The 65,255-nt window shown below is 33.3% G+C and overlaps 6 protein-coding genes across 6 annotated transcripts; 5 read left to right on the plus strand and 1 right to left on the minus strand.

Annotated features, from left to right (window-relative positions):
* Positions 1 to 1,613: 1,613 nt before the first annotated feature.
* On the minus strand, positions 1,614 to 3,767 carry LOC134243187 (uncharacterized). The gene has a single exon (XM_062725412.1). It carries the CDS (start codon positions 3,765 to 3,767, stop codon positions 1,614 to 1,616), a length of 2,154 nt encoding a protein of 717 aa, XP_062581396.1.
* Positions 3,768 to 10,061: 6,294 nt separating this feature from the next.
* LOC134243183 (uncharacterized) lies at positions 10,062 to 11,240 on the plus strand. The gene is made up of 2 exons (XM_062725408.1): positions 10,062 to 10,241; positions 10,711 to 11,240. Exons 1-2 carry the CDS (start codon positions 10,085 to 10,087, stop codon positions 11,238 to 11,240), a joined length of 687 nt encoding a protein of 228 aa, XP_062581392.1. The 5' UTR covers positions 10,062 to 10,084.
* An 819-nt stretch (positions 11,241 to 12,059) lies between these two features.
* On the plus strand, positions 12,060 to 13,205 carry LOC134243185 (beta-1,3-galactosyltransferase 5-like). Its single transcript, XM_062725410.1, has one exon. The coding sequence runs from the start codon at positions 12,070 to 12,072 to the stop codon at positions 13,060 to 13,062; it is 993 nt and encodes a 330-aa protein (XP_062581394.1). The 5' UTR covers positions 12,060 to 12,069; the 3' UTR covers positions 13,063 to 13,205.
* A 7,626-nt stretch (positions 13,206 to 20,831) lies between these two features.
* On the plus strand, positions 20,832 to 22,366 carry LOC134243181 (uncharacterized). Its single transcript, XM_062725406.1, has 2 exons — positions 20,832 to 21,207; positions 21,975 to 22,366. Exons 1-2 carry the CDS (start codon positions 20,832 to 20,834, stop codon positions 22,364 to 22,366), a joined length of 768 nt encoding a protein of 255 aa, XP_062581390.1.
* Positions 22,367 to 25,446: 3,080 nt separating this feature from the next.
* On the plus strand, positions 25,447 to 27,058 carry LOC134243182 (cerebellin-3-like). The gene is made up of 2 exons (XM_062725407.1): positions 25,447 to 25,834; positions 26,643 to 27,058. Exons 1-2 carry the CDS (start codon positions 25,447 to 25,449, stop codon positions 27,056 to 27,058), a joined length of 804 nt encoding a protein of 267 aa, XP_062581391.1.
* A 30,636-nt stretch (positions 27,059 to 57,694) lies between these two features.
* On the plus strand, positions 57,695 to 59,869 carry LOC134243186 (uncharacterized). The gene is made up of 3 exons (XM_062725411.1): positions 57,695 to 58,102; positions 58,583 to 58,756; positions 59,609 to 59,869. The coding sequence occupies exons 1-3, from the start codon at positions 57,805 to 57,807 to the stop codon at positions 59,833 to 59,835; spliced, it is 699 nt and encodes a 232-aa protein (XP_062581395.1). The 5' UTR covers positions 57,695 to 57,804; the 3' UTR covers positions 59,836 to 59,869.
* The last annotated feature ends 5,386 nt before the right edge of the window (positions 59,870 to 65,255 follow it).

Here is a 65,255-nt window from a genome sequence, read left to right on the forward strand (position 1 = left end):
GTAGTAAAATTACAGAACAAAATCATTTCATGTTCACTCTGAAAACATTTTACGTTTTAAAAATCATGACATCATGAACCTGATGAAATATCTTTGATAAAAATGAAGAAAACTCTACTTATACTGGACGTAGGACCATAAAAAATCATATTTGGCAACTTCTAACCTTACCCTATCATAATCCGTGAAAAACTCAAAATGCATAACCAGAAGTCTCTGTCGAGACTGTAGCTCTACTGGTTTGTACTTACACATGTATAATAAAGAAAGAAAACTAGCAGCTGGGACATAAAACTTTACAAAAGCAATAAATAGAAAGACAAAAACAGATATAGGGAATTATGCATCTTAGTGTGGTCTACTTGTGTACCAAGTTATATTGAAAGCAGACCAAAACTGTAGGAGGAGTAGCATTTTAAATGTATTTCCCAGAAATTTCTATTTTTAGTAACCACCACAATACCGTTCATCGAAATCAAAAACCGATAAAGTGAATTATGTATCTTAGTGTAGTCTACTTGTGTGCCAAGTTATGAAAAAATCAGACCAAAACTGTAGGAGGAGTAGCATTTTGAAAGTATTATTTTGAATTCTATTTTTAGTAACAACGGCAACATCGTTAATCGAAATAAAAAAAAACGAAATTCATCATTATGTATCTTAGTGTAGTCTACCTGTGTACCAAGTTATATTGAAATCAGACCAAAACTGTAGGAAGAGTAGCATTTTGAATGATTTTCACAAATTTTTCTATTTACAGTATATGTCTAACCACAGCAACACCGTTCATCGAAATCAAAAACCGATATACAGAATTATGTATCTTAGTGTAATCTACTTGTGTGCCAAGTGATATTGAAAGCAGACCTAAACTGTAAGAGGAGTAGCATTTTGAATGATTTTCACATAGATTTCTATTTTTAGTAACCACGGCAACATCGTTCATCGAAATCAAAAACCGATACACAAAATTATGTATTTAAGTGTAGTCTACTTGTGTGCCAAGTTATATTGAAATCAGACCAAAACTGTAGGAGGAGTAGCATTTTGAAAAATTGTTTACAGATGGGCAGACAGACAGACGGACGGACGCATCACTATCGCATAAGCTCTTCTGGTCTCTGACCAGTAGAGCTAAAAATTACCATAAGGACCCTTTTCCCATCTGCGCAATCAATTATTGTTTTCATATTAAACATCTGTAATACCTTTGAAAAGAATAAATTCACTATGATTTCTTGATCTCGCGACCTTGAAGTTTGACCTTCTTTTTCAAAATTTTTCTTGTAACTTATGTTGAGAAGAGATAGAACTTTAAAATTTGAACTGTGCATTACCTATTTCCAAGCATTCTATGATTTCTTACCCCCCTTACGATTGACCGAATGTTCCATAAAATCAACTTTGGCGATAAGTTCTGAATGACATATAATAGGTAGTTTATACTTGACACGATGTGCTATAAAAATGACATCACCTCCACAAAGACACCGAAAGCGTATCTGATATCTTGAATATGCTGGGCAGCTGGGTTACTTTATATAGATGTAAAAGTGTTTGAACCATAATGTTGCATTTGAATACCAAATCTGAAGAAGTATCCTGCTAATGCCTTAAATACTTGCCATTGATGTTTGCTGGAATTGAGAGGCTCGCAACGTCATTGCCGGAACAAATAAATCTCTCATCAGATGGAAGTCATGTCGTATACTATTCCCTGTAAGTGGTATACAGCCTCCAGATGGACGACCGTGGTAGGATTCCTGGAAGTCTTCCATGCAGTAAGAACAAAATACGTTCATAAAAGAATGAATGAGATCATCGTGCTGTTCATACGGTAATGTTAAACACGTGTCTTTGTAGATCACGTGATGGGTACCGGATTGGGTACAGAGCAGGGTTTTATCAAAGATCTCCCATGTACTCGACTTCCGGCACAGATAACAAATTTCATTTGTATATTCAGCAACTGCAAAAAAGGATTGGTTATTTGTGGTTTTACACACCCCTATTCCAATTTCGTCTGTTCTATCTTCTCTTCTTACGCTTGGACATTCCCTCGTTTTAATTGTACCAACTGTATCTAACTGACACAGGACTGCATCATCGACATCGTATACAATATCACAGTTATTGATAATAGCCAGTGTAAGAACTTGGCTAAAGTACAATGCGAAGTCAAATTGCAGTAGCCCGTTACAAAGAATGTGGATATCTAAAATTCTGAATTGCTCTGAAAAAATTGAGCCGTTTTCGAACGTATAATTAGTATTACAGAGAAAACAGAAAACATTTTTGTAGGTTACCTTGTTCGAAAATACTGGATAATCAAATTCATGAAAATCTCCCTCACATAATAGCTTTAACTTTTGGTGCACCTCTTTGTTCGCTTTTATTGAAGTGTCTTCGTAACAGACATGAACAATCTGTATTTTTGATTCTAGGTTTGTGCTTTGGGTCAACAAAATTCTCTGGGACCAAGTATTCCTGATACATTTTGTTGGATAAATTATTGCGGTATCCAAACAACAGCTACAGGGATTTTTGAACAAACAGGAGAAGGTGCAATCACAGTTTCTTATGGTAGAGTTCTGTAAGAACTTTGGTAAAATGTCCTGGTTGCACATACGATGGGGATAGCCAGACGTTTTGAATAGGAGTGATTCCATTCGATCTGTGATGTATTTAGCTGGTGCAGATGAGCTGGTGTTATCTTTTTTCACAATTTTTGTATTTAATATTTTGTTGATTATTGATGCATTGTTAAAAGCGTTGTTATAGAAAACCAATTTTTTTCGATTGATTTCCTTTCTTTCACTGATTTCACGAACATCACTGAAAAAGTCCATGAAAACATATTCATAGGTCATGTTTCCTATAGTAGTGGGTCTGTTGGATGAGGGAATATTGCACAGGAAGCAGTAAAAGTTACGATATGGATACGTCAGATCTGAAACTGGGTTGTCATTGCACAATTTTTTAATCGTGTCCGTAGCTGATTTTGGACATGTTATGGTGTTTGGCTGAAGTTTTCTGATGTTTTTCAGTTTGCAAAGGTAACAAAACACGTTCTTATAAAGTCTGAATTCGTTCACGTAAGAGGAGAAGCAGGCAGTATGAAGATCTTCATCATCATGACAGGCTTCTGTGAGATATCTAATATCAACCCAGTTGGCAATAAAAACGACGTCTTTAAGCTTAGGAGAAGGCGAGAATATGACCGTGCTGTTCCGTTTCTTAATGACTGTTTTCAATTCATCCTTAGATTCTATGAAATAGACATAATTAGAAGTTCCAGCGATAGATATGTCCCAATCAACTAGCTCAGATCTGTTTTCACCGTGACACAAAGCACAATGAATGTTGTAGTATGTGTAATTACTTACAAGTGAAGTAACGAAGGTTCTGTCTTCTAAACTAAAATCAGGCTTTATACATTTATCGAGCACCTCCGCAAACGCTGGGCAGTGATCCACAACATGATACAATGGGAGGTAAGTGTTCTTGTCTCTGAATGGCGACCATTGGTAGACCGCGTCATGGAATCGCGTCAGTTTCCTTTGGAAAAATTTGTCAGGACAACAAGTATTCTCACGAAAACAGTTGTCCTCGCACGAGCATGGCGGACAGCGCGAGTTTATTGGATTCTTCTCGTACCCTGTTAAGTCTGTCCAGTCCTTACAAATGCCGTACTCTCCACAGGAATTTATGTAGATTCTCATAAGCCTCGTAAGGTTCAGTTTTGAGTAAGTTGTAGAAAGTAGCATCGTGAAAATCAGTTGGAAAATAGTTTGATACATGATGTATTCTTAAATACTGATCTGAAATTTAAAAAAAAGAAGAGCTTTATAAACCTTTTCTAGAAAAAAAAATTATTGTAAAAATAATTATATAGACATTATGTCCCTAATTTCTACTTTTAAAAAAAACTTGTTGAAAAACACATTTTTTATGATCCGAAATATTCACGTTAAGCAAAGGTATCCAATTCTTATTTCCTCTGAACAAACCACTGGTGATGTCATTTTTTTGCATGTGAAACTAACATCTAGTAATCTCATTGTGTAGATTCGGACAACGGTAAAGTGCGTAACGCTAGTCCAAGATGGCGACAGGCAAATACGCTTCAATCATTTTGCACTTAGTTTCAGCATAAAACAGACTTAGATTATAAATTTTGATGTTAGAACATTCAGAAGAACACAATTATTGCGAGAAGTTGGCATGACATGCGCTAATTAAAGACAAATTACGGGTATAAAATTTGAGCATGATTAGGATAAAATTGATTTTTGACTAGGGTAAAGATATTTTGATCTCTTTTGATTACTAGGGTAAATCATAAAGTAAGTGTAAAATGTCATATTCCTTGTTTCAGGACCGAAGAGATGCTCTTTCGAGGGGTGTTTACTCATAGGCTTCTGGAATTTCCACATATTGTTAAATTGGAATTTTCACTGATAGACCACTTTTCGTTATGTTCACATTATTCATTGAGCAAACTCGATTCACTATATAGGGTTTTTCATAAATCCCTGCGAAAACACCATGAAACTGGAAAATTCTCATTTTAAAAAGAACCGAGTGCAATGGCGAAGTACGACATTTTTATAGTTAGTTTACTAGTATGATCCTATTTTATTATATCTTGGATATATTATAACAAAATGAGAAGGAAAAACAACTCTCTTTTGATTTAGATGCGGCGAATTTTTTTCAAACACCTACAGATCAATTAAAGTATAAAGAAAAGTGAGAGAGAAAGATTTTGTTAATTTTTTTCGGTTTTGACGTGTGCATAATGGATAGAAGTGGAGTTTTTGTAGTATCCTTACACTAGATCTAAGGTCTAGAAACGGATTTTAAAACATTTCTGTATCTATACTAAGGTAACTGACAAGGAGTTTCTTCGAGAAATAAATTAAAGCTCTATATTCGGGTTTCTGTTTTCTAAAAGGTTTTCTTTAAATGTGCTTCTTTAACAAGTTGAACACACCTGAAACGTAGCCTGTTTTAGTAAACATGGCACGAACTCTGTGTAGTTAATGTGACGTTATACCGGGTGTGTTCAATTCTGCACACACCATTAAGCACGGACTGACAATACTGGTAAGTTAGTTTTGCTTTTTAGCTCAACGGAGCTGACATCTCAAGTGAGCTTTTCTGATCACCCGTGATCCGTCTGTCCGTCCGTAATCATTTCACATTTTCAATTTCTTCTCAAGAACTTAAGAAATGATGACTTTAAACAAGACGGCTGATATTCTTGTTTCATCAACTTGCTTGTCAATAATTTACCTCGTTTTAGAAAATGTTCATACGTAGAGCAAGCTTTTGTGTATCGAATCAACTGAGATATATGCACTCCTATGCAGATGATGAAGGTATATTGCTGCATAAGTAAGGGAAGTTGACGATAGAAAAGTTAAAGTCATCACGTTTATCATATAGCTTGGTTGTTAGATTAACATTAACGTCTTTTTCAAGTAAAATATCCAAGTATGAAACAGATGTCTCAGACTCTGTAGTATCTTTTATCTCAAGCTCACCAGGATATATCGGATCGACGTAGGAATGGAAATGATCATTGTTAATTGACAATACGTCGTCGATATATCTAAATGTCGAGTTCATGGCCACAGCAAGTGTTTTCTTTTTTTCATGCATAAGATTTTGCACAAATTCTGCTTCATATGAATATAAAAATAAATCCTTTACTAAATTTCATTTCACTATGTGCAACCTGGGAAGAAAATTTTTTAACGGATTTCCCCCTTGTAATACCTATATCTTGACTTTGTCCAATTCAAAAGGATCATGATTCGAACAATTTAGATTCCGCATTATCCTAGGATGCTTCCACATAAGTTTAAGCTTTTTTAGCCCAGTGGTTCTTGAGAAGAAGATTATAAAAGTTTTTTCCTATACAATACTATGAAAAACTCGGATTCCCTGTTGTTACCCCGCACTACCCCGGGGGTCATGATTTGAGAAATTTAAATTTTTCACTAGCCTAGGATGCTTTCACATAAGTTTCAGCTTTTCTGGCTCTGTGTTTCTTTAGAAGAAGATTTTAAAATAATTTTCTATTTATTGCTATGTAATGGATTTCCTATTGTGGCCCCGCCCTAACCCGCGTAGTCATAATGTTAACAATTTAAATTCTACACTAGCCAACAATGCTTCCACATAAGTTTCAGCTTTTCTTGAGAAGATTTTTTAAGTGTTTCCTGAATATTCTATGTAAAACTTGAATTCCCCATTGTTTCCCCGCTCTACCCCCTGCTTCCACATAAGTTTCAGTTTTTCTGGCCCAGTGGTTCTTGAGAAGATTTTTAATGACCCCACCCTATTTTTTCTTTTCTTAATTATCGCCCCTTGGAGGGGACTTGGGTCTTTATTTTAACAATTTAAATTTCCCTTTACCCAGGAATGTTTTGTACCAAGTTTGGTCAAAAATGGCTCAGTGGTTCTTGAGAAAATTTGAAAATGTGAAAAGTTTATAGACGGACGGACAGACAAACGGACGACGGACAATGGGTGATCATAATGCCTTTCACTGCTCTAACATCAATCGCAGTAAAAGAAAACTTACCTTCGGGCAAGTCATAAGGGACACATTCTTATTGCAGGTTTGATAAAAGTTATCCAACTTCACACTCTTGGATAAATGTTAACTATATCTTAGATAGGTGCAAATAATTCTAAATATTACTCATATTTGAAACAACATTTTTAAAAAAAATTACACTGAGCCAAGATTGGCCAACTTTAATATAATGATGACTAATGATGAAAAAATTGGATGAAAAAAGTTGGCTGAGACAATTCTTTTCTCTCCAGAAATTTCCATGTTAATGGTATTTTTAAAGATATTTTTATCGCCCATTTCATGCCAGTCGATAGGTAGAGAGAAATCAAACAATTCTTTAAAGATGCCCCTGCCATGATATATTTTAGACTATTACTTTTTGTTATATTTCAAATGTTCGTGGACAAGTACTGGTATTGACGATCCTCCCGGAAATGGTTATGGAAGATTGAAAAATAAGCCAAATATTAAAAGAATCCGTCTCTGATATACAGACGATACGTTTTCTTTTTTCATTCAATTCTTATCTGACAGAAAAAAAAAATATCTAAAGATAAATTCCTAAATGTGAAACTGCATAAAAATCATCTACCGGTATTTTATACCAAATAAAACTTAAAAAAAAACTTACCGTTTTTATAAAGCTGTTTTGATCACATTGAAACATTCAAACAACATTTATTACAATTTGACGTTAGAATGCCCTGTAAGAAGGATAAAATGGACGTTGTCAAGTTATGATTAGGATTTTATCATGTTAATGTGTTTAAATCGGATTGGTAGAACTTTCCCAGAAGGAAGTTTTACACAACGTTCTGTCACTTTTTCTTATTTTTTCAGGTGACATTTATTTATTTGATGCCTTTAACAGGTATTAACTATTTTAATATTTGTCATTTCTTTCGCATGGGATTTTTTTTTTCGAAGAGACTGAATTTTTTAAAAAATTTTCATGATCGACCCTCGTCCTCTTTGCTATGCTAGTTAATCCCCCTCCCACTAAGTGACCTCAGGGGATAACTTCACGATATTCCGGAAAGTTGGGAGAAAATAACAATCGCTAGTGAACTCATCAAAATTAAAATAAAAGTAGTGTGATGATTTGAGGCTTGTGGGCACAGGGGTGTCGAACTACATCAGCAGTACATATAGATATAACCGTCCAAATTGTGCATCTACTTTACTGGGGTATAAGACGGAACCCCAAATATGTAGGTTTAACAGATTTACAAGTAACAGCTTTTTAAAAAGCTTGCCTGGCTAAATCAATCAATATCTGCATGAGGAGTGATAAACTTTTTGAGCAACACTTGAGCAACCGTACGTAAATGAAATCTTGATTTTATTCAACTTTTAGAAGAATCATCTCTACACAGCATACCAAAGAGTTGGTATTCTGTGGGGTTTTCTGCAAGTGGAGTAATCTGCCCTTTGATCTAATTTAGGCTAATTAATTTCAAACTTCTTTGTAACACCTATTATAAAATCTGTTACGAAATCATGCATTGTCAACATTCTAAAAGATGGATATAATTAAATAAACATTTTGTTGGAGTGTATTTTCTCCACTGAAGTAAACAGTAGTAATGTGTGTTTATAATTTTTTTTCTTAAAAGGATGGAGGGGGGGTATAGTCCCACTATCATATATTGAGAATGAAATAAGTAAATTTACTACTAGATCTGTGTTGAACGAAAAATCCAAGATTTTGCACTTGTTTCTTATTCATTGTGTGCATCTGAACAGAGACATATAATAGGTCATACTTCTGGAGACCATGACTTTGCTGAAATGAGTTGTTAAAAAAAAGTTGGAATAAAATTAAACCAACCGCGGGATCGGGAAACAAATTAGAAAAATCATCTCTTTAGTGCTGCATGTCCGTATACTGATATATTATATTATGTTGTTAAAGAATGAGATAAGGCATCCATCTGTAGATAGAATTTCTGAAGCATGAAGATAAACTTTAATACCATGGAAGATAGAACACCCATTCATACAATAGAACGATCCAAGGAAAAGGTGCGATGAAAGCAGTGATATTTGGCGCGTAAAGAGCGATTCGCCCCATTCGTAGAATATGAGTGGACTGATCCAGTAGTATATAGAAATGAAGAAAAATGGATACACGGAAATATTGAAACGGTGAATCAGATGGAATAATTGTTCCATGCAAAAAGAAAAGATTGTCATGTTGATTTGAAAATTTTGCTGAGAACAATATTTTTCATCTCCAAAAAACAAAACAACACAAAATTGTAAAAAAAAAAGGGGGGGCGGGGGAGGGGGGATAAAGGTCACGGAGACTTATTGAATAAAATTAATAATTGCATTATTTACCAGTCACTAATAATAGCAAATGTTCTTAATCAGGAAATTATATGTGAACGATCATAAACATTGTGGAAAGGTCATATGCCTCGACAATATTTGGCTTTTAATAAAGCTATACAATAATTACATGTACAATGCTCCAATTTCAATGTTCATTTTCTAACTGTCCAGACTTTTATGAATTAGTAGGGAAGAGAAACTTCTGGTATGCCGATCAATATGAAATATTTCTGTATTTACCTTTTCGTTGGAGGAGTATTTTTCATTAAGGACGGACAATGTCAGGTATTGTCATTTTTTTTCATTAAGAATCTACTCTGTTTTCTAAATAAAAAGAAATTATTCGAAGTTATTGAATAAAAGATTACTTTTGATAACAGAGAAATAGAAAGAATGATTTGATTTTATTCGAAATTATTAAATATTAAATTATTAATTTTGATGTCATAGATATATTTTGTTATAAAGAGATGCTTTTTTTTAATTTAAGGATGGGTGTGCACATGTAAGACAGGCAGGCTGTCGTTTTTCGATCATATCTGTCTGGTGTCCATATCTGATCTGTAACTCAACCCCATTCAATTGAATAAAATTAATAAACTGTTTATTGATCTTTTATTGCAGCATTATTGTGCACCTCTTATTTTGATAAGACAAATGTTCCCCTTTGTAACAGAACAGCATGAAAACTATTGGTAGACATTTATTACCCGAAGCTCCTTTCATTCACTATGTCGTGTTTAGGAGTACATGAGCCTGTCACAGAAAATAAAGTTTAAACATAATGCTGTATGTACTACTTACATGTATTATAGTGCATTTATTTAGAGAGTGTAAACACATTTATATATAATTATTTTTTATTTTCAAAAAGGTTTGTTTAGATTATTTTGGTAGTTATTCCCAGTGCAAATCATTTATATTCTTCAAAACCGTTTCGGAGCGGATCCGCTCCGATTTGCTACATTACAAGTATATGGGACGTATTCTAACTGTGGTGAGGGCCTGTACCGAGACACAGTTAGATTATTCTAACTAACATGTATTATACTATTTAATTAACACATTTATATTAATTATTTTATTTTCTTCTTTAAATTAAGCATTAATTTTTAGAAAGTATGCCCTTGTATGACGACAACTGTTGCACCGGAAATGACATATAAAGAAATAAGGCCTTATGGGAAGGTGGATTTCCAGCCTTTGTCAGTGACGAAGGAATTTGACACATCTACCTTCACTGTGACGTATACAGCAAAAATCCAAGGTCCGAAGGATTCTGTGAGTCCTTTCAATGGCCAATTAGAATATGGTAAGGTTTGAATCTAATTTTCACTTATTTAATTTTTCCTTATTCTTTTATTTTTCCTGACGTTATTTTCCAAGATTTTTTTTACTCACTTAGAGGCAACCACTTGTTTAAGTTTATTTACAAATTTTTCAAATAAAAAAATAGTAACCAACAGTTTTTTTTTAGAGTGACCTAATTTTCCGTCCAGAGTTTCCTTCTACAGTTTGTACCATCGAATCTATTCTCCCTATATAATTTAGAAAAGCTGTCAATCGTACGTCTAGCAATTTAGGAAAATCATGTAATTGAACAATCTTTGAATTTTTGTTACACCCCCCCCCTTCATTAGTTGAAAAAAAAATCCCGTTTAATGAGTTTTCGTCACTACCTTCCCTTGTAGGAATCGGATAGAAATGTTTTGAAGCATTTTATTCATTTGAGCAGTTATAAAACATTACACCTTATTCCGATAATCTATATTCATTTTCAGTTACAGACAAAAACAACAATACGATCCTAATTGCGCGGCTGGAGATGTATGCTTGGGAGAAACAAACCGAAAATCAACCGCCCATCGTTCTCTCCTCGGAATCGTCATCATCTACATTTATAATAAGCATTAATACCGCCACAACTAATTCCAAACAGACGTATTTCCCAGAAACAAGATGTTCCTATGGAATTTCTAGCACCGATACCGGGAACATCATCAGATACGATTCTAAGACTTCCTGCGAAAGCGGGTCACGTGGTGTCTATTCTTACTTCAAAGCTACGTATAAAGGGTCAAGAAAAGGATCGAAATCAAATAATGAGATCATCGGGGATGATGTGCCGAAGGACTTTTTCAATAATACAAGCAGTGACGATGGAAGAACAGCTTCGTGTTTTGTGAATCCAACGAGGATGCTGGCGGATGGCGTGAGGCTTGATACGTTAAAGTATGAATTATTGACAATTCCTGATACCCAAGACCAGGAGCTGGTGGCTTATACTGTTTGGAGCTTTCATCTCCTGTAATTTGCTAAATTAAACAGCTATTAAATTTATAAATAAAATGAGTGTAACATTGTTTAATGTATTTCCCATGGTATTATAAAAGGTGAATTCGTTTAACAAAATAACAAAAAAGGAAGAACCAAAATTTTTTTCTACCGAATGAACGTTTTAATTTTTAAAAAATGACTATTTATATTATATGCATTTTAATTAATTTAGTCATAAATTTTGTTATACATTATGGAAAAATTTTTTAATAAAATAAGAATTAAGTTCTATATATTTGACAAATAGTAAACATTTAATAATTGTCAAGATCTAGAGAGTGTAAACTTCTCTAGAAGGATGTTAAACGATATACAATCAACAATTGAGATCTTCGTATCCGTTTCTTGCTTGCCTTTTTAATTCAATAAAGGAACAGTCATTTTCTCCAAAAGATGCTGTATGATACGTATAATCGAAGTAATATTTTAGTTACATGATATAAGAAATGCTTTAGAAAGAAAATACAAACTAACAGATGTCGCGGTATGGAGCAGCAAATAGGTATTTTTAATTTAATATTTACGCGGCGAATCAATATCGCACCAGGTACGTTGATTATCTAATTTATTTATCTATTTGTGCTATAAATATATACAGTGTAATAAACTCTTACAGAAAATACAAAGAAGTCTTTCCAAATTAAAAAAAAAACGCTGTTTATGAAAAAAAAAAGGTAAGTATTACTTGATCTTTCTCGTGGAGAAATGAATCCTACCTCAGCACTCTATGTGTAAGATTTGCAGTAACGGAGGGAAAAAAGCCGATACAAATATTCAACATTAGGACGCAGTGAAATAGGAAAATGCAACGTTATGTCTATTTTATTTATCTAGCGATTGCAAGTGTTACCGTGTTTGTGTATCTCTATTCCGAAATCAAGACAAGAAATCAGTTCTACTATATGTATGAAAACAGGGATGAAAGTTTCGTCAAGGAAAAGAGAACAATTAAACTCCAAACAAAGTACCCCCTGACTTTACAAGGAGAATATATCATCAACAACAAAAGTGTGTGTCGCAATACTAAGAAGGTATCGGTACTCGTTATGGTACATACCGCCGTGGAGCATTTCGGTACAAGGTCCGAGATGAGGACAACGTGGCTCAATATAACCCGGTACAGACCGGAAGTGATTCGTGTGATATTTCTTGTTGGAACAACCTTAAGGAAAACCAGTCAAGAAAAGCTGGAAGAAGAGAACGCTTTACACCACGATATTATTCAAGGTGATTTTAAGGATACCTACAGGAACTTAACTAACAAAGGCGTGATGGGATTACGATGGGTAACGGAGAACTGCATGAACGCAGAAGTCATCGTAAAAATTGATGACGATTCTGTCATTAACTTTTTCAAGTTCTTCGAAAACTTTTCGTATTTGAGAAAAAGAAAAAGATTTCTTTTCTGTCACGTGATGCCGAGAAACGCTGTGAGGATTGAACGTGACAAGAGAAACAAGTGGTTCGTGAGCGACAGATTTCTGAAGGGATTTAAATTATACCCGTATACATACTGCAGTGGATTTGCTGTTTTCATTTCCAAAGACTTAATTCCGGCATTGTACAAGGCCGCCATGACAGTTCCTTTCTTCTGGGTGGATGACGTGTATCTTTTCGGAATTCTGCCTTCTCGTCTGAAAAACGTAGTGTATACCAATATGGCTAGAAACATGACCATTAACCCTTACAGAGCTCTTGACTGTTATAGACGATTAAAGAGCAAATGTAATTATCTTGCCATGCAGGCGAAGGGTGTTCAGATACGTAACCTATGGAACTTAATCGAACAAGAATAAATACAACTGGATGAAACGTTAAAAAAATATTCAAATTGTAAAGCAGTAAAGTAGACTTGATCAATACATCGTATTTCCAATATATAAAAAGTATAGCGTGAAATATTCCCTGATAGTACCTACATTTCGCGCAGTCTTCCAATTCTATACTCTTGTTATGTCATTGTTAAAATTATTGAGCAACTGTTAGAAATATCTTTTTTGTAAAAAAAAAATTCAAAATACATTTATTATTGAATATTGCCGAAATCCAATCTTATCTTTTCTGCTTCAAAACTAATCCAGCCCTCTGGGCATGATAATAACCAATGCCCATCTGCATTGATTTCTACAAGAAGGCGATATTTAGATCGACTATATGAGTTTGTTTACCTATATTCAGTGTCAAGGGAAACCTTTTTAATTAGTTTTGTATTTCTAACAAGTCGACAAAAAGCTGAACGCCTACTTGGTTACTACTATAACCTTCATCCACATGCCTTGCTCATTCAAGCTAACAAAAAAAAAACAGTAGGTGACATAACTGTCCAATTGGTAAGTGAATCAATTCCCCTTATTCTATTATGGCATCTTATCAGAAGTACCAGATTATGCTTCCAAAGCCCCGATGGTTTTTAGCTCACCTGAGCCGAAGGATCAAGTGAGCTATTCCGATCACATTTTGTCCGTCGTCCGTCTGTCTAGCTGTCTGTCCGTCTGTAAACTTTTCACATTTTCGACTTCTTCTCAAGAACTACTGGACCAATTTTAACAAAACTTGCCACACAGTATTCCTTGGTAACGGTAATTCAAGTTTGTTCATATGTAGGGTCACGCCCCATTCTAAGGGGAGATAATTAATAATTACTGAAAAATTAATGGCAATTTTCAAAAATCTTCTTCCCAAGAACCACTGTGCCAGGAAAGATGAAACTTATGTGGAAACATCCTCAGGTAGTGTAGATTCAAGTTTGTTCAAATCATGACCCCCGGGGATAGGGCGGGGCCACAATGGCCGATCAAAAGTTTTACATAGGAATATTTAGGGAAGAAATCTCTAAAAACGATCTTCTTCTTGAGAACAGCAGAGCCATGATTGGTCATATTTATATGGAAGCATCGTCAGGTAGTGTAGATTCAAATTTGTTCAAATCATGACCCCTGGGGGTAGGGCGGAACCACAATGGCCGATCAAAGTTTTACATTATAATATATAAGAAAAATCTTTTCAAAGTCTTCTTGAGAACAGCAAAGCCACGATTGGTCATATTTATATGGAAGCATCTTCAGAATGTGTAGATTCAAATTTGTTTAAATCATGACCTCCGGGGGTAGGGCGGGGCCACAATGGCCGATCAAAGTTTTACATAGAAATATACAGTGAAAAATCTTTTTTCTTGAGAACAGCAAAGCCATAATTGGTCATATTTATATGGAAGCATCCTCAGGTAGTGTACATTCAAGTTTGTTCAAATCATGACCCCCGGGGGTAGGGCGGAACCACAATGGACGATCAAAGTTTTACACAGAAATATACAGGGAAAATCTTTTAAAATCTTCTTCTTTAGAATAGCAAAGCCATGATTGGTCATTGTTAAAATCATGATCCCCAGGGGTAGGGCTGGGCCACAATGGACGTTCAAAGTTTTGCATAGGAGTATATAGAAAAAATCTTCTCAAGAACAGCAAATTCATGATTGGTCTTGTTTATTTGGAAGCATCGTCAGGTAGTTTATATACAGATTTGTTAAAATCATGACCCCCAGGTTATGGTGGTACCACAATAAAAGTTTCAACTTATTGGGAAGAAAGCCAGAGTTAGTCAAAAAATATGTAAGCATCCTTATTGAGCGTAGATTCAAGTTTGCATAGATAGAAGTTTGTTCAAATCATACCCCCCCCCCCTTCTTTAGGATATGGGTCACTTAGGTATTTATTGAATTGATTTTCTGTTCCTGGTCACAATGCTCAGGTGAGCGATGTGGCCCATGGGCCTCTTGTTTGTCCTATCCACACCTGGTAAAAGTGGTAGAGTGGACGGGGGGAACGCAAGCTCCCCCACTTTCTACCCCAAAGATGTCTTCCTCCTCAACCGATAGTCATCATGAACGATAAATCGACCAAAAAATTAGTTTTAAGCTTAAGTTTAATTAGTTTTAAGTTTAAAAAAAAACCCAGAATCAATTGAATCCGAAATTCGATGAGTTGATATTCGAATATAAATTTATGATTCGAATATTAGTTAAGTGTACAAGCATTTAAAAGAGAGAAAAACCTGGCAAGATTTATTAGAAATCGAATCAAGTTTTTACAAAATTAAAAGACTCTCCTCTTGGATAACATATACTTTAAAGATGTGAAGAGTGTATCTATTAAAGTAATTTATTCATTTGTTCACTTAATTAGTGGTATAATAGTGTCCAGTACTTACAGTCAGCTTGTATTGTTGTAAGGACACAGTTTTACAGTAAACACATGGATCTCTTGTTTAGGTAAATATCATTAAAAATCATTATCAGGAAATTAATTAGCAAAAAAGATTTCTTTTTATTTTTCTTCAGTAGATAATTGTTCTATCTGGTATAAATTTGTAGAAGTTATCAGTGTAGACTTTAGGTAGACGACCAATTAATCTGGAACATACCAAAGAATCTTTCGAGATTTAAAAAAAAAATCATTACGTTTTGGATGTATTCTCTTCAATGACATATATTTGATAATTAAAATAAGATAATTGTGTTGCAATTACAACTCTGTATAAGTATTGATTACAATAATGGCATAAAACCTATATATACTGCTTGACAGGAGAGTGAAGATATAAATTATATATAATGCAAGATGTATTTATTTAATCGAATATTCGAATACTCCTATCGAATATTCGAATATCAATAACTGACAATTTTGACATCCCTAATTTTAAGACAAGAAAATCGTTAGCCGCAAAAAAACATAAAATGGGACCTTATTTATCAGCGATTTTTTCGATACATTAAGGGAATTTAAAGATAATTTAATGAAAATATAATTTTTTCCAGAGTATTTAGAATTCTGAGATGTGGGAGATTTGTTCGACTTGCACATGTACGTTTCCATTTCTGCTGAAAATACCTGTCAGCTAAATGAGGAAGGGTAAAAAACAATGACGCACAGATGGATTGCTTAAATGGAGTTTAAAGCTGGATTAAAACGGCTTTGATCTGAGATTATATCACATTAACACTACCAAGGAAGCCTTTTGAGACTGTTAAGGTTTACCTAAGTCTACGATGCACTATTGACCCCAGGATTTTGTCAAGTTAGAACATTTTCAAATGATTTATCCTATTAAATATCTTCTGTAGTAGTGTCAAGTGATTTTTCGTGATGAGAATCGTTCCATTTCTGAAATATTAAACGTTGACATGTTTGAACTGCTTTACATTACATTTATATGGTCATGTCCTCATGGAGTTAGCTCTCCGAAAAAACAAATATTTTGACAGACCGGAGAGCTACAGTGCCACCCATTGTAAAAACTGTATATTTATTGCGTGCTATAAGTTTCTGTTAGTTCTAGATTAATTCTTAAATCTTCCAAATTCACACGTTAGGATGTTCAAATTTAATTCTACGTTTAACGTCACCTCTAAAGTTCAAAAATTACGAGTGAGGGAGGAAAAAAATCAACACAATTTTTTTTTAAACAATTCAGAATTTATTCAAATTAACCTATTCAATACATAAAAACCACTATAATCGAATAATAAGAGTATCGGATATGACACCTAAGTCTAATTTCCCTAGCAGAGTTTTTCCTCGGTATGCAAATGGTTTGAGTCCTTTAGTTAGCAAACAATGTGGGCTTAATGTAAAGGAAAGTGGCTTTTAGCTAGGCCTTGGTTGTCCTTTGGATTTATATTGCCTCATATCCATGGTACCCTTTATGGAAATGCTTCTTCTTGTGGGAATAGTTGATCCGAAGCAGACAAAGAGATCATGACGTTACAAGGGACGTATTTTACGCTTGCTTTCGTGCGCCGGTGGACACTTTCTTTTTTTTTTTTTTACATAATTTAATTAATAGATGTGATATCATCATGAAACTTAAAATGCATGATCATAAAATGTTACTTTTTGCTATGATAAGGGAAAAAAATTAATTAAGCAAAGAGAAACTTAACTGTTTTCCCTGTCTACGACTTTTTGGGACAACCCTCGTATTTGCTAGATATAAGAACATAATTCGCATTTTATTCATAAGTATATGACTAAATGTGTGACTCAATTAATTAAAATACATAAAATATACATGTAGTAGTCATTTTTAAGAAAATAAAACGTTTATTCGGTAGAAAAAAAATATTGCTACTTTCTTCTTGGATAAACGTCTTCACCTTTCATAATACCATGGGAAATACATGAAACAATGTTACTTTCATTTTATTTATAAATTTAATATAGGTCTAAGGTAAATTGGGAAATGAGTAATTAACACTATTTCCCAACTTTCTTATCTCATTGTGCTTGTAACTATGCTAATAAGTTACTTAAATATTCTATAAGGAATATATCAAAGTTATATTGCTATATTAATATACAAATGTAGATATTGTTCATAAAATTATGGCTGTTTAATTTAGCAAATTACACAAGATTAAAGCTCCAAACGGTATAAGCAACCATCTCCTGGTCTTGGGTATCAGGAATCGTCAATAATTCAAACTTTAACGTAGCGAGCTTTATACCATCCACCAGCATTCTCGTGGGATTCACAAAGCACGAGGCTGTTCTGCCATCCTCACTGCTTGTATTATTGAAATAGTCCTTCGGTATATCCTCCCCGATGACGTCATCAACATTTGAGTTCAATCATTTTCTTGACCCTTTGTACCACAGGGGCCGGTAACATACTGTTTTTGATCTTAGGTAATCACTATATATATACAAAAAAGGAAAGGGAAACAACGTCAGTCCGTATTTACACAGGGTTGATCTCGGAAATATTTCGTATTTCATAGAAAAAAGAATGTAGCCAATTAAATTATAACTAGAAATCATACTACAATAAATATTCTTTAATAAAACAGAAACCTCGTTACTTTTTATAGCTTTTAATACTAACTCGATATCCCGTTGTGCGAGTCGATGTACATTAAGTCGTCCACAAAAACAAGGCAAAATTCGCACACGGAGATGGAAAACACCCTAAAATCATGTTAATTGCAATTAAAAGGTACAGTCGATTTGAATAAATACGGTAGCTTTTTTGTTCACAGAGAGGTTCGACATTTTGGAAAAACCCATGATTGGTGTTTAGAAAAGCACCATTGACCAATATCTCGCGTTAAATATTGGATGCAATGTTTAGCGAATTTAGTGGACGACTTAAATACATCACTTGCATGACAGGATATCGGATCTGCAAAACACGACTTGATTCTTAAATGACCGCGATGGAAGTGATTACGTCTGTTATTTCACTAACTGCAAGGTATTTTATTTTGTTGTCGACGTTGTTTCCCTTTCTATATACATATAGTGATTACGTAAAATCAAATACAGTAAAAATGTAAGAAGATGTTGTTGAATCGTGTCCGGTGATGTTTCCGGTATCGGTGGTAGAGATTCTATAAGAACATCTTGTGCCTGGGAAATACGTCTGTTTGGATTTTGTTGTCGAGGTATTAATGCGTATTAAAAATGTAGATGATGACGATTCCGAGAAGAGAACGATGGGCGGTTGATTTTCAGTTTGTTTCTCCCAAGCATATATCACCAGCCGCGCAATTAGGATCGTATTGTTGTTTTTGTCATTAACTGAAAGTGAATATAGATTATCAGAATAAAGTGTAATGTTTGATAACTGCTGAAATGAATAAAAGGCTTCAAAACATTTTTATCCGATTCCTACAAGGGAAGGTAGTGACGAAAACTCATTTAACGGGATTTTTTCTTCAAATAATGAAAGGGGGGGGGGTTGTAACAAAAATTCAAAGATTGTTCAATAACATTATTTTCTTAAATCGCTAGAAATACGATTGACAGCTTTTCTAAATCATATAAGGTGAATAGATTCGATGGTACAAACTGTAGAAGGAAACTTTTGACGAAAAAATTAGGTCACTCTAAAAAATTGTTGGTTTATATTTTCACAACTAAAATATTGGAGAAATTTGTAAATAAACTTAAGCAAGTGGTTGCCTCTAAATAAGTAAAAATTCTTGGAAAACAACTTCAGGAAAAATAAACGAATAAGGAAAAAATTAAATAAGCGAAAGTTAGATTCAAACCTTACAATATTTTAATGGGCCATTGAACGGACTCACAGAATCCTTGGACCTTGGATTTTTGCTGTATATGTCACAGTGAAGGTAGATATATCAAATTCCCTTGTCACTGACAAAGACTGGAAATCCACCTTCCCATAAGGCCTTATTCCTTTATACGTCATTTCCGGTGCATCAGTTGTCGTCATAAAGGACATATTTTTAAAAAATTAATGCATAATATAAAGAAGAAAATAAAATAATTAAAATGTGTAATTAAATAGTATAATACATGTAAGTAGTACATACAGCATTATGTTTAAACTTTATTTTCTGTGACAGGCTCATGTACTCTTAAAAACAACGTAGTGAATGAAAGGAGCTTTGGATAGGAAATGTCTTAATTTCCAAAGTTTTCATAAGAAATGTCTATCCATAGTTTTCATTTTTTTCTATTACAAAGGAGAACTTTTGTCTTATCAAAATGTAAAATAAGAGGTGCTGAATGACACTCTGCACTAAAAGATCAATAAACAGTTTAGTAATCTTATTCAATGGAATGCGTTGAGTTGCAGATCAGATATGGAAACCAGACAGACATGATCGAAAAACGACAGCCGGGCTTACTCATCACTGATATCAAAATTCATCTTTTAGTAAATATATGTAACTTCGAATAAAATGAAATTGATATTTAGTGTAAATAGTGGATTCTATAATAAAAAAGAAGTATATATGGCATTGTCCGTCCTTTAAGATGAAATATACTCCTCCAACGAAAAGATAAATAAATATTTAACATTGATCGGCATACCAGAGGTTTCTCTTCCCAACTAATTCATACAAATCTGGACAGGTGGAAAATGAATAAGGAAATGGAAGCATTGTAATTATTGTATAGCTTTATTAAAAGCCAAATATTATCAATGCATATGACCTTTCCACAATGTTTATGATCGTTTACATATAATTTCCTTATTAAGAACATTTGCTATTATTAGTGACTGGTCAGTATGCAATTATTAAAATTATACAAGCAGTCTCCGTGACCTTTACCCCCTTTTTTCTTTACAATTTTGTGGTTGTTTTTTTTTTTTTTGGAGATAAATAATATTGTCCTCAGCAAAATTTTCAAATCAACATGACAATCTTGTTTGGAACATTAGTCGATCCCGATTGTGAACTGAAGTATAAAAAAAAAATGCCATAATTCCGTCAGTATTCTATGAAGCGTAACACAATTCAAGCCAACAGGACTTGAAACAATTCATCAAGATACACTCACATACATATACTTAACAGTAGCTCAATATCTGCAAGCGTTTAAAAAAAGTGCGGAAAACCAAGTGGGAAAGACTGACAGACAGACACAGAGGAAACCTTGTATCCCCTCAGGTTTCACTAGTAGGTTACTTTTTAGAATGCTTAGATAACGCTACATATATAACAGTTTGATGTGACCTCATATAAGGACAGATAAAGACTCTCATACATGAAAAGGTGCAATACCAAATCATACGTTCTTATTTTACAATAGGCATGAAATTCTACGCGTTTCTCATTCTGTTCTCTGGCTTGTCTTCTGTTTTTGGTAAAGATGATTTAGATCAGGAAAATGTTTTACAGTTTGTGTTGAAGGAATTACAGTCTCTGCGTTCTCGTGTTTTTGAGCTAGAAAACATTATCGGAAATCAGAATGAAATTATCGTTGACCAAAATATACGAATAAACCAGCTGGAGGAACTAACCTTGACTAAACACCCTGGTGGCAAAGCTGTTGAAAAAACGAAGTCGATTGCTGATACCGCAAAACCTATGAAGGACATCAGTCCAGTGCAATCTAATAATACACGCGTTGGATTAAATAGAACCACTTCTGCAGGGCATGAGAAAGAAAACAAAATGAGCAGGAAGGGTATGTTTTCAATTCAATTTGAAAGATGCAACAAATATTGAGAGTAATCAATATGCTATTATATGACTCTTAGATCGATCACATGTATACACATAATATCTTTTCCTCTAAAATCAAATCAACGAGTATTACAATCTTATTAAAATTAGATGTTAGATCTGCTCGCATACTCGAACAATATCCTATTGAGGGTCATGTCAGAGGTCAAATTCAATCTACCAATCAAATCGTCACCTGCAGATATATATATATATATTGTTGCAGCGAATAAGTCTAGAGCTGTTCCGAACTTGCATGACCTCTGACGTGACCTTCTATGGGATGTGAGATGTTATTTTAGCGAGTATGCGAGTGGATCTAACATCTCAGAAAGGTTTAATTAAAAATAGAAATTTTTATCCCGAAAAAGCATTTTTAGATACCAATATTCATTAACATGATATGAAAATAAAAGTGATTTATGGAGCTTTGCAAAGAACATTGAAGCACATTGAGAGGCATATAATGAAAATTGTTGCATGAAAATATTTAATTTTCAAGCTTCATTCAAAGACTATTTGAATTAAATTATAAATTAAAGAGTTGTTCTTCCTGACTGAGGGTCAGAATTCCTTAACCTAGCTTATGCAAAATTAGTACACCTTCTGAAAACCTATATTTCTATATATCAATCCTTCGTATATTTATAATTAAGTTGGAATTTTAATTAAAGAACAATATACTTCTGTATTTTAAATGCACACAAATGTTTGTTCTCCTCCGTACAGATTCAACCGGAATCAGGGCAGTACAACCCATTGCTTTTTATGCTTACATAAACACCCCTTTAAATAACCCTGGCGGCCATCATACCCTGATTTTTGACACAGTCAAAACGAATCAAGGCGCCGGTTACCATCCTCATGTCGGAATGTTCATTGTCCCTAGGACTGGAACCTATTTCTTTACATGGACACTGTCCCTCTGGACTTCCTCTAATCATGGTGCAGAACTGGTTGTGAACACTGTGGCATACGGCTCGATATACGTCGATACTACGGACAAGCGAGACAGTAATACCGGAAACGTTATTTTGAATGTTAACGAAGGGGATGAAATTACAATTATGGACAAATCATCAGTGATGACTACAGTAAAACGGATTTTTCGGGTTTTCTGATCGAATAAGAGTCATTGTATGAAAACGAAAATACAGTTGGGATGCATACAGTAAAACACGGTGAAAGCAAAGACTCATAATGATTTCACAATGATAGCGAAGTGATTTTATACCCCTGGCTAATTATTAGTACAATTATGGTAAAATGAATGGGAAGATTCAAGATACAGAAGTGTTTTACTGCCGCTTGGACTTTTTTTAAAATTACATTTTCCCAACTTTTATCTGAAAAAATTACACATTTTGTAAAGTAGGTCAAACATCACAGTCTCTTTCACAGGGTCTAAACTATCTGTACAGGTCTTGTCACAGGTAATGTACATGCGAAATATTAAAGCCTTATCTTTTCTTATTTAAAAGAATTGACCAAAATTTAACATTTTTTGAAAGACGAATGAGATTTAATGAAACTTTCGCAAAGGACAAAAAAATTATTTCACATCCTGTTTCTTAAATATCCTCAAAATTTAATGAAATTTAACAGGAGTAGCCCTGGCAAACTGTTCATTTCTTTATTCAAGATATTGCCATAATAATAAAAATAAAAAATTCCTAGAAAACTGCCAGCAATTTCCTGGCAATAAGGGATAGGAGAAATACACACTGTGTTCAAAATTGACTGTAGAGTTTGATAAAACACTATTGTTGATAATTATTATTCTGAACTAATAAAATAATACATTTAACGTCACATTTCCCTATGTGCACTTTTTATAGCACAACCACGTATAAATCAGCCACTGCAGTCGATAATAACGTGTATACAGGAGAGGGCTTGAATTTTAAACTACCTGAGGATATATCTTTATCAATTTAACAAATTGCTTTGTTGTTCTTAGGCAGAATATTTTCCCCTACGTCTTGCTTTGTAAAATTTGATCCTGCCTTGTGGCCCGATCTCACCCAAAGGGATCATAGCTTGAATCTAGACTACTCTACCTGGGGCTGCTATTACGGCGTAACTTTCTGCCGCCAGGGAATTAGCTCTGGATTGCCTTACGCTAGTACACCTTTGTCCTTGGCCCTTTGGATATTCCTTGTTGGCCCTTTAAAATACGACAAGGTTGAGGTTATACAATGCGTGTCCCGAGCGTGTAAGTATATTACAACATAATAAAGATCAATTAATTTACAAGATGTTATTGATTGATATTAATGTACAAAACATGAAATATTTATATTGAATTAAATGGCCCTAAAGATACAATACAGTGGTCCGCCATTAAACATTTTTCACTTCCGGTTACATTTCCGGTGCTAGAATTATTACAAAAGTTATGGCGTTGATACAAATTAACAATGACATCATTTTAACAAAATAACATTGAACAAATGTTGTGGGAAATTAGAACAATATACTTAACTTCTATAGTTAACTTTTTAAAGGAATTTATACCTTATAATATGATGACTAATAATCAATCTTTTACAGTAAATATGTATCCTAACTATAATTCATAAATGATAATTCTAACTGTTAATATAGAATAAAACTGAATTCATAACTAAGAATGCTAAATATTTGATAAAAATATAAAATAAGTAAAAGTTTCAATACTGACCTTTAAAATACGACAAGGTTGAGGTTATACTAGTGCAACCCTTTCAAAGGGTGATAATTATTTTTAATTATATTGTCCTTAATAGAATTTAATTGATATCCCTATCGGAGCCTCACAGGGATAGCGTCCCTTATTACCTTGAGTTTGATTCAACTTGCCGAAGAGTTTCTCACTTTTTCTGGCATCTATTGTTAAGAGTTAATCCCGAAGTGATAGTAAATTAACTCAGATATCTGCGTACTGACAAATGAATAGATAGACAGGCAAATGTTTATATTACAAATTAACTTTACCATTGATAATTGCAATATGTGAGAAAGTATTACTGAAATAAATTGTAACATATGTTTGATCCTTATTATCCGCACAAATAAACTAATTTATTTATTTAGAAGGTACACTTAATTCTAAATATTTCCTATTTTCAAAATCATAAACTTTTAAATAAAAGCTTATAATTTAATTAGAAGAATAAAATAAATATTGATTATCCTTGATTATATAAAATTATGTCAGAATTCAAAAACATTAAAATGTGCACCGTCACACTGCTTCTATATCAATACGAATAATCATGGCTGTGATCTCAAAAAGAAGACATAAAAATCTGCAATTCACTCTATGCAATTTCAAATGTACTCTATCTGATAGTATTTTCAAAATATGAAAGACTAAACAGGACCTTTTTATATTTAACTGGGAAAAGTTCAAGAAATTTTCTAATTTATTCCTACATAAAAATTTAATCTCAAACTGTGACTCTATTCTTACTCCAGAGGTCATGATTTAAATAAACTTGAATCTACATTATGCAAAGCTGGTTTCCTTAAAGTTTAAACAATTTTTGATCTGGTGATATTCTTGAGAAGATTAAGATTTTTAAAACATACAACCATTTTCATTACTTCCTAATAACCACCCCTTATATAAGGGCATGGTCCTTCATTTGAACAAATTTGAATCCCCTTCACTGAAGAATTCATTGTGCCAAGTTTGGTTAAAATTGGTCCAGTTGTTCTGCAGAATTAAAAGGTGTCCGTGATAGAAGCGATTCATTATTTTATAATGATTTCTATTGTAATAATCAGTGAACACTCCTCCATGACACCCGATTCCCCCTCTTATGTTTTGGGTGGTCAGTGTTGCTCTGTTCCAATTTACATTGTTTAATGGACTTTTGAACTTAAATACTATTTAATTGTTCTATATAAAACATACTATAATTATATCCCCATATATTTAATTCCTAGTTTCTTTAACTTGCGTAGACGTTTACGCTGATCTTGAAAATAATCTTCTAAATTGTGTTATTGAATATATAAGGTAAATTACAATGGAGACATGAATGGAATCAAACGTTTTGAAGGAAACAATAAAGGTCAAAATGCGACCAAATAGATAAGCCTTTCGACTAAGGACGAAAGTTGACACCTTTAGTGGAGAGAGAGATAAACAATTATCACGTAATAGTTGACATACAAGACCCAAATCACTGCTACATGTATCATGGTGCTTAAAATGCAGTTTTATTTAGTTCTCCTGTTCTGTGGTTGTTTTTCTCGCGTTTGTGGTAGTGAGCATCGTAGGCAGGATGAGGCAAACCAGGTCTTGTTGCAAGAATTACATTCTCGTGTATTGGAGATGGAAATCGTTATTAAAAATCAGAACCAGATAATTCAGGACCAGAACTACAGAATCGCAAAACTTGAAAAACTAACTATGATTGGGAGTTCTCATGGTGAATTTGTGGAAAATTCTAACTTAGTGGTTGAAACAACTGACAGAGGAATGTCTAAGCTGGCTGATCCAATGCGGGGGTCAAATCAAACAGTCCATGGATTAGTTCTGGAAAAGGTTCGTTTGCCTGGCAGAAAACCTCAACAAGGAAAACAAAGAATTCGGCGAGGTTTGATTTTTTAAATTTTCTTGGGTATAATATTTTTCTCTCTGTATGTCCTTTTACTAGTATATATTTTAAATATTTGATTCATTTCCGAGAAGGACTTAATTAATATGTATTTATGTGGAAAGTAGGTTTGGTTGCCATAATTAGTACTCGCAGATAGCTTCTGAATTGACAAGTCACTAAAAAAAGAGTTCGTCAAAAATTAATGATTTACAATGCCAAAATATATATTTCAAAAAGCCGTATACATTTATTTACAAACAGCAAGTATACAATTAAAATTCAATTACTGCAGATTGATTGCAAGTTATTCAAGTGGTCACGTGCGGCCAACATGCGGTAAGCTTTGTGTATTTGAGTAGCACTTTCCTGTACATGTAACCATGTGGAATATTGAATATATTGTTCATATTGTTACATCGCTGCATAAGGCGAGTAAAAGTCGAGGGTAAATTGCTCAAGGAATACAAAGTTATTCGAAGCCAGGCTGGCCTGGGTTTTCTTCAGAGGGAAACAAAATGTGTTTGTTAAACACTGACCCTCCCCCCTCCTTACCCCGTATGACAGTTTAACAAAGGCATCTCGGTGTTTTAAATATATTTTTCTCCTTTGAACAACGCTTTATCGTCATCAATCTCACATCTAACGTTTTGCAGGGCGGTGTTTGCTCTATTTTGTATGTTTCATGGACTATTGAACTTGAACATCGTTCTTTATCTCCACAAATTTCATTAAGAAGTTTGTATTTAGTCTAGAATATTATGCAAATTATTATAAGAAGGTAAATGACTTTTTTTCTTGCTTTAAGGAATTGAAGCAGGTCAGCCCATTGCGTTTTATGCTCACATGAGTGGCCACTTAAGATCCCCGGGCGGACACCACACCCTTATATTCGACACGGTAAAAACAAATGAGGGTAAAGGATACCATCATAACATTGGAGTGTTTATGGCGCCTGCATCTGGAACCTATTTTTTCACTTGGACCATGTCTCTCGGCGCCTCGGCTTCTCTCTCTACAGAGCTTGTCGTTAACACTGTCCCTCATGGCTCAATTTATATTCATACGAGCTCGGACCAGCGTGATAGCGCCACTGGAAACCTCATTCTAAGTCTTAACGCAGGGGACGAAGTCTTCATCCGAACAGGGGATTCTTTCAGCTCTGCACAAATCCTAAGTGATGAATACAGCAGGACGGATTTTTCTGGATTTCTGATCGAATAAAATTTACATTAAAATAGATTCAACATGATTTGAAATACTTTATTTTTAAGGCCAGGCGCCAAAAGACATAAGTGTATAAAATTGTTCCTGACAAGTCTTTCGCAGCAAAGCACCAAAAGTCTTTAAATGTAATATTCAAAGTACAAATGGTGCGAATAGAAACAATAATTAGTTATAAAGAAAAGTGGGTTTGGCTGGGGCTATTTTATTCTACTTGTAATAGATTAAAATAGATTTCAAACTTTTATTATAAACCCACTCCGAAAAAGATTTGGGTATACTGTTTTACCTTCGTGTGTATGTCTGTCCGTAACAAAGAACTATATGCGTTTTATTGCATATATTTGCCCCCACAAAAGTCAAATTTTGAAAACTTCCTGAAATGTGCTGAATTCTATAAATTGTATGAGAAATATAAACGAACAGAAAATATTATAGTGTCAAAGCAGTGTATTTACAATTTTTGTTTTTATGACGTCACAAACTAGTCCAATTTTATATCCTTTTTCAGAAAGAGGACAAAATTGACAAAATTTCAACAATTTTAGCTTTAAAATTTATAGAGCGCAAGTTTGTTCAGGAACAATATTGACTTATTTCATTGATATTATCATTCTACACGTTATATCAAAATATTGATCCTGAACACACATGCGCTCGGTGACTTTTACTCAAAATATCGGCGAAATATATACATTTTTCTGTAAAATTCATAAAAAACTGAAATTTACGTCATGTTTGTGACGTCATTACGTACATATGGCGTCATTACTTATGAAAATATTCAGTGCTTTAAAGTCAGCATATATTTCCCTGTTTAAGAACTTAATTAAATATATCTCCATCAAAGTTTGATTTGGGGGGCAAATATTGGTTATTACCGAATAAAGTTCTTTGGTCGCACTTTTCTCGACATCTTCTCATCGCAGATGCTTGAAATTCAAGCACATTCTTTTCAGAGGCATGCCAAATGGTGCATGTCATATGCTAAGATTTTTTTTGGTTCAAATCCGATGTCAACTTCCTGTTTATCTGCGAATTTATCTGCGTGCATTTGCTCGTACCATACAGATTTTTTTTCGTTGTTTCCCAGCAAATACTCATTGCAGATGCTTAACTCTTTATTGAGACATGCCATACGGTGGGATTTCATTTTGTATAAATCAGATGTCAACTTCTTATTTACACGTGGGTGTGTGTTTACTATATCTAACAAATTTTCGTCGCAGTTTCTCTGCAACTACTCATTAAAGAAGCAAAATTTCTGATGAGCCATTTAATGTGTGTGTGTGGGGGGGGGGGGGGCATTTTCATACCAATCTTATATCAGTGATGTCCTGTTTATTTGTGCATCTGCCAGTACCATAGAAAACAAATTTTCCTAGAAGCAACTAACTACTCATTGCAGATGCTTTAAATTTAAGCACATTCTTTGCTGAAGTTTGCAAAATAGAGGAATTCGTTTTCATTCAAATCTAATGTGAAAGTCTTGTTTATTTCTGTCTGTTCAAATCCAGCCCTACTAATGTTATTGTGATTAAAATTCAAGACACGTGGTTTAGGTTTACATATTCAAAGGTAATAGGGGAAGGACCGGTTTTATAAATAAAATTGGCAGTAAACAGGAAATTGCTATATTTTGTTTCTGCTGAAAACATGTTCTGTGAAAAAGGTGTTTCCAAACCTTTCTGAAAGTCTTTCATGATTTTCAACCGAAATGGGTGGCTTAAATGGGGGGGGGGGGGGGCGTAAACAACAATTAATATATCTTACGATAGTTTACTGCAAATATACAGCTTACTAGCGACCGATACGCTGGTAAAAAATGTGTAGTATCATCTACACTCACAAACCTTTGTTTGTCTTATATGACTATTGCTAGTAATGCGCACATAGGATCTTACCACGAGCAGCTGAACAATTGTTGATTGAATACGTTTACACCAAATGCATGTTTACATTTTACTTCGAACACGTGGTTCAGGTCAATCTATGATCATGTCAGTGGAGTGCAAAATAAAAAAAAATGTTCCTATGTACAAAATCCAAACATTAGAAACTATGAAAAATATCACGGGCGTTTTTAATTTGTTGTTAACTAGAGAAAAATATGTTTAATAAAATGTATACGTAGTTAGTGTCAAGTTCGCAACACCAGCACTTCAAGGGTAAAGAAAACTAGAAGCTTTTCGTATGCGTTTAAATGGACAAAACATTTTTACATAACTATACTCATATATGATCACATGTGTTGGTCAGGGAATCCATCTGATCATTGTATTCACCGATAGTACAATAAAGGAATTTATCAAGCGTAAAATTCCTGTAGTATTCGTAGTAACCCATAATGCATTTCTCATTCATCTGATTTTTCAGTTAAAGTCACATTGGTGCCTCATTTACTAATCTGACACCAAAAAATATAATCCCGGTTCCCATGCAAAATGTTTGTCCAAAAAGAAATTTTAATTCATGACAGCAGAAAAGCATAGAGCATACTTATAACTTAAACTTGAATGAATTCAAAAAAGATCGATTGAAGTACGTTTCTACAATGATATAATGGGTGGTGAAAACTAAAACGCAACATAACTTTTCTGTTTACCATGTCTCCATGTGCTATTCACTCCCTTGCCACATTTCCGTGAATAATTTACCCTATCTCTCTGAAGTCTCGCTAACTCTCGCCAAGAGCCACTGTCAGAGCTACTCTGAACTCATCGGGTTTTATAATTTGCAGAACACCGAACAATTAAAGATTCTGAACACATTAGTAGGGGTGAAATTATTGTCCTAAATTTGTCAGCAATTTCTCTCTATAGATGCTACAAATATTAGGCCATCTTTTTTTTCCGACATGCATATGCAATTGCAACTTCTCGGACCTTTCCGACTAGCCGAATAACAGCCTCGAATGTATTACGTAGATGCTATTACAACCCCCTTTTAACAATATTTAAAATAAATGTTGGAATACATCTTCTCTGTGGAGTACAGAATTTAACTTAATTGGATGTAAAGATATTACATGGAATACATTATAAAAGGGACTTTTAAGCCTTATATTTGAATTAACAGGAAATGTATAAAGTTTTAACATCCGGTGATGTTTATGCATTCGAGTTTTTTTTCTGACCTCTGACGGAAAGACCCGAGATGATGCGATAGATGCCTTATGGTGAGATTTATTATTAATTCGGGTCAAGTACAAAATAAGACGAAAATAGTCCCATCCACATAATCTGCAGTAAATCGGTTTTTGTTATTATAATATTTTTGTAAGATCATAAATATTCATGTATAATTATATCAATTATATGCTTATATAAATATATTTACAAAACATTAAATGCAAATTACTTTTTGATGAATATTAACAAACACTTTTATTAAAATGAATTAGTATAATAATAACCAAGGTTACATGTAAAATAGCAACACCTTTTTTTTTTTTACTTAATAACGCAATTTGACAGGTCGACAGGTTGACAGGTCGACAGGCTGACAAGTCCACAGGTAGACAGGTCAACAGTTTAAATTAAGAACAACAAATTGACAGGTTTTACATGTCGACAAGTCGACAGGTCGACAGGTTGACAGGTCGACAGGTCATATCATAAGATACATGTATATCGAATGCCCATAAGTGTAAATTTTATTCTCATTTCATATGTGCAATGTCTGATAACAGTTAGATGTACAACATATATATACGTCTCCATTTGACACAGAAACCAAATTAACTCAACAATGTGTATTATGCTGACTCATTTTACTATAAATGAGCTGAATATATAAATTGTCAACACGTCTTATTGTCAACTCAAAATGCATATGAATAATGTTGTCAACCTGTCAACCAGATGTAACCATTTATTAACAAATTTACTTTGATTCAAACTTCATGGCGTTATTGATGTCAACTGTCGACCTGTCAACCTGTCTACCTGTCGACCTGTCGACCTGTCAACCTGTCGACCTGTTGACCTCGGTAAGCAGACATATTGGGATTTTTATGAACAAATGATATTTTATTACTTCGAAATACATAACCTTCTTAACATTTATAATAATGTCAACCCGTCAGTCTGTAGACCAGACAAAGTAGTATGCTTATGAACAAATGTTCATTTATGACTACTATGTGCACATTAAATTCATTGATAATTTAGATTTAAATAAATATCATATACAAGATACATATCTTGTTTCGTACGTTTATGATCCATTTTATATAATAATTGGTTGACAGTATAGAATGCAATTGGTTTATATAACTAATTTACCAATAATGGCTCCAAATATTCATTAATATTCACATTTGATTCATATGCAAAATATGGTAATTTATTTTATTTTGTACATTTATGAATATTAATGAATATGCAAAAAATATATATTCTTACGAGAAAAAAAAGGAACTATTTTCGTCTTATATTGTACTTGAGCCCTATGGTAAATCGTAGGGTGTCGAACGAGAAAAATAACGAACTTTAAGATCTCCATTGTTTTACAGCGGCATGATCGTTATCTAAATCATTTGTGGTCGATGGTTTCTAAGCATAAGAAGATCTGGGTAAAAACTACATGTATAGATGATTTATTTGCCCTGATAATCGATGGAATTTTTTTTCGTTTGGCAAAGAGTAGATTTCCAAAAAAGTAAATTGGTACACCTTTAAACCCGTATATTTACATTTGCAAATGCTTTCCTTTATATAACACTACTAAAAGCAAGCGTTTTTATAACTGTATAAATACAGGTATCTAAATCATTAGTGGTAAACGATGGTTTCTAGTGAGCATAAAGACGCGTGTTCAGTGGATTACATACATGCCGTTGGGTTTGAAAAATAATGCATTTCACACGTTAAAAGTCAAAATCAGGCAAATTTGAATTTAAGACACAAATGATAAATATCGTAATAAGGAATTTTTTTTCGCTTGGCAAAGAGTAGATTTCCAAAAAAGTAAATTGGTACACCTTTAAACCCGTGTGAAGTATTTGTCTCAATTATACATGTAAGATAATTGACAGGTAATTTTTTTAACAGATCATCAATATTGGAAATAGTGAACCTTTAAACTACAATCAGTCTTCGTCAATTTCACCATTTGCACTTATTTTCCATTATGATCAATGTCTTAATTTCTAAGCTATGAGATATTTTCCAAACTTGATACATGTATTTTAATATGGTATATATTAATACGCAAAATGGCGAAGTACGCTTTATTGTTATCTAAAGTTCTTTTTTATCAGTAGACAACTTGATGATACATCAATAATAATTACCCAGGATTTTAGCTCACCTATGTTACTCAGGTAACCTATTGCTATCTGTTTGTGTCCGTCGTTGTACGTTAAGAACCTTCTCTGCAACCGCCAAAGCAAATTCAACCCATAGATATATCATCTATTTAATCTATATAAAACAAGCTAATTCAGAGAATTTGTGTCCCCCGCTTAGGGAAAAGAAAACCACGGGCATTTCGAGGGGAGGGGGGGGGGGGGGAGTCGGACCCCCATGACTGAATTTGTAGAATTATTAAATGTATACATGTATAGTGAAGCAAATAAAATATGCCAATATGGATATAAAGATTTGATTGCTTATTCTTTATTATGTGTATAGAAGATTTTTTTGTACGGAATATTTATCACACTGTAATGATTTGTGCAATCAAGACCTCATTAATTTTTTCATTTCGTATGCTGAATATTATCATTTAGTAAAAAAAGTATTTCGGAAAAAAAGAAAATGGATCGTCTGGGATTCGAACCCGAGACCTCTCACGTGTGAAGCGAGAGACATACCACTCGACCACGGAACCGCTTTAAACTGGCATAAATTATATGCAAATATGAAGTCACGTACATGTATATATTCACGTTCGATATTGTCAACGTTTTACACAATGCAGGGTGTATAATACAGTTCTAATAGATGTAATAAGAATATTAAGTCCGCCGAGAACCTGTTTTATACGTAATTCCTCTTCTCATGCCCTTGTGCTAAAAATAGCGACATGTAATACAATAAATACTAATAAAACAAACGCGACGGGACACTTTGAGAGGAATGAGAGAAGTCCCAGGGAATTATGGTATAAAATTGCATTGCAAAAGCTCAAAATCTTCTTGAAATATCGCCCGAACAGACAGAATGTATAAATTTAAGACGTTGAACTTTGACCTTTTGACCTCAAAATCAATAGAAGTCTTCCTTAGGCCACAGGGCGTTGTTATGTAAAATTTCATTGCAAAAGCTCAAAGGGTTCTCGAGATATCTCGTGGAAACAGAAGTGTTATAACAGATAGAATTTTCGATTTTACGACCTTGACCTTTGACCTCAAATTCAATAGGTTTCTTTGCTAAGCCATATCTAGTTGCTATGCAAAATTTCATTGCAAAAGCTCAAAAGGTTCTTGAGATATCATGTGGAAACGAAAGCGTTACAGACAGACAGAATGACGGACGGACAGACAGACGGACGGACGAACAGACCCAAATTAATGTCCCTCACTTTTCAAGCTTGGGACAAAAAAGATTGGGGTGGTCGGATTCCCCATACTACATAACTTTGTGTAAACAAAATACTGATCGCTCTGAATCTATTGATTGCTGTGAACCTGTCGATGTGTCGTCATTTTGTTAAACACGTATGCCCCCCTCCCCGATATAATTGGAATTTTTCTAAGTCCAAAGGGCATAACTCTGTCCAAAATCTTAATTGGCCCCATCGAACCTCAAATAGAACTTGATCCAGATTATTCTAATGATAAATCTGTATAAATTGTACCAAATTCCATTTAATATGTGCAACCTCTGCGAAGAAAATGAACGGAAACTGCAAATTATTTAAATTTTTAGAAGTCCAAAGGACAAAGCTTGAATGACCCAATCGTACCCAAAATAAAACATGATCTGTTCTTATGATAGATCGTATATCAAGTAAATTTTTTCAATATGTGCAACCTAAAATGAACGGAAACTGATGATGGACCAACCGGCAGTCAGCACCAAAGCTATATGCCCTCTCTTCTTGGAAGGGGGCATAAATATTGATTTAAATGTTATTAAAGAAATGAGCTATGATCACGGTTTAAAAAGGGAAAATTGCAATTTATTTTCGACATTCACTGATCTTAATATTAAAAGAAGCTTCTAGAACATATGGCATCGAGCCCGATGTTAAAAAGAAAAAAAAACCAAGGCAATTATAGCTGCATGAACTTAAAAAAAGCTCTTGTGTAAATGGTAATTAAAATTATGGTAAATCATTGTTGTGAAAATACTTATATATTGAAAACTGTTACATAGTAGTTTTTTTTAATAATTGCATCCTTAAAATCTATATATCCCTTACTGTGAGTATAGTGGAAACGAACCATAAATATTATTCGTACATCATAATCAATTTTGCTTAAATTAAAACTTACAGAGGAAATTAATGAATAAAGTATTGTTCGAATACAATTTAAGTTGTAAAGTTTTGAGCAGTAATAAAAACATTTCAGTTTTTTTTCCTGAGTAGTCTTTTGTATCAAATACTCGGCCTATTCATATGGCGTAAATATTATAAATGTGTACATGATTGTATGTATTTTAATTTTATGTAAAAATGCATCTTAAATTTTACATATCGAATACGTACATATTTAAGGAATGAGGCTTATTTCAACTTATGTTATACGATATAACATAACTTGGGGCAGTTTACGCTTTATGAACCGCGAAGCGGTTTATAAAAAAGCGTAAACTATCCCAAGTTATGTTATATCGTATAACATAAGTTGAAATAAGCTTCATTCCTTATGATTTAATTTCACTGTAGACAATGATACAATTATTCCATTTTTTTTCCTTCGGAAATAGGCTTCAAATATCGCATATTTTAAAATTAACGACAAGCGGAGTAATACGTTTTTGACGTAACTCATTATGACGTAGGCAAGTTATGTGATACAAAATGGATAAAACCGTTTAACCAATCAAATGACGTGTTACAACAAATTAAATTATATATTTATAAAGAAAGACCCCAGACCTCCCCCCACAAATCAATTTATTAGTAAAATTACATATTCGCTGCTTTTATCCTTCACGGATATAAAATAAGAGCACAGTATTACATAAATATAAGTACAAAACCAATGACATAATATACCAGGTTTCACAAAAGACGTCAATCTATGAATTTGTATTTTTCAAATCTTTACATAAAGGGTGTTGTGGTGGAGACGTACATCTATTTCATGTGGGATTTTGAACAAAGTATTTCATCCTTCTATATTCCTGCATACTGTCAGTAGAAACTACAATATATCTTTAATCGGTAGTTGTAACTTGCATGGACTTTCATCTAGTGTTTTAATAACAATAAAAATGTATTAGATGAATAAATTAAATATTAATTGCAGATATTTTAAATGTCAAAAACTAAATTGCAATTCATAATTAAACTAATATATTTTTCGAGTATTTACTAATAAACTGAAGCTATGATCGTACATGTGCCTGGAGTTTACTAGTTACATTTGAGGTCTACGTTCGGGTCTTGATGAATCCTTCTAGTGCAAGCTTATACGTTAAAATGATCATTGTAAGCTCATAAACATAAAGACTAGAAAAATTAAGCTATATTATTAAAAATTCTGGGACTCTGTTGAAACCTTGGTGATGAATAAATTATTTATCCAATGTATTTAGCTAGTACATGTACCAAGACTTCCAGACGTGCTTTTTAACAATTAAATAGGATCGCAGCACTTTGCACACACTTTAAAAAAGTTCTAAATATTTTTTTGTTTTCAAATTACTTCATAAAGTAGGTACAAACGAATCACTGATCACAGTGGATGTGATTTTGTTTGAACACCTTTAGGGTTATATGGTGAGAATTCGCTGGGCGTCGCATCGATCAATAAACACTTCCGTTGCTTTCGATAAATAGGAGCAAGAATCGAGGACGTTCGGTTCACTGCATGTTTAAAATGAATGTATAGGTCAACAGATGATAGGGAGTAGTCATTCAATCATTTTTTAACATAGATCTCACCAGAAACCGGTAAGAAAAGTGTAGATATAGATGGAAATTAAGAGTGAACCGAGGTACCATCAGAGTTTCAAGATGGAGAGTGATGCTCTTTTACTCTTTTTATATACAGTAAATATGACATTTTTTAAACGTTCTAATTTCGGCAATTCTTATTTTTTTTAATGAGAGTATTCAGACACACCCAGAAAAACAAATAATACACAAAATGCACCATCCTGTAACCAAGCGCCTATGATTCGCCTGTGTTGTCGAAACAACTTTTACCCTATATATAGGAAATATTTATTACCTGGAAAAAGAAATTTTAGCCTTTGATAAAGATTATCAAATATAAATATTGAACATTAGTTGAGTGGTATGCTTTAGAGAAGCGATAGGTCTCAAATCATCCATGGTTTTAAAAACACATAAAGGTAAGATTTTAAATGTTTGTTCTCTTAATGTTAATTAACTAATTTCAAAATACTCGTATTAGATCTTGATTTGATTTTTGTTTTATTTTGCAAGTGTTTTTACGTCAGAAGGTAAACATGTCAGAGCTAGAACATGTTTATCTGTAAATCGTTTTGCCCGTAAATGAAATAAGGAGATAATAAACAAAAAGAAAGCGCATTGTTACAACGCACTTTGAAAAATTACGCACTTTGAAAAAAAATTTCAAAGTGCGTTAAAATTTGGGACCAAGCTAACGCACTTTGAAAAAAAAAATTTTTTTTCAAAGTGCGTTAATATCGAACATATTAAAGCACTTTGAAAAAAAATGTAAAGATTGATAAATATTCCTTCAAATAATCGGTATGATAAACAGATTCTGGTTTGATAACTTTTTATGATAAAGTCACAATAGGACCTGAGATATTGACGTTTTAATATTTAAGGTTTTGATAAAATAAAAGGGAAAATTTTCAACGTCATACCAGTTAAGTAAGTACATGATTATATGAATGCTTTGAGTATAGCATAGATATCGAGACTGGGCGAAGGGCCAGGAGAGGGGATGGGGGGCTAAGCCCCCCACTTATTTTGGAAAGATATATACATCGTATAAGCATTGAAAATGCAGCGTACCCTTTTTAGGTTTATTGCTCCCCTCCCCCGTTTGTTACCGACACCTATGTATTGGAAAGATAAAGATTTGGACTGAGGGATCTTATACCCGTCTTCTCCTCTTTTCGACGGGAGTAAATCAATTCATTTTTGAGGTTAGGGTTAGGCTTAGTTTTTTGAAAGATAAATAAGTAAAATAACAAATAAAATCTTTCCATGACTAAAATATGATTTTTTTTTTTCAAAGTGCGTTATGTGTCTCCATGGTAAAATATATTGATGTAGAATCTTAACGCACTTTGAAAATTTTTTTCAAAGTGCGTTGCCACAGCGCATGCTTCTAAATACATCTGATTCAATAGGTATGTTGGATGGCTATTAACAATTTGTTACCGATTTATCTGTTTTTCCGCAGAAACAGTAAACGAACAGATATTCAGTTATTAGCTATTAGGCAAAAGATCAAATGTCGTATACATGTTATATCCCTAAAATTTAAATAACTTCGTCAATTAAACCTCTTTGTCCTCTTTTTCACAAAAATTAGCCATACATGTTCCCATTCCTAAACAAATATATATCTAAGCTGTGACAGGACACAAAAACTCTTCAATAAATTTAACATTAGTTCAAAGATTTTTTTGAGTATGTAAGGATTAAAAATTAAACAAAAAATACAAAGTTGTCATATTTACTTAACCTGATGATTTTAATGTTAAATGTTACTTGTTCCTCGGAAGAAAGTACCGGTAATATACCACTTAATCAAACTGAAAATATCAGAAGTTTATATACTTGTACCTAAATACAGCAAGTATAACTACTAAATCACGTGACTGACACATATCACGCAATGAGTTTGAGTAATATATCCAATCGTCCTTAATTTGTAGTTGATAACTTTATGTTTGTAAGATATCAAAAACTACAAGAGGATGTATTTTTTATCACAAGGAAAAGTTGGAAGATCTGTTTCCTTAACTGTACTGCAATGCATATGTGAGATGTCACAATATGATTATAAAATAGTACAGAATAACTTATAGTTCGTAAATAGTCTGCAGAATACTATAGATTTAATATTTCATTTATCATAAATATTCATAGTAGTCTCATCTTTTAGTTTATTTTATACAATATGGATTCTTTAAACTGTTGATTTATACTCAGGTGACTGTTAGGACCCTTGCCTTCTGTTCATAACTCGTCTGTGTAACAGTTGTCGAAACAACCTTTACCCTCCGGAATTAATCTGATAAAGATGACTTAATGTAAATATTGCACAATCGTTAAATGTTATGCTTTAGAGAAGCGATAAGTGTCAAATAATTCCTGGTATTGAAAACATAAAAAAGGTAAGACTTTAGCATGTTTAGAATGATGTAATTTTGCTTGTTCTATCCATGCTATTTCAAAATCTATATTTAAAAATGTTCTAGTTCGTGATTCATTTTTGAAACATTTACAAGTTATTCAGTTTATCTGTAAATATTTTTTTCCTGTTAATGAAAGAGATGATACTCCAAGAGCAAGCACATGCCTCTCAAAACATCCACATGTCTTTTGGATGGCGATTAATAATTTGTAAACGATTTATCTATTTGTCCGTAGAAACAGTAAACGAATAGCTATTCATTTATTAGCTATAAGTCAAAAGATCAATTTTGTATAATGTAATATTCCTAAAATTGAAATGAATGCTTAAATTGAACCCCTTTGTCATCTTTTTCAGAAAAGAAAAAAGACAAACATTTTCCCATTCCAAAACAGATCTTAGCTGTGACCTGACACAAAAACTCTTAAATAAATTTAGAATTAGATCAAAGAAATTGTTTCAGTATATAAGGGAAAAAAATTAAACAAAAGATACAAAAACGTCCTATTTACTTAACCTGAAGATGTTTATGTTGAATGTTACTTTTTACCTCGATAGAAAACAAATATATACCGGTTGATCAAACTGAAAATGAAAATCACAAATATAAATACATGTACATGATTAATCTCGGCAGATAAAGCTTATCTGGATTAAACATTTTCCCTGGAAATATTTTTATGACTCATTCATTTACTATCACTTTTGGCCAAAAATGTCTTTTTTAAAAAACAAACATCGAAGGTTTTTTTTTTTTATCAAATCTTTTGATGTAAAAGAACTACTCTTCATCCCATGCTATATACTACAAAATTGTCCAAGTTAAGTATTTAGTAAGGTAAACCAGAAGTCTCTGTCGAGCGTGTAGCTCTACTGGTTTGTACTTATAATAAAGGAAGAGAAAAGTAGCAGTTTGAACTTAAAATTTAAGAAAAGCAGTGTGCCAAGTTATATTGAAACCAGACCGAAACTGTAGGAGGAGTAGCATTTTGAATGTTTTTCACAGAAATTTATATCTTAGTAACCACGGCAACACCATTCATCGAAATCAAGAGCCGATAGACAGAATTATGTATTTAGGTGTAGTCTATTTTTGTGCCAAGTTATATTGAAATCAATTCAAAGCTGTAGGAGGTTTGTATTTTGAATGTTTTTCACAGAAATTTCTATTTTTATTAACCACAGCAACACCGTTCATCGAAATTAAAAACCGATACAAATAATTATGTATCTAAGTGTAGTCTACTTGTGTGCAAAGCTTTATTGTAATCAGCCTAAAAATGTAGGAGGAGTAGCATTTTGAATGTTTTTTACTGAAATTTCTATTTTGAATAACCACGACAACACCGTTCATCGAAATCAAAAACCTATTTACAGAACTATGTATCTTATTGTTGTATACTTGTAAGCAAAATTATATAGAAATCACACAAAAACTGTAGGAGGAGTAGCCTTTTGAAAACTTGTTTACAGACAGACAGACGGACGCCGGACGCATTACTATTGCACAAGCTCTTCTGGTCTTTGACCAGTAGAGCTAAAAACGAACACATAATTTATTATCATAAGTTATTTTTGCTAAGAAGAAGAATTTAACAAATGTTGGCTTCGAGCGCTTTGAAAAACTCGAAACATCAACTAATCAGAAAATTTAAAAAATGTTATGTTTGATAGATAATACATGCATTATAATTATACTTTTTTCATACCCTTATTAAAAATTAGTTCAAATTCAATGATTCAGTGTATTGTTGACTATAAAAAAATAAGCCTATCGTAATGTGAAACGTATAATAAAGAACAAACCAAGTTTGTAATTTTTCAAGACAAACCATTTTTTAAATAAAATAATTTTAAAATAAAATAAGCGTGAAAGGCTATCATGAAATGCTTTCTATTATTATTTTAGGTGGTACTATATTGAAATATACGTAATCGATGAAGAGAAGCGGAAAGTTCGAGAGAAATACAGAGTCTGCTCTGGCCAGTCTTAATGCCATTGAAGAATTCATTTCCTCAAATACCGAAGAAGCAGAACAATTGCTTACAGTATGCAATTCTTTAAAGGAGAGTATTAGGAGAGAGCAGTGCCATGAAAGGTTGTTGATTTTTCAAACCTTCGCCAGCTTAATAAAGCTTTTAAGGAGTACAGAAGCCACCCAAGTTGTAACTGGAGCTCTGAAAATTTTGCCCGTTTTCTCTGCTTTATTTGTAGATCCTAATACTTATGACAACTTTACAAATGAAGTGTTACACATAGCAACAGACTTTCTTTCCAAGATTTGGAAAAATCATGACGTCCAAAATTTTCTTACCTCGGGAAGTTGTATTTAATGTGGTTGTTGTTGGAAAGCAGAAAGTGATTCAGGGTGCAGGTTTTGTTTTCTCTTACAGCATAAAACGGAAAGAACTGTACAAAAAATGAAAATCTGTGACACTTTTCTTGCATCTTTGCATAACAAGCAAGATGTAGGTGAGTTTGACTTGAACATAATGATGTCAACCGTTGGAATCAATACAGGATCACCATTACTTTTAATTTTGAAAGATCGGATAGAAGAGAAAATAACAACACGGGATGCCTCTGAGGCGAAAAAACTAATCAGTTTGATAGAAAAGTACGCCGTCATTGCATTTCTACGTGGATCATTCCTGCTTCGACTATATTCAATGTTCGTTCTTTATACTGGAAGAAATCGAGGTGGACTGTTAACTTTTTTAATAAAACAACATTGCCTCCTACATTTTATGCCTTGAAAAAAATTATCGAAGAAGATGATAGGAATGTGAAGTCAATACTTAACATCTTTATTAGTCCTCCATATCGTGCTGCTTTCTTATTGGCTCATTTCAATTCATCGTCCCATCCATTGATCGGAGAATTTGTTAAGAGCAAAGGTTGGGAAATTCAAAACCTCACCCAAGAGTTAAACAATAAATGTTTTCAATTAGTTCCAAAATCAACGCCAAATATATGGACTATCATGTCAAAAAATCCTATTGGAACAATTTGGGGAACATTTCATCCAGATGACGATAAAAGTACTGTATTTCGGTTCAGCAGCTGTTCAGAAAACAATGTTTTATTTCATATCCAATCGGAAAAGCATTCTTGGTACGTAATCATTGGAAAATTCTCTATAATTCGAGGAACAAATAATTTTCCAAATGAAAAGGGGGAATGGAAAGTAATCAGATTCGAGGATGGTAATTTTATGATGTGCACTAAACAGTTTTTAGGTAGATTCATTTACATGAAAGATCATGGGTTGAGAGAAGTACAAGCATATCGTCATGATGATAACCATGACAAATGCTCACACTGGGTTTTTACCCATTGGATTGAGCAGGTCAAGTAAATGAACAGATTTAAATTGCAGTACATTTTTATGCATGCTTCACATTTGTTCAACAAATATTTAATTGTCGTATATCTTGATGTATGTTTCATCGTAAATGTCGAGAAAAGAAGATACTTTACATGTACTTTTTAATTCAAATTTACTTGTGTATGTCCGTGTAAATATATATATTTTCTCTTGCTATTAAGTTGTCAAATACATTCTTCTTAGTTGCAGTACAACAATTGAAGTTTTTTTCGGGAAGCACTTCTTCAAAGGATATTTCTGATTAATTTAGCATATATTTTGATTGATTGATTGATTTGATATTGTTTAACGCCGAGTCGACAATATATTTTGAATAAGTGCTTGCTTATAAACGCCTTATTTGATGTGAAGCATGTGGTCCACTTGTTTGACAAATTTGACAGGCATGCAGATGAGATCCGTCATGTAAAATTTGACACTAGATCTCATTTGTCAAGGTATCATCAAACACCAAATATTTGCATATATTTTTTTTCCCACTTTAAGAAAACACATGTGTTAAAACTTTTTTTTTTGTTTTTATAAACTAGTTATCAACCCCCCCCCCCAAAAAAAAAAATTATACGCTACCCGTTATCGAAAATTAGGCGGTAAATACTGTATATCCGTTGTTTTTTTTTTTTGGCGTTTTGGAAATTTTGCGAAAAAGGGAAAGATTAGTACAGTTTGTATTTTGCGTACTTTTTATTTTACGATTGAAGATTTTTTGTTTAAAATGTTAACGTTTTTATGTCACATTTTAAGTGACATATTTTCTAAATGTTTTATATTTTGCGAATTAAAAATGATCGCAAAAAATGCAAAAAATAGATTATCGCGGAAAACCCCCAGATATACGGTAGTTTTGCCCTGTCCGTCCGTCTGTTTGTCTGTCAAGAAAATCTTTAACCTTTCTTTGGATACCACGAAAATTTACTTCTTGATCATGGCATTTAACAAACATTTATTGATGGATTGGTTGTTTATTATCCCTCTCGAAAAATTTTCACTCATATGGAGACTCCACACTTGCAGGTGGAGAGCTACAAATACTGTCCTATACTCGGCACATATAGCCATCTAGCAGGGAGAGATATTTTTTGTGCCAGCACCTACTGCGACACGGGACCTTGCTTTAGACGCTCTCATCCGTCTCTACACCCCATAATGAGATTGACTAAATATCACACTTGATATTGCTCATAACTTTTGAACAGACCGTGTTCACATCTGTATTCATGGTGACTAGACCTTCAAGTGAGTAGGCCTATTCATATTTTTGACTTTGAACGTATTTTGTTTATATAAATATTTTTGACCATGACCTTACAGTTTGACCAACTTTTACCTTGGTTATAACTCTTAAACTAGGGCTTTCATATTTCAGAGGTGTATTCTGTGTGATAAGACCTTCAATTGGGTACTAACAAATTTGACCTTGACCTTTGAAGGTTGACATGTATGCGAGAAAATTGAAACCTTGCCATAATCTACTGATCTGCCATACGGGGGCATCAGTGTTTCACAAATACATTTGTTCACATATTTAATTTTTATAAAAAATTCAAGTTGTTATATTTTTGTAAACATATTAAGTTTGCTTGTTGTAACCAATTTGTCGAAAATCATTTCATTTGTTATAGTAATAAATCATGAACCTAAATAATTATTTTTTTCATTTAAAGCCGCAATGTCCGATTCTAATCGCGGAAAAAATATATTCGTTTTCCTCTTGAAAAAAAATTGTCCATAAATTGTATCAACTTTTGTCAAGTAATATCCCCCGTCTTTCTCTTTTAAAAGATACCAAAATTCAAAAGTTGAAAAAATAATTTTTGTTGGTCACTCAAAACACCATAACACACATAAGGTTCCAAGAGGTTAAAGCATGCGTTTTCGTTTGACGTCATAATCGTTGAACGCCTAGGAAGTGCAACGTCACAAGCGAGAATAAAAAAAATCACGCTCAAATTTACCAGAAGCTGTTACGTTGGCTGATCCATTAACTTTAGCTTACACGAAGGATAATACATAGGGTTTTAAATAGAAATCACATTTGCAGTTAAGGTAGAAAGTTTAAAAATGTGAATATAAGCAATGAATCATTGTTTTTTGAAAGATATAGACTCATGACTACAATGGTTTGTGCAAGCAAATTTTCATAACGCGTGTTAGCAACACACCGTTGCAGTTATGAGATTATATCTTCCAGGGAATAATTATTCATTGCTTAAATATCAAATCAGTACTTTGATATAACAAAGTAGTTTTCAATCTTAAGTACTATTTACATGTATAGAGCGAAGTGAATTAAATAAAACTACATAAAAGTACATTTGTAAGTCCTTCTTATTTGATTGCAAAACGGGAATAAATGTGATCAAGTGATTTAAATAAGCCAAAGTACAAGTATTATTTAGAGAACGAGACGGGTTCTGTATCGTGGATACAAATTTCGGGGTAGACGAATGCGTAGCACGATTCTCCACCCCCAAAATTGTGTCTATGATACAGAACCTGTCGAGTTTTCTAAATGATTTGTGACACGATCAATCAAAAATAGGTCATCCCACTTTATAACTGTGCAGCATAAAAACTTCCGCCAGAGTTCTGTAGATGAGGCCCCGACAGGGAGTACGCATCCCCAGTATATATATTTCCACGGAAAACGTAAACTTCGTTCACATTAGTTTTGTCAATTTCACAGGGTAGACGTACTCGAGTGATAGTAAGTCTTAATGGATAAAGTGGAGGATTTAACGCCTTTTTTAAAGAATTTTTTTCGTAGTTTCACTTTTCATAACTTTATCGGGAATTTTTGAACACAAGAAATTGGTTTTTAAGGTAGGATTCTTCTCACATTTCTTGTATCTAAAAATTAATGAAATTTTCACAGAATCAAGAGGACAATATCACTAAGTGATGGTATCAGTGAGATTAAATTAATATTAGAGGCAAGGTCAGGTAAAGGTCATTACTTTTTCCCAGGACATAAAGAATAAAAAATTACTGTTTCCAATCATGCGATCCCTAATTGTAATTCAAAAAAAGGAATGTTTTTCTACCATATTACTACCATATAGGGCATTTAAGGTGATATTACCAAATTGACATGGATAATTTAAATAAAATGGATATAAGCTAATCCGAATTTCCTCTACTTTTCTTAAATTTTTAGGATTTATTAGTTATTTTTATATGTTTCCTATATTTAACTTTTTCTAATTTTCACATATAGTAAAGTTCTCATATAAAGGTACAAATTGATACAAAAAGTAAAAGTTTTGATCATTTTATAAGAGAGAAATAACACCTTTTACGGATTTTTTGTCTCAAATCTGTACTAAGATTTGAACCATCTAAAAGCCAACATAATTCTAGTATTTGTGAAAAATCTTATTTATTTGATATATTTTGCAACTTTAGTCCCTTTTTATTAATTCAACTTACATTTGAAAATTTCGTCTTGTCTTTGATTGCGTAAAATTTATAACTAAATTTAATCTTGTATTATAATTTTGAGAAGCAGAAAGAAGATATTTTCATACGCCACCATTCCGCCAAAAATATAGTCCCTGCTAGTTTTCAAGCGCTGTTTATCATTTCTATTTAAAATTGTATAATTGTGATGAGGAAAGAAAAATATGGTCTTTTAAACTTCTTACATCTAAATATATAAGATATATCAACAGATATACTTTGGATATTCCATCTTGTCAGAAACCAGAGAAGAATCCTACCTTAAAGATTCGAAATTGTATTAAATTGTATTTTTAGGAAGACTTTTGCAAAATACTCAAAGTAAATACCAGTATAACGTAATGTATATGTACGTTCATGTAGGTTTCGCTGTTTTCTCAATGCGTTTAGGGCATTCGGACAAATGTACATGTGTACAAAAAAGTAATATTTTTAGTCGTATTCAACATGGTTTGTCATGTTGAACCTTTGAAATAGACTTTCAGAAAAATGCCTTACAGATAAAAAATGAGAATATTGACGCACTTATCGGAGATATGGATAAAATAGCGCATACGTGAAAAGTTTGTCCAAAGAAAATATGAGACCTAAAATTAAACTAGAGCTATTTGTAACGGGGACCTTTACAGACGTTCCCTAAACGCTCCCCAACTCCCTTTTGGTACCCTTTTTTATACTTTAAAAACGTATTTCAATGTATACAAAGTATATTCAAATTTAAGCATTGAACGCGTGATAATGCATGTGCTTTATGACCATATCATTCTATCTGCACTATATGAATATTTTTAAAAAACTGAACATTAAAGCATTCAATTCAAAAGTAATTAAAAATACGATTAATTAAATGTGATTTTTAATTTCGCTAGGGGAACATATTGAGTGTACATTTTATTTGTTTTGACGCATTTTTGAAATTGACTGTAAAAGCAGCTTTGAATTTGATTATAAATTATAAGCATTATAAATGACTTCAATATAACATTTGTTTACAAACAACTCGGAATTCCTTAGACGGCTCACACCTCGCACAAAAACTCAGACATCAAGGGTGTTCTACCATCTTGCTGCTTCAGTCATGTGATCTTATTTGAATTTCGTTCAAATATCATACGTTTAAAATCTGAGTTATTCCGAATTTGTTCCTGCTTTCAAAGCCTTCTCACACAAGGTTGTAATAAAAAACTATTTACAAGGAAAACTTAGACAAGTAAAGAAACCTTTTAGGAGAACATTTTGCAAAGCGATATATTTCCGTAGGAGAGATGTATCCACCTGATGCGTACTTATCCACCAATCACATCCGACGTTTGAATGGACTATCTTAACGCGCCTTACACTTTGCAGATTTCAATTTACAAATTGTTGCAATCAATCAAATTCGCAGTTTTCAGTGGTAAACAATGTTTTACCAATATAAGTTTTAATATAAAACTGATTTATTTATGAAACATACGTACGGAGGTAACGAATAATATTAAGATCAAAATTCCACAAAACAATGCAAAATAGAAGCAGAGCAAACACGGACCTCCATAAACATCTGAATAGGGATCAAATGCCATGTGGGAGTGATGATCACCTGCTGACCAGCCACATCCGTCGTGCGCTCTTTGATCCGACGTCATTTCATTACATAAATAATGGACTAACAATTAGTATGAAAGAGGTCATTCGCATATAACTCAATGATAAAATGCTTTGCTGACAAGGTCATTGTATTGACCAAAGAAGGTACAAAATGATTACTTTAAACGAGACTGCTGATATTCTTGTTTCATCAACTTGTTTGTCAACAATTTACCTCATTTAGAAATTGTTCATACGTAAAACATGTTCTTGCTTATCGAATCAACCGAGAGAGATAAATACCGTATTCAGTGATTCTCGCCATGTACATGTATGCTATGCGTATTGTAATTCAGTCATTGTGTAGTTAATGACCATTTAATACTAATTTTAGAAATGAATTCAGAAAATATGAAAAAAGGTAGAAACGTATACAAGTACATTGTAATGGATAAGACAATCCTAATCTCTTGTATTTTGTTGCCACTTCAAAGGAACATTTAAAAAAAACCATCGTTAACCTTATGCTTACAAAGATTATTGCCAGCTTTAAATAATTACTCATATCACATGTTTGTTTAAAAAAAAAAACAAAAAAACAAGGCTGCCAGGCGCGTAGCCAGGCGTACGTTTGTACGCACAAACGTCCACATCATTTAAAAAAAAAAAGAAAAGAAAGAGAGGAAGAGAGAGACAGGCGTAATATTGTAAAGCGTTCCAATCATTTTTGCAAAATATTAGAAAATAATTTTTTTTTAAATAAAAAAAATACTTAGAAACGATTTAGAATTAACGATAAAAAAAAAATAAATGAAAATCAAGAGTCAGTCTTAGGGGAAAATACGAGAGTATACATCTCACTGAAATCAAAAGATTTTCCAAGATTTTGCGAGGTTTACTATCGAATATTGCTGAGGTTTTTTTCCCCAAATGTAATTACATTCGTAAAGAGTTTCAAAAAGTTAAAGATACCAGATTTGTGAATATTAATGAACATTATTTCATTTTTAAATGTATACATTGTACGTGGGTAATGTGCAAGAAAATGAGTTGAAAAGAATTCTTCTATCTTTGTTATTTTCAATCTTTAGAGGTGTATTTATAATATTAATGTAAGCCTGACTATCAGTAAATTATGCTGTCTGTCTAAACCAGTTATCCACTCTAACCAACTGCCGTATGTTAATCATACGTATTTTGTCGAGCTGCTTCAAAAGTCAAATTGTTTTCGTTGGTTCGTCAAACAAAGCTATTGAACATATCCTTTCTCTATTTTGAGTGACTGTCCGCATTTTGTACAAGGAAAGAACAAACCCCAAAGTGCCTGCGTAACAAACTGAAAAAAGTTAAAGAAAAATGCTATCAAAAGGTTCAAATATGCACATCAAAATCGTCGGAAATTCACCAGCTTCCGGGGGCTTCGCCCCCTGAACCCCCACAGGGCTTCGCCCTGGACCCATTGGGGGTCTTAAGGCGGCCCCCAAACCCCCCGCCTATTCAGACGTCCACATCAAAAGTACCCTGGCTACGCCCCTGGCTGCACATAATACGCACAAAAAACTTACTTCATTTAAACTTCCCTATGAAAACAGAATGTTGATCTTTTTGCAATTGATATTGGATGCATTATTTCAAATTTTAACAAAGATTAAAGCTTGAGATAAAAAATACCACAGAGTTTGTAATATCTGTTTCATACTTGGATAATTTACTTAAAAAAAGACGTTAATGGTAATCTAACAACCATGCTCTATGATAAACGTAATAAATTTTACTTCTCTATCGTCAACTTCCCATTCTTATGCAGCAAAATACCTTCATCTCCTGCATACGAAGTGTATTTATCTCAGTTGATTCGGTACGCATGTGCATGCTATACGTATGAACAATTTTTAAAACAAGGTAAATTATTGACAAAAAAGGTTGATGAAACAACAATATGAACACTCTAGTTTAAAATCATCATTTCATAAATTCTATGGTCAAAACAATGACCTTGTCAGCAAATACAATTTACCATTGATACAAATGCTGACTGACGTTTTTCAAACTGATTGTTAGCCCGTTATTGTCCCCCGCTTGAAAAGTGGGGGATATTAATTTGGATCTGTTCGTCCGTCCGTCCGTCCATCTTTCTGTCTGTCTGTAAAGCTTTCGTTTCCACACGATATCTCGTGAACCCTCTGAACTTTTGCAATGAAACTTTGCATAGCAACTTCCTATGGACAAAAGGAGACCCCTATTAATTTTGAGGTCAAAAGGTCATGTTCATAAATTCGCAAATTATGTCTGTTATAACACTTTCGTTTCCGCGCGATATCTCGAGAACCCTTTGAGCTTTTGCAATGAAATTTTACATAACAACTCCCTGTGGCTTAAGGAAGACCCCTATTGATTTTGTGGTCAAAAGGTCAAATTTCAAGGTCATAAATGTATACATTCTGTTTGTGTGTAACGCTATCTTTTTCGGGCGATATTTCAAGAGGATGTCGAGCTTTTGCAATGTAATTTTATACCAAAAGTCCCTAGGACCTCTCTCTCACCCCTCTCAAAGTGTCCCGCCCCGTGTATTTTATTAGTATTGATTGTATGACGTGTATTTTTAGCACAGGGGCATGAAGGAGAGTTGTTACGTATAAAACGGGTTCTCAGCGGACTTTATATTCTTATTACATCTATTCACCCCTACTAATATTATTGTGATTTAAATTCAAGACACGTGGTCTAGGTTGATATATTCAAAGGTTATAGGGTAGAACCGGTTTTATAAATAAAATTGGCAGTAAACAGGATATTGCTATAGCCTGTTTCTTTTAAAACATGTCCTTAATAAATGTTTCCAGACCTTTCTGAAAGACTTTCATGATTTTCAACAGAAAGGGGGTGGCTAAAGGAGGGGTGTTAAAATAACAATATATCTCATACTTTTCGGCGAAAATAAGAGCTCACTAGTGACCGATTCGCTGGTAAAAATGTGTTTTATTATCTACACTGACAAACCTTTGTTTGCCTTATATGGCTATTGTTATAAATGCGCACAGAGGATCTTACCACAAGCAACTGACCAATCGTTGGAATGAATAGCAACGTTTACGCCAAATACATCTTTACATTTTACTTCGAACACATGGTTCAGGTCAATCTATGATCATGTAAATGGAATACAAAGTAATAAAAAAATGTTCTTAAGAACACAATACAAAGATAAGAAACTATTTAAGATGTTACGGGCGTTTTTAATTTATTGTTTACTGGAAACAATTGTTTAATAAAATATAGTTTGTGTCTAGTTCAGAACACCAGCGCTTCAAGGGTAAGGAAAACGAGCAGCATCTCTTATGCATTTAAATGGACAAAACTTTGTTTACGTTCGTGATCATGTGTTTGGCCAGGGAATCCACCTGGCAATTGTATTCACCGATAGTACAACAAAGGAATTAATACAGACGCAAATCGCTTTTGCAGTACGACTTTTAGAAACCTAGACTTCCACCGTTTATTTAACAAATGAATTGTTTGTCATTATGAGCATGAACATTATATTTTTAAAAATGCTTTTTTATTTACAATAAGATTTTCCTTTTTTCAAGCGTAAAATTCCTGTAGTATTCGTAGTAACCCATAATGCAATACTCATTCAGCTGATTGGTCAGTTAAAATCATGCTAGTGCTTCATTTGCTAATCTGTCGCCAAAAATATAGTCCCGGTTCCCATGCAAAATTTTTTTTTCCAAAAAGAAATTTTAATTCATGACTGCAGAAAATTGTATTATAGAGAATACTTATTTAAATTTGAATGAATGTTAGAGAGATCGATTGATTGAAGTACATTTCTACAGACATTATCAGCTGATTCTAGGGTGGTAAAAACTGAAACGCAATATAACTTTTCTGTTTACCATGTCTCCACGTGCTAGTCACTTCCTAACCATATTTCCGTGAATAATTTACCCTATCTCGCTGAAGTCTCGCTAACTCTCGCCAGAGCCACTGCCAGAGCTACTCTGAACTTATCGGGTTTTATAATTTGCAGAACATCGAAAAATAAAAGGTTCCGAATACATTAATAGGGGTGTATTAGAACTGTTTAATAAAGGTTAAATTAGACAACATGCATTGTGTTAAATTTTGGCAATATATCGAACATGAATATATACATGTATGTGACTTAATATTTGTATATAATTTTCGCCATGAAAACGAGGCTCCGGGGTCTAGTGGTATGTCTCTCGCTTCACATGCGGGGGACACAAATTCTCTGAATTAGATTGTTTATACACTGAATTGAAGACGGATTTTTCCGTTATTTCCCGATCATGACAAAGGGGACATGGCGGGTGTGACCGGTGAGCAGAAGATGCTTACTCCTCCATGGCACCTGATCCCAGTTTGATTTTCCGGAGGTCCGTGTTTGCTTTGCTCCTCTTTTGTATTGTTTGATGGACTTTGAGATTGAATACTGTTCGTTATCTCCATATCCTTCTTCACAACCTTTCTTGATTAGCAGCTCAACATACATGTATGACTAGAATGCATAATCACTAACTGTATTTGATTATTTAATAAAAAAAATATTACCATCTTGTCAATTATGAATTAGTAATTAATTCTAAGTAACAAAATAATATATTTTTTATAGCAATAACAAAAAAGGTATCTTTAATTTCATTGAAAATAAAATTTGATTTTTGATGATTGCAGGCTTTACAGTTTGTTATTATTCATGTCCCCTTTCTTGTTTGACAAAGGTAACGGAATCATCCTAGGTATGCCGAAAATTGGGATCAGGTGCTTAGTTGGAGAAACCTTCCATGTTGAGTTGATCGGTCATGTCTACTGTAAACCCTTTAGTAGAATATTGAAGCGTATTTACTTTGTACACATGCCTATTGATTGGGCAGACTTAGGTTTCCTCCCTAAGAATCACGATTAGAAGAAGTCTGTGAGCGAATGACCACTAGAAACACCCCTGTTCTGTATCTGAAAAAACACTTCCAGAAAAGGAATTCCATCATATTGAATGCATACTCAAAGAGTAGATTTGCACAAAAATAAATCCTACTATGTGCCTCGACAAAGAGTGTTCTAAAATTTCAAGCATCAGCGATGAGCAGTTGAGAAAAATGCAACAAAAATTTGAAACAGAGATGCATGGATAAACAGGAAGTTGAATTTTGATTTGTACGAAAATAAATCAACCATTTGGCATGCGTAGATAAAAAGTGTACTTAAATTTGAAGAATCAGTTATTCCATCCTTTCGTAATGTTTGCTTATACGGGTTATCGTTCCTGCGCGACGGTATGCACACTTCCAGTAAAGAGTTCCATAGCGCCATATTCCAAACGATTCGATGGAACCACTTCGTAATGAAGGCACAGATTTGGCGTTATCATTCAAGACCACGGTAAAAGACAAACTTAATTATCAGAAATCTCAAATACAAACATTTTTGCGAGTAAATCACATAAAAGTGAGTGGCAACAAGCTGGAACTCGGCCAACGTATAGTGAAGGTTTTGAAAGATCGTTCGTGCACGACGCCCATTCAAGTACCCCCACATCAATCGAGTCAAACTTCAGATGTACCTGTACAACATATATAGAGGATATCTATATTGTGTGATTTGATATTGGCTTTATCCAACGAATTGAAATGTTTTTTTTTTATATTCGCGAGGCTTGCTTACGAAGCGAAGAAAAACATGGGGAAATATTATTGTTGTGTCACGAAATGTCATAATTTTAGTGGCAGGGTTGGTTCATTTGGAAGGCAGGTAACTTTACATAAACTTTCTAAAGAAGTGTACATAAGACGTGCGTGGATTCCCTTGATCAGTAGAAAAAAAACTTGCCTCAAAAACAGAACAAGATACTCGTAAGAAGGGATCCACCCAACAGAATACACAGGGGCCCAAGTACTCCTACAAATTAGAGCTTCGGTTAACGTCCCTACGCTCCTTATGCGGCGCCAAGTCAAAAAGTATCTCGCCGTGAACCTCTAGCAAGCTGGAGTAGGGCCCAGAACGTGCAGACTATTCAGTTAATACCACAAAGATAATAAGAGAATTTTACCTGGTTTAATATATCGACCACCTAATTCAACTGTCGCCTTCTTTGAGCGTCTTTCTGATTGACTTGCTATTGTATTTAATGAGTCCATCCCAGTTTTTCTCATGGATGACTTTAACATTGATATGTTGAGCAGTGGAAACAATGTTTTTAAACAAAGTATGGCACAAAGTAATTTATTAAACCTGATTAATGAATCAACAAATTTTTTTCTACCCGAGGTACATGTATAGATCTAGTTTTCACTAATAATCCAAGTATTGAAGATAATGTATATGTAATGATAATGTATATGTAATAATATAATAATAATAATATAATGAATTTCTATATCGCCCTATATAATAAAAATATAACCCTAAGGCGCTTTACATGGCATGTACATAAAACATTGGCACATTGCATATATATTTATCACTTAAAAATGATGAAAACAAAAATACAGTTGCAATGAATTAAAAATCTAATGGTTAAGAAAAACAAATAAAAATCACTAGATAGATAGATCTAAAAAGTTAATCAAAAGCTAATTTCTAAAAATGGGTTTTCAGTTTTCTTTTAAAACACTCGACTGATTTGGCTTGTTGAATGTGCACCGGGAGACTGTTCCATAAATGGGCTGCAGAATAGTTAATTTGTCTTTAACCACATGTCCCGGTGCGCACCCTCGGTAAATTGAGTTGCAAACTTCCGTCCAATCGTAGAGTACGGTTAGTTTTACGGATAGTAATTAGTTCCTGTAAATATTCGGGAGCAAATCCATACACTGCAAGGTAGGTATATAAAAGGATTTTGTACTTCGGGCGGAATTCCACTGGAAGCCAGTGCAAGTCAGCGAGAATCAGAGTAACGTGATCTCTTTTTCTTTTCTTTGTGATTAGTCTAGCTGCATTGTTCTGGATTTTTTATAACCTTTCCACGAAGCTCTTGTTTATCCCAAATAGTATACTATTTCCGTAGTCCGGTAGAGATGTAACCAGGGAGTTAACGAGAGTCTTGCATGCATCAGTTGAGATGAAACTCCTAATTCTTCCAATGTTGCGGAGATGATAATTGCACGTTTTAATGATGGACGCTACTTGCTTTTCCATGGTAAGAAAGCTATCAAAGTAGATGCCGAGATTACGTACAGACGTTACACTTTTGATGTCACTTTCTCCAACTTTAAGTTGTAAAACTGGCACATTTTTGGATTGGAATTTCGTTGTAAAAATTATCAATTCGGTTTTGTCCTGGTTTAATTTAAGAAGATTATTAGACGTAGCATCTCGTTTGCAAACTTGCCTTTCCGATATAAGTTCTTGGATGCGCTCTAACTTTCTAAAGATAAATCAAGAAAAAACGGAGCTTATTATCTTTGCCCCAAAACACAGAATTCATCATTTTAATGAAGTTAGCATCAATTTTGACGGGAATAAAATTAAAGTCTCATCATGTGTGAAAAATTTAGGTGTTTTCTTTGATTCTGTGCTGAACATGGATTGATCACCATATTTGAAACATTACCAAGTCCTGTTACCATCAACTGCGAAATATTGGACGCATTCGACCTTTTATATCAGAAAGTGCTTGTAAGACCTTGGTATGCTCACTTGTAACCTCTCGTCTAGATTATGGCAACGCCTTACTATACGGTATATGCACCAGTTCCTTAACAAAACTTCAACCAGGATAATTACTCGTACAATGAAACATGACCATATAACACCTGTGTTAGTCAACCTACATTGGCTCCCCGTAGAACATCGAATTCAATACAAGCTGCTTCTACAGACTTTTAAAGCTTTAAACGGAACATCACCACTATATATACAAGAACTGGTTCAGGTTTACACGCCTAGAAGATCTCTACGCTCAGAGAACTCCATGTTCCTTGTTCAGTCGCGTGCGCGGACTAAATCATACGGCGACAGGCGATTCGACGTGGCTAGTGCAACATTGTGGAACAGTCTTCCTCAAACTTTGAGATTGGAAAGAAATTTTATTCGTTTTAAAAAATTATTAAAAACTTATCTATTTACTACTGCATACCCAGATTATTCCTAAGAAGCTACTCTTATTTGTTTTAAATTTTTAAATTTAAATTATCTTATAATATGGGACATTACAGCAATTAACATGTATAAATATTTCTTATCTTTTTAAAAGTTTATATATGTATATTCTTATAGCTTTAATTTGTAATCTTTTAAAAGTTTATTTATGTGTATTCTTACGGCTTTGACTTGTATTTTTAGTCCTATAGTGCTTGTAATTTTTATGTTTTATGCTTATTTTACAGCTTATATTTTATGTACAGCGCTTTAGAGTAATTTTATATTATATTTAGCGCTTTATAAATTGTGTATAATAATAAATAAAAAGATTAGTCGACATCCAGGTTCCTATGTCCTGCAAGCAATTTTCAAGTCGGTTAAGATAGTTGTTCCTGTTTTCACGAGATTTTATCATCATGTACACCTGGGTGTCATCGGCATAGCAATGATATTTGAAACCGTGCTGACGACAAATTTCTCCAATTGGTTTAGAAAAAAGACTATAAAGATTTGGTCCCAGAACGGATCCTTGTGGTACACCAAACTGAAGATGGCAAGGGTCTGACGTTTCCGTTCCAATGATAACACGTTGTTACCAGTTAGTAAGGTATGATTTTATCCACGCTAATGATTTTCCACCAATGCCATAAGATGTCTCTAAACGTTGGAAAAGTATTGTGTGGTCTATGACATCAAAGGCAGCTGAGAGATCAAGGAGTACATGTACCATTACAGCAGACGACTGATTATCAAGTAGCATATGTAGCATCTCCATTCTGTAGTACTCATTCACCAGTTAGTTTTGATATAAAAAACAAAACTTTCGAACAATATGCTTATAAGCGAACTATAAGAAATTATGATGATGTTAATTTTATAAATATAGAAAATGATCTTAATAAAGTCAATTGGGATTCCACAGTCTTTAATTCCTCAAACATAAATGAAATATATGATAACTTCTTACACACATATGATGGTATCTTGGATAAACATATACCTAAAAAGGCAGTCACAATTAGGCTACGAGATAAACCACTTATGAATAATAGTATACGTCTAAGAATAAGGTATACACAGAAAAGCAAAACGTAAAGATTGCCCAAACTTATGGTGTCGCTTCAGAGAGCTGCAAAATTGAGTAATTTCTATGGTTAGAAATGCAAAAGAAAAGTATAAAGAAACACTTACATCTCAAATACTCACTAAAAGAAATACCACCAGGTAAAAGGTGGCGAATTACGAAATCAATTGCAAAACTTTCTAACAAACATAAACCTATGCCTCCTAAAAAATCAAATGGTCAAATTTTACTTCATCCATTAGAAAAGGCAGAAGTATTAAATAATTTTTACTCAAAAGTTTCTAGTGTTGATGAAAGTAAAACCTTACCTGAGCATAGTCCTGGTCCTCCCTTAGTAACAATTGAAAACATAATTGTCACTGAACAAGATGTTGCTGATCAATTAAACAAATTAAATGTAAATTAGCCTCCTGGCCCAGATGGTATCCAGATGGAATAACACCAAAAATTCTTAAACAATTCTCCTCCTCTATTTGTAAACTACTAGTTAAACTTTTTAATAAATCATTTGAATTAAAACGTTTACCAAATGTGTGTAATCAAGCTAATATTACCCCAGTTTTTAAGGGTAAATGTAGTCCTGACTTAGTTAATAACTACAGGCCAATTTCACTAAGTAGTGCTGTTTACAAAATTATGGAAAAAAATTTCTTTAAATATTTGTGCAATTTTATATTAGCAAACAATATCTTAACAAAGTACCAGTCAGGATTTCAACCAAATGACTCAACTGTGAACCAGTTAGTGGAAATTTTTAATACAATTATATCTAATCTAGACAAAGGCAAAGATGTTAGATTCATTTTCTGTGATATTTCAAAGGCTTTTGATAGAGTTTGGCATAAAGGTCTACTTTTCGAATTAGAAATTTCTTATGAAATTCAAGGTACATAATTAATTTTCTATATTTGTATCCAGATATATTTTTTTAAATGATACCTTATTTCTTAAGAGTATCAAAAATGCTTCGGTAGATAGATGCATATTATTATTAAGAATAGAAAAACAATTAAATTTTTTTTTCACCAGATAGATTTTTTAATATGAATTTTATTGATCAAAAGCAAAGGGGGATGACTCTTAAAGGACGGGTCAGGGCAAAAAATTATGACACATTCTGCTCTTACATTTTGAGACTAAAATATGAAGATTATGTCTCCATATATTCAGTTTTCAGCCAGTATATAGCCGTTATGCATTCAGATTCATTAAATCTGAGGCTATTATGGATCGGATAGCTTAAAAGTTTACTTATCAAGGTGATAACCAGCATTTACTGGTAATAATTGCTCATTTTAATTGTTTGTTTATAACCTAAACGCAAATAAATGTATTAAGCATCGGAAAACACTCCAATTAAAATTTCCAGATGAAGATATTATAATAAAGAAAATAATTGATCTTTTTAGGATTGAAATTTATCTGAGGTGCATTCTTTTACACAATAAAAAAGATTAAGACTAACCTATTAAAAAAAGCTTCACGATCGACACGTTAAGCAAATTTGTTCTCCTTTTAATGAGGAGGAAAGTTGTAAAGGTATATAAAGATACTAGAAAAGAGAGACACGTGTCTAGGTAATAATTAAAAATTATCCCTCTATTGAAGAAAGGGCATACCGGACACACCGTACATATTGAAATCATATCTAAAAATGTACCGTGCGTTTTACTTTCTGCGCTTTTCATATCTTGGCTTTTTATGCAAAACGGTTAGACCAGAGGCAACGTTCGGACACTTTGGCGTTAGAATTGACGCCAATCCTCCAAGCTCATGTTCAGAGTTCCAAAACGTCAGAAATACGCTTTATTGTTTTTCAACTTGTTTGATGAATCTACCTTCTCTCAACATGTTCAGTCATGATGACGTTGATCTGCGGTGTGTGTGCTGTGATGAATCTCCTGGTAATGGGAGTTCTATGAGTGGTACACAGTGGAAAACATACGTACCTGGTAGGTCCAATCCGTCTTAAAATTGTTTTTATAATTCGTTGCCATGTAAGAAAGTTTCTATTATTTTATATCATGTAGTTTTTTTAACAACAGGACTGTTTGAAGCTATTTCAGTTTGGAGGGGGCACTATCAAATTAAAACAAATTCTTTACTACCAAAAAAAACGTCATCAAGTATTTTTTTTATTGAGAGGGCATCAGCATATAGTAGCTAAGTTTTCAATAGTATTCTGAATATCGGCAAAATTATAGGAGAGACACCCCCTGCTACCCGGTTAATTATGGCCATGTTAAAAGACAGTTTATTTATTCTGACTGATGGAGTTTGTACATGTAACGTTACTATTACTGTACAAGAAAGACTATTTCACTTTTTTCTACCTCCTCTATTAGTTCAAATACAAGCAAATAAAGAACAACAACAACTACTACTTCTAAAGAAACTCTTTCATTTTTCATTTTTTTTCTTTTATTTAACAGCCTTTTGTCCGTCTGGATATACCAAGCTTCAATATTATGACTTGAATCTCTGCCTGAAGTACGTACCGACGTTAACTAGGTACCCGGATGCTGTTGTCAATTGTGAAAAAGACGGAGGTGACCTAATCAGAATTGATACGACAGCAAAGTATGACATCTTCAAAAATGTTGCAGGTACGAATAAATATATCGAGAGTGAAAAATTTTAGCAATAAGTATGAAAGGATGCCAACGATTTACTGTTTCTAGTTAACCGTTATTTATTCATTCTTAATAATTTCCATAGAAATACGCACACTAACTATCAATTTCCACCTAGACGCCCGCGTGGCGCAGTGGTTAGAGCGTCTGCTCTAGAGTCGCGAAGTAAGGAGTCAAAACTACGTCGCGGGCTCAAATCCCACTGTGGGACGTAGAGACCGGTCCTTTTGATGAGAACGCATAAACCGAGGACCCGTGTCGCAGTAGGCGCTGGTAGGAAAAGGATCACTCCCTGCGCTTTGGTCCTAAGTGCCGAGTACAGGACAAAATTTGCAGCTCTCCATCGGCAAGTGATGGCGTCTCCATATGAGTGAAAAATTCTCGAGAGGGACGTTAAGCAATATACAATCAATCAGTTCCCGATTACATTTTGCACCCATTTAATTCCATGATTAATGACAATTTGGCCATAAAATCTTTGTCTAATACATGTACATTTAACAGTTCAGGTTATCGATGCATTATATTAATGCCAGCGCTATAAACATGTAGTAAATCATCCATAATTCCAGCTCTTGAAGAAAGGGGTAGATGATATTTTCCATTGAAATTGGACTTTCAAAGATCACCTTATTTTGAATTAGTCTTGGATATGATTAAATTTTCTATGTCTCATTTCTCATGAGTCAGTATACAATGCTGTTTTAAGTACTTAAATGAATTTTAAATAAAGGAATTTAACTGGAAACATTGTCAATCATCATATCATGATTAAATCATTGATTAAATTGAATATCATATCATTCCTATATTCATTCATTAAAGGAATATATGCAGTCAATGAAACTATTCATATCTGGGTACAAGGGGTAAAAGAAAATGGACAGTGGGAATTTCATGATGGTTCACCGATACCAGATGTCTGTTCCCTGTCTCAATCCAACAAAACTGAAGAAATTCACATGAGGAGCATAAGTGATAGAGATTTTAAATGTGTCGATGCTGCAGCGGCTGTTCACTATTGTTACATGTGTGAAAAAATCAATTTCTAGTGAAGTTTGTTTAACAAGGATTTTATAATTAGCCTGTATAATAAAGATTTAAGCCTGATCCTGTTGACTTAAAAAATATGAAATAAATTTAATTTATTCTAGTGATTATCTTTTTTATCTCTAACTGAAATCCTACTGAAAACGAATTATAAAATCATGCATTCTTATTGGCTAAGAATTAATTTTTATATGTTTTTAAGATAAGTTGACGAAAATTTTTCTGCCCCCTTTCAAAAACAATACTACTTGTCTGAAAAATGGTAAGAAAGGGTGCTAACATAGCTAAATATTCTAAACAAACATGAAGCTATGTCTAAACAATTCTGGAAGGTGCAAATTCCTAAGAATACTGACAAGCACATTTAAAATAAAAAACCTTGAAAGTAAAGGACAGTCGCACTTTACCGGCGCGTACAAATTACAGGGAAATAAAACGTGCTTTCTCTCTATAAGAGAGTCACGTGTCAGCGTGACGATTTTGCTAAAAAGGCAAGGAAATACAAAATTAACCTATTTTTGAATTCCGTGGCATTTTTTATGTTAAATATCTTTGTTTAATTAACGAAGTTATTAATTAAAATGAAAGCATATTCAAGACAAACCATTCACTTTCATTCCGTTGGCCACAAAGTCATGACGTTGATAAGCACATGACTTATATCAAAGCTGTGATTAGTCAACGTAAATGACGTAAAATAGAAAGTTTGAATTCTACTCTAAACAGTGATTCAGAGTGCTCCTTATTTGCGATTATTTCTATAGTGTTTCTCATGAATTTTAGCGATAAATGTGACCCATGGTTTATGGTAATGTTAAATCAGAGCAAGTACAAAATTTGTAAACATTCAGTGAGGGCGGTCTTGTTTGGAGATAAAGCAATGGGCAGTATAGGAAAATAAAACGTAAAAGACGCGTTCAATCTATCATTATCAAAGTATTTGAAATGCAGTACCTGGAGATTTTCATTTCGCGAAACAATGGAGACTTAATTATAACCAACCATGAGTCTAAATGGAATGCGGTTAAGAATTGTCTAATAAAACATAATTGCAAAAGCGACACTAGGATAGTAGCTAATTAAATATTAATAAAAGATTGGAATACGGTGACACGAATCTCAATCTTACCACAAATTTTTATAACGACTTAGGTAATGGCTTTCTTGTACGTATTCGAGGCTGCCGATTTTTTAGCAAAATAATTCAGTTAATGACAAATAACAAGGTTAGTAACTATAAGAATTTTCATTATAAAATAAGCTGTCACTGATATCAACTATTCTGGACTTTAATTTATCGTGGGAAATGCTTGTGTATAAAGTTGAAAAGTCGTAAAAGTGTAAGTGTTGATTTTGGTAAAATCTTGTGATTCAAATTGTCCAAAAGCTCATTGGAATTTTTGGGTGTCCGTATCTTATTTACACCACTTCTTGAATATATTGTTGAACAGTACTATCGAAGATTATTAATCACTTCAGAAGAACAGATGGTTTCATAATGTCCTCAATCTTTTAATACGCGATTTAAACATGGATCTGATACATTTAATCTATTTTGACAATTGTTATTCTCTTATTTTTATATCTTTCCCATCGCCTTGTGTAATCTTCAACAGAATTCATGTTTATGAAATTGCGACTCCAATTTAAGGATCGGGTTCCCCATATTTAGGACCTTTTAAAAATAGTGATCTAAGGTCCTCGTGGTTGTTTCTGCTAATTGTTGTTAAGAATTCAGATACCAAATTTCAGTGTAAATCTGCACGCACAAAATTTGGATGTCTAGTTTTCATTTTTTTCAATAAAAAAAGATATTCTTAACTTGCCTTATGCTCGAGACAATTATGTGAAAAAAACCCACTGTAAAAGCATTCTTTTTGGTGTACAGACAGGTAATTCGGACATTAAAAAAGTGATTAATATACCTTTTTAGGTCCTCGTGGTTGTTTCTGCTAATTGTTGTTGAATTCAGATACCAAATTTCAGTGTAAATTGCACGCACATAATTTGGATAGTTTTCATTTTTTTCAATAAAAAAAGATATTCTTAACTTGCCTTTTCGAGACTGCTACAGACAGGTAATTCGGACATTAAAAAAGTGATTAATATACGTTTTTACTGCATAACTTCAAATGAAAAGCTTGTGTAATCTTCAACAGAATTCATGTTTATGAAATTGCGACTCCAATTTAAGGATCGGGTTCCCCATATTTAAACTTCAAATGAAAAGCAAGAAGATCGACATAACTTTATTTAAAAGGAGAAAAAAAGTAGATTTTTTTATTCCACTATAATTTCCATTTTTCTTCACGTGTGCATGTATATGACCTAGGAATAATGTGCTGCCTATAAATATCGTAGTCTTAGATCCAACAGCAAAAAAGATTTCAAGACCAAACATTCTCATTATTTACGTTTGAAAAGAGCTGTTTTCACAAGTCTTAAACATTAACTGAAATATATCCACTTGATCATCCTTCAAGTTGTCAACCCAATGTAACATGTCAGAATCCCTAATTAACTTGAACAAATCTGAACAATTATATGCATATATAAAGGATTTAAATGAACTTTAATTTCAAAAAATAAAGCTTGTTTAGATAAAATTGATTAGCAGTGATTTGTAAATCATAACAATTTGGGAATGAAGTCTTCTATTTGCTACTTGCGACCAATGATGCCGATTTAACAGTCGCAAAGTAAAGTTATTGGTATTTTATCGACTAATTAAAAATAAACTGTCCAAAGAATTCATGCACTGGTTTACATGTATTATGTTTTACAAAACGGGACAAGCAAGGAGCAATAATTCAATATTTATGTTAGCATAAACTAACATTCAAATCATTCAAAACTTGTTAAGATATATTTAATAATCAATTTCATGCAAATTTAGAAGCTAATTAAATCTTTTCTAGGAAATTTTAATGTAATCAATACAATAGAAAACTTGTTTTTTGTTATGTCAATAATTGAATTCATAAAACGTTTTTCAATTTAAGATAAAAAAAAGAAGAAAATTGTCAGAAGATTATTTTAAAACTGGGAGAATTACCATCTGCAGTACAATTTAAGCTGTTTTAAATCTTTAAATTATGAAACGTAAGCTAAAGACAAAGGAAAACAATTTAAAAAATTATTGATATGAAAACAAATTGGAATAAATGCGCATAACCATTATGCATTCAATATTTACTAAAGTTCATAGTAAACTATAAAACAAATTACTTTACGGAAATTAAAAGATTTGAATGAGATAATTTTCATGGTGAAGACAAAGCACTATCCCCATAATCTAATAGAAGTTACTATAGCTTTAGAAGTACTAAACTTTGTTTGAAGGGCTCAGTTTAAAATGTGCCATAAAATTAATTTTGTTTGGATCGTGTGTCAATGGTTTTTATTCAACTCAGCAATGCAAAATGACATATACGACAGCTATGGGAAGAGGATTTATGACTTTGAAAACACTTCATGTTTGCAGGTCGAAAATATTAGGAGTACTTTATTCTGTTTCTCTACTTGTTTGAGGCAATTACAGTCCTTTTACTTGTTCAGTTACAATGAGTCTTTAAAACTTTGTAAGTGCTGTAACTTTGCTTCCGGAACCAGAAGTACATTGAATACTACAGGATGGAAAACATATATTCCTCGTGAGTATAAGATGTGTAAAAAAAAAATATGTATGGTTTTTTTGAAATATAGTAGCATTAAATATCATGTCTTTGATTTTTTAATATGTAAGGTTTTTGAAGCATAGAAAACGATAATAATGAATGATTAGTAGAAAGATCTTCGAAGAAAAGAATATTTGAGACAGCTTTACTAGACAACATCAGGGATGCTATAACTCTAATCACACTTACATATTCTTTGAATTAATATTGTTCTGATTGTTTAATTTGGAAAAAAGATATTGACCAAAAATAGAATGATTCAACTCAATCGTCCATCGAGGTACGATTAGAAAACATGAAAAATAATAGGCAAAAAATATATAACAGGTGAAAATGTCCTTATTAAATGTCCAATGTAAACCTTGGCACTTAATTTCATCTCTATTTATTATTCTGTTTTTAGGTTTATAGAGACCTTGATGTGAATTATAAATTAAAGCAATACATGCAGTTCTGTGGGGGTGATGCGCAGATCGTTTAAAATTGATATAAAGATATTGCCCTATGAAAATGAGTTTTTGAAAAAGGACAATATAATAAAATAATCTTCATTTCTTTTGTTAAAAGCAAACTGTCCAAAGGGTTATGCAACCTTTAAGTATTCCTATTCTGAACTCTGCCTGAACTATGTACCGATCCCGGCCCCATACTGGGATGCAGTCAGTAAATGTGAAGACGAGGGAGGAGATCTTATCAGAATTGATTCTTCAACTAAATACAACATATTCAAAACATATGCAGGTATGTATAGACAAAAACATAGATTGACAATAATAATAGTGTTTTCTTTCAGTTGAACAATGTGAACAATAATCGTAAGCGTAACATTATCACTAGTATGAAATAAAAAAAAAATTGATGCCTTCTTTAAATGTGCTTAAAATCTTAAAAACTGATTATGCATACTTCAGTGCAATTGTTGCGGCTTAAAGAGAATAAAACACGAACCTCGATAAAACACGAAATGACTTCAGCTTTACCATCCTCAACGTTCCTTATTTATGTCGTAATATTCCGTTATCAATGATTATGTTTCATTACATCTCCCATCTCATTTGCTACTAAAGAGCATGCACAGTGTAATACAATTTTTAAATTGAGTCAAGCTCGTCTCACAGAACTTTATGCAAAAGGAATTTCATCACCATCGTTTCAATTCAGCATTTTGTAACTTTTTATGTTTTAATTGTTTTAATGACCTTTTAGCAAATATGTTCTATGTTGTATTTTGGCTAATTTGTTAAAATTGAAATGAAACATACGGAGATAACGAACAGTGTTCAGGATGAAAAATTCATAAACGAATAAAAAAAAATAGGAGTAGAGCAAACACGGACCTCCGAAAATCATAGGTAGGATCAGGTGCCATGGAGGAGTGAGCATTTCCTGATGACCGATCACACCTCCCGTGTGCTCCTTGTCTTGATTAAGAAGGAACGTTAAAATCTGTCTGCAATTCAGTGTATTAATAATGTACTTACAATTAGTATGAAAAAAAGATCAGTCAGTATTTGACTCATTGATCAACTGTATTTGCTGACAACCTAAATATGAGTAAGGAATTTTCCGTCTACATGATTAATACAAATGACGTATGGCAGGTGTTGCGTATCGAAGTAGTATTCTAATTCATATAGGACTCCTGATTCCACATCGGGAATAGAGGTTTTTGTTTCTTGTAAGTGTCCAATCAACAGATTGATATTTGGTTTGATTTTTTTCGGGAGGGGGGGAGTATTTTCTTT

The sequence above is a fragment of the Saccostrea cucullata genome, unplaced genomic scaffold (genome assembly GCF_032062105.1).
Source record: "Saccostrea cucullata isolate Sc308-1 unplaced genomic scaffold, CSIRO_AGI_Scuc_v1 ctg3893, whole genome shotgun sequence".
Taxonomy (NCBI): domain Eukaryota; kingdom Metazoa; phylum Mollusca; class Bivalvia; order Ostreida; family Ostreidae; genus Saccostrea; species Saccostrea cuccullata.

What these genes read in the sequence shown, in the direction of transcription:
- LOC134243187 (XM_062725412.1), bottom strand. Translation starts at nt 3,767, where the DNA reads ATGCTACTTTCTACAACTTACTCAAAACTGAACCTTACGAGGCTTATG.
- LOC134243183 (XM_062725408.1), top strand. Translation starts at nt 10,085, where the DNA reads ATGACATATAAAGAAATAAGGCCTTATGGGAAGGTGGATTTCCAGCCT. An exon ending in CAATGGCCAATTAGAATATG is followed by an intron (nt 10,242 to 10,710) that starts GTAAGGTTTGAA and finishes ATTCATTTTCAG; the next exon opens with TTACAGACAAAAACAACAAT.
- LOC134243185 (XM_062725410.1), top strand. Translation starts at nt 12,070, where the DNA reads ATGCAACGTTATGTCTATTTTATTTATCTAGCGATTGCAAGTGTTACC.
- LOC134243181 (XM_062725406.1), top strand. Translation starts at nt 20,832, where the DNA reads ATGAAATTCTACGCGTTTCTCATTCTGTTCTCTGGCTTGTCTTCTGTT. An exon ending in AAACAAAATGAGCAGGAAGG is followed by an intron (nt 21,208 to 21,974) that starts GTATGTTTTCAA and finishes TCCTCCGTACAG; the next exon opens with ATTCAACCGGAATCAGGGCA.
- LOC134243182 (XM_062725407.1), top strand. Translation starts at nt 25,447, where the DNA reads ATGCAGTTTTATTTAGTTCTCCTGTTCTGTGGTTGTTTTTCTCGCGTT. An exon ending in AAAACAAAGAATTCGGCGAG is followed by an intron (nt 25,835 to 26,642) that starts GTTTGATTTTTT and finishes TCTTGCTTTAAG; the next exon opens with GAATTGAAGCAGGTCAGCCC.
- LOC134243186 (XM_062725411.1), top strand. Translation starts at nt 57,805, where the DNA reads ATGTACCGTGCGTTTTACTTTCTGCGCTTTTCATATCTTGGCTTTTTA. An exon ending in GTGGAAAACATACGTACCTG is followed by an intron (nt 58,103 to 58,582) that starts GTAGGTCCAATC and finishes TTTATTTAACAG; the next exon opens with CCTTTTGTCCGTCTGGATAT. An exon ending in CATCTTCAAAAATGTTGCAG is followed by an intron (nt 58,757 to 59,608) that starts GTACGAATAAAT and finishes CATTCATTAAAG; the next exon opens with GAATATATGCAGTCAATGAA.